The 71,855-nt window shown below is 42.6% G+C and overlaps 6 protein-coding genes across 8 annotated transcripts in view; 4 read left to right on the top strand and 2 right to left on the bottom strand.

The window, feature by feature from the left end:
* The window catches only part of LOC308087007 (UDP-N-acetylglucosamine transporter-like), a 12,867-nt gene extending 6,879 nt beyond the window's left edge, over positions 1–5,988 (top strand). The window contains exons 5-8 of the mRNA XM_080430647.1: positions 901–1,075; positions 3,483–3,601; positions 4,240–4,373; positions 5,291–5,988. Coding sequence (XP_080286773.1) covers positions 901–1,075; positions 3,483–3,601; positions 4,240–4,373; positions 5,291–5,381 — 519 coding nt within the window. The 3' untranslated portion in view covers positions 5,382–5,988. The remainder of the gene's footprint in view (positions 1–900; positions 1,076–3,482; positions 3,602–4,239; positions 4,374–5,290) is intronic.
* Positions 5,989–11,239: 5,251 nt separating this feature from the next.
* Positions 11,240–13,982, bottom strand: fam78bb (family with sequence similarity 78 member Bb; the record flags this gene model as incomplete). Its single annotated transcript, XM_080430686.1, has 2 exons — positions 13,714–13,982; positions 11,240–11,762 (listed from the first exon to the last, which is right to left on the bottom strand). Exons 1-2 carry the CDS (start codon positions 13,974–13,976, stop codon positions 11,240–11,242), a joined length of 786 nt encoding a protein of 261 aa, XP_080286812.1. The 5' UTR covers positions 13,977–13,982.
* Positions 13,983–18,514: 4,532 nt separating this feature from the next.
* On the top strand, positions 18,515–28,237 carry rex1bd (required for excision 1-B domain containing). Its single transcript, XM_080431413.1, has 5 exons — positions 18,515–18,644; positions 19,532–19,614; positions 20,454–20,658; positions 25,815–25,903; positions 27,781–28,237. Exons 1-5 carry the CDS (start codon positions 18,618–18,620, stop codon positions 27,851–27,853), a joined length of 477 nt encoding a protein of 158 aa, XP_080287539.1. The 5' UTR covers positions 18,515–18,617; the 3' UTR covers positions 27,854–28,237.
* Positions 28,238–28,350: 113 nt separating this feature from the next.
* On the bottom strand, positions 28,351–44,320 carry crlf1b (cytokine receptor-like factor 1b). Of its 3 annotated transcripts, none has more exons than XM_080430230.1 (8): positions 44,100–44,320; positions 39,092–39,403; positions 36,967–37,096; positions 35,626–35,798; positions 33,282–33,439; positions 32,378–32,546; positions 30,347–30,532; positions 28,351–29,104 (listed from the first exon to the last, which is right to left on the bottom strand). In XM_080430230.1, the coding sequence occupies exons 1-8, from the start codon at positions 44,155–44,157 to the stop codon at positions 29,088–29,090; spliced, it is 1,203 nt and encodes a 400-aa protein (XP_080286356.1). In that variant the 5' UTR covers positions 44,158–44,320; the 3' UTR covers positions 28,351–29,087. The 3 variants fall into 3 exon arrangements, with proteins under 3 accessions (XP_080286356.1, XP_080286355.1, XP_080286354.1); XM_080430229.1 differs by having other exon boundaries at positions 30,351–30,532; XM_080430228.1 differs by having other exon boundaries at positions 28,351–30,532.
* LOC308086729 (peroxiredoxin-6-like) lies at positions 39,746–40,429 on the top strand. Its single transcript, XM_080430378.1, has one exon. The coding sequence runs from the start codon at positions 39,755–39,757 to the stop codon at positions 40,421–40,423; it is 669 nt and encodes a 222-aa protein (XP_080286504.1). The 5' UTR covers positions 39,746–39,754; the 3' UTR covers positions 40,424–40,429.
* Positions 44,321–45,936: 1,616 nt separating the features above from the next.
* On the top strand, positions 45,937–70,364 carry tmem59l (transmembrane protein 59-like; the record flags this gene model as incomplete). The annotated part of the gene is made up of 8 exons (XM_080430906.1): positions 45,937–46,092; positions 48,213–48,318; positions 50,884–50,978; positions 52,082–52,234; positions 66,558–66,663; positions 66,954–67,068; positions 69,728–69,845; positions 70,206–70,364. 8 exons carry the CDS (start codon positions 45,937–45,939, stop codon positions 70,362–70,364), a joined length of 1,008 nt encoding a protein of 335 aa, XP_080287032.1.
* Positions 70,365–71,855: the final 1,491 nt, after the last annotated feature.

The raw sequence follows: 71,855 nt of genomic DNA, 5'->3' as shown, positions 1-71,855 counted from the left end.
AAATAACAGCATGTAGTGTACTTCAGGACACACTTTTAAAAAAAGAATCTAAGGCACACTGTTCTGTTGAAAATTTTAAATGCCATTATTTCTGCATGGGTTGGCAAAGTTAAAAACGTTTGCTGACCAACGCGCTTTAGCTCAAACGAGCCGTCATCGGGGTAAACAGGTTATGACAGTAAACACGTCGTGACAATATATATAGATAGACCAATCAACAAAAACAAAAACACCTGCTCGGCATGCTTTAGTATTCACAACAGTTGTGCTTTGTGACCCTTGTGTACTTATGGGACACTGTGGTCAGATGAGACTCCACTTTCATGACAATCTTTCTCTGCTTCTAGAGCAAGAGGCATAATGTATCATTGAATATGATACCCTTTATATACCCTAACCCTATAAACATACATATGGATATATTTCCATTCTATGCTGAGCCTATATTCTCATACTGTCATTAAGTGTGATAGGTGGATGCTGTTTTAACCCATTTAGACGTTACACCTTTTTTGTCTAAAAGTTTTTCAGACAACTTAGGTTAGGATTTAGGAGGCGTTTTTAGAATCTAAATGAAAGGCATTGCCAACCAGAAGATGCTCATCAACACTATTCTATATCGTCTCTGTCGGGTGGAAACGTCCGAAACTGTTACTTTTCAAGATTCAAATAAAAAAAATAACAAAAATAGCAGATCGACAAGCTCAAAACACGTCGCCTTTGCACCAGCTTGTAGATCTGCTATTTTTGATGCTTTTGTGTGACGCTGTAGTATGATCAAGTAGGGCATTCATTTTACGGAAAAAGACACCCAAAGTTAAAATATGGACATAAGTCGAGGTTTCTGCCCGGCAGCAACGATATCCTCTGCACCTGTGTGTGTTTCTCTTGTATATCCAGTGGCCCTCCGAGTCTAGCGGAGCCAGCGAAACGGACGCTGTGTCTACGGGCTCCCAGTTTGCTGGAGTGACCGCGGTCCTGGTGGCCTGCTGTTCCAGTGGCTTTGCTGGCGTCTACTTTGAGAAGATCCTCAAGGAGAGCAAGCAGAGTGTCTGGGTCCGCAACATTCAGCTAGGTCTGTCTGATCTATACCTCCACAGCACCGATTCTCAACCTTTTGTGATTTGAAGGACCCCCAGTTTGATATGCATAGGGCCAGTGGATCTCAGCCTTTTCAGGCCTCGACCCCCCCCCCCCCAAAATAATCATATTTGAAGAACGGGGGACCCCCCACCCTGATAAGCACTTGGAATGTAGGAGTTGAGGCATTACATTTAGTTTGACTCGGTTCCACAGATAGATATTGTGAAAATAGCAGATTGGCGTTGTTAGCTTGTAGATCTGCTATTTTCAAGATGTTTGCCTCTTTCTTAATATTATTTGACAATTTGGCCAATGTGTGACAAGTTTTTATAGTATAGTTTGTTGATTACTTAAGTCCTTAAATTGTCACTTCGCTGTCATCTGGACCCCGCTGGGGATCCCAACCCACAGTTTGAGAACCATTGCATTAGGCCACAGACTCCTATTTGATCCTTGGCGTTAAAGGGGCATGACATCCCAGGTTGATTTTGTAGTTTCGTTCTACAGTAACTATCAATTATTTAGCTGGGGACCCCCCAAGAAAGGACCCTTGGTGGTCTCCAAACCCCAATTTGAGAACCAGTGACCTACAGTATGAGTGTTAAGTCAGTTAATACGTTAACTCATTTAGTGCCTGGCTTATTTCTGGCAGTTTGGCTCTGAGTGCCAGAGCCAAAAATACATTGTAAAAAAAAAGTGCTTAGGAAGCGAGATAGCCTTTTTCAGTAAGATGTTAAACAAGAAGTGAATGGAGCAAATCTTCAAATCATGATATCTTGGGTTCTGAACATTTTTTTTTTTTTTCATGACGTCGGCGACGTCATTGGCACTGAATGAGTTAATATAATACTAATATGTTCTGTTTTTAAGCAATGCATAACACTTGATGCTTAGAGGGGAAGAAAAGACATTCACTGAAGAATAGATAAAGTGATGAAAGATATATATTGTCTCTGTCGAGTGGAAACCTCTTATGTACAAAACTGTTACTTTTCAGGATTCAAATTCAAAAGTAGCAGATCTACAAGCTTGCACCGCATTTCCAGCTTGCGGATCTGCTACTTTTGATGCTTTCGTGTGACGCTGTAGTACGATCAAGTAGGGCGTTAATTTACAAAAATCCACAAAAAGTCAAAACGTGGAGATAAGAGGTTTCTGCCCGACCGCAACGATAGATTTCAAAATACGGCACAAGCCTTTGACGACAGGATCATGGACGCTTCCTCCAACAAAGTAATAATGTGAGACGGGGCTCTTTTTTGTTGTTGTTATAAAACAGATTAGGCTGAGTAAGCCCCTGCAGCCACACATTTGCTGCAAGCATTGCTGTGCATTCATTGTCCCTTTCTCTGCCAGCTAGGCTTTTTTACCTTAGCTGCGTTTCTACTGTGATGAATGTTCCTGTCTGGTTTATTTTTACCTCAGAACATGTGAGGCATGTGTTAATTCTCCTGCGCTTCATTTCCTGGTGTGAACTAGAAGCTTGCTTGCCGGTGCCTTTCTTTACTGGGCAGATGGAGAGATGTTGTCTTAGTTGTATTTAAAAATAGATAGAAATGAAATTGAGTTGAAATCTGAACACATGATAATGTTATGCAGTGAATGCATGTTACTTTTCATGTAGCATCTGCTAGCAGTTTAATCTAAGTCAGATTGTTTGATCAACCTTTAGAGTGACAAACTTTGGTCTGATCTGACCAGATACTTTTTTGATTAATTGACAAAAATGCATATACCCGGTACATAAACATATATTTGTGCATAATCAGTCAAAAGGAACCAACACAAAAAGAATGTGTGAGCTTATTTCCATTGTGGTCATTGAAGTAAAGATGTGTGTGTAACATGGGTACTTTATTTGGAAGCTGCTACAGGACTAGAAGTTAACAATAGAGCTAAATGACTTAAGGCCTGCTGGTAACTTTTTCCACATAACTTCTGCTGCAGAATATAAAAACGAATCCTTTCCCGTACAGCTTTTGAATCAGCTCGTTACAAAGTCTGTGGAGCTCCCTTTAGTGGAATAACTTAGTAGATCACTTCCCCTAAAAAAAAGTTATTGACTAGACATTTGGGTACCGCCTTGTTTACAATGCTGCGGACGATAAACATTTTAATATGTGGTACTCTGTCCTCCACTCTGAGCCACTTTGAGACTAATGATATGAGCGATGGTGAAGATGTGTTCTGGGAGTTTATTTTGCGAGCCCTGTAGCCTCTTTGAAAGGATCTTAGGGATGCTAGTGTACAAGGTATGCAGGCGTAATCAAAACGGCATTGAACAAGTGCCCCTGTCAATATTTCAAGAGCACTTCTAATAGAAATGTGAATATTCTAGCTAGATAGTCTCTTTGATCGTGTGTGTGTGTGTGTGTGTGTGTGTGTGTGTGTGTGTACAGGGATGTTTGGTCTGGTATTCGGCCTCATTGGCATGCTGGCATATGATGGGGAGAGGGTGAGCGAGTCGGGGATGTTCCAGGGATACAACACCGTCACCTGGACTGTTGTCGCGCTACAGGTACCTGTATCTCTACTCTACTTTTAAGGTTTACCATCTGCTCCGCTTGTGCAATGCAGTGTTTCTCAAACTTTTTCATGTCAAGGCAAGGACCCCCAAATTGATATTTGTCCGGACCCCCATCTGAAAATGCTTTGCGCCAGGGACAAAAAAAATGGTTAGAAAATGACATTTAAATTTTTTTTTTAAATTGCAGAGTACATGCTCGCAATGCGGCACAAAGTGACGCGCTGTGAGCGTCACTATATCTGCTATTTTTGAATAACCAACGTATTAAATATAGATATAGGGGTTAAAATGTATTCATACATTTTGCTGGGGACCCCCTGGAACCCCCTCAAGGACCCCACTTTGAGAACCACTGGTGTAATGAACTAAACATTTAGGTTACCATTTAGGTGTGACCCAGGTTCTCTGAGAACCTCGCTCGGTATCTCATTATGAGAAGCGCCGCGCTCTGCTTTGATTGGTCCCTTAAAAACAAGATACCGAATGAGGTTTGAAAGAGGACCGTCTAGCTGTTCAACATTCAGGCATTCTAGGCTTGTTTCTTAACCGGGTCAGTTTCCATACAGGGCCCAGTAGAGTACAGGTCACGCCTCTGTCCATCTGTGTTGAAGTGTTTGTTGTTTTTCTAGGCGCTGGGTGGTCTGGTCATTGCAGCGGTCATCAAGTACGCTGACAACATCCTGAAGGGCTTCGCTACATCGCTCTCTATCATCCTCTCAACCCTTATATCCTACTTCTGGCTCCAGGACTTTGAACCTACTGGGTAGGTGCTCTCTCTCTCTCTCTCCCCCTCTGTCTCTCTCTCTCATACACACACACACACACACACACACACACACACAAAATCACACGCACATTAACACTGAAAAAGTTGTATTTTCCACTTATACGCTATTTATGCTCTTTAACACATTGAATGCCAGTCGCGTAGATCTACGCGAACCTATTTAAAGCCGCAGCGTGCCAGTCGCGTAGATCTACGCGAACCGCCGATTCCCATTGAAATTGCCCCAGGTGCACTTTCCGATTTTTTTTTATCCATTTCCGTTTCCGGTTTCCGGTCGGAAACAGAATTATTCGGGTTCCGGTTTTTTCGATCGTATCCGCTTCCTGTCTGGGATCCTGTTTAAAACTCGATTTTCTCGGTTGTTGTTTTTCTCCTCGCTGATCACTGTTTAGCATTGATCCACTGTATCTTCAAGATGGCGGCTCGCATTTGGAAACTATTTTCGCTGGCCGTTTCTCACAGATCCGCTGTGTGTTTAGAACCAAATGAACGCGCACTTTTAACTTATTTAGCGAGGTCTGTGGCGACATGAAAAAAACAAAAAAACAACAATAAAACGCTGGCACTGGTGAGTACATTATGAGATTAAACTCTGGCATGGAATGTGTTAAGGGATATTTCACTTTCAAATAAAATAAACATTAAAAAAATAAATGAAAAAAGTAGTGGAAAGTCTCACACATTAAAATAAAGTGTGAGGGGCTGTGATTTTTCCATTACTTTTTTCATTTATTTTGTATATATATTTTTTTATGTTTATTTTATTTGAAAGTGAAATGTCCCTTTAACATAATACTCTCACGCATTCTCCCTCGCTCATCTCTCTCTTTCTCTTTTTTGTTGCCCTGAGTTGTACCCTGGTTGAGACCATGTTGTCTGCTTGTCCGTTGCAGTGTGTTCTTCATGGGGGCCCTTCTGGTCATCGGAGCTACCTTCCTGTACGGGTTTGAAGGCAAGCCCTCCCCCAACCCCAGCAGGGCGTAGGACAAACACACACACACACACACACGCACACCAGTACTAGAAGACCAGCCGGCGGTCCGGCGACGGACACTAAAGAAGAACTGCGAGGGCTGGAGAAAAAGAAGAGGAGGAGGAGGAGGAGAAGAGGACAGTACTGAGTGAGCGTGAAAAGGAGGAGTGGCTGCAAAGCAGAGGACAAGAGGTGAAGAGCAGGAGGGAGAGAGAGAGGACAGGGCAGAGGGTAAAACGCGAAGCATCACAGAATGCTTAGCTTTGTGCTGAGTCTCAGACACCAATAAGTGCCTCAAACTAGGAACCACTGAGCACAGGACATGCTGTGCCCAAACTGGATTGTTATAATATAACATGTCACCACTAGACAGATACACCTGGCTACCACATCCCCTGCTGGGTGGTTGGGGGTGGGGTCCTCATTACAACTGCATTTTGTGACTGATTGTATCGACACAGAGCTTGTTTGACTGCCAGTTTGCCATACTGCCACATCAATCATGACTGATGCAACTAGCAATGCGGACGCAGACACACAGACAAAAGAGTACATTGATAGGTAATGTGTGACTATGGTCCGGCCCTGATGGCTTGTTGCCATCAGTCATTATGTTTTTTTTTTAAGTCCCTTATACACAGTAAAATCCTCCGTTAATTTAATTCTGTGTAAAAATGGACCTGTAAGGAGTTTACTGTGTATTTGTTTTTTGTTTTTTTGATCTGTACTTGTAGACTCTGGAAGCCTGTAATCATGTTGTAATTAGTCGAGCCGTGAAGTGATACAAAACTATTGTACTGTCTGTCTGTCTGTGTATAATTGTGTTTCTCTGTCTGCACATTTGTCCTCCAGAGGAGAAAACGCCAAAACAAACTTGGGCTGAAAAACTAAAGGCGATGGCCCAGGCAGCTCAGCTATGCACACCTCTAGGTTGCCTAGTTTGCTTTTGTTTCACGCCAAAATATGGAACTCTTTTGAGTCTACAGTACACATATTTCAGTGACAGAATTATTAAAATGATAATATATGGTAATGTAAAGGGTGATTTATACTTAGCTGTGCTCTGGTTTTGTGCACCAGCCAATGTACAAGCTCACAATGCGTCGCAGCGCCACACACGATGAGCTTGTAGATCAGCTATTTGTGGTGCATGAAATGGCACACATCCAAGTATAAATCAGGCATTTTATGACACTTTAATAATAATAATTATGGCTGTGGTGAACCAATGACTGCATTAGTGCTGTAAGCAGGGTTTATGAAAGAACGTGAACGGTATTACAGCAGTGTGACTGTAAATGTTATGTTATGTTACAGGATTGCAGAAATCCTACTGTAAAAATTACATGATTTCTTTTATTAAGTGGATTACTTTTGAAGGAAAATGGGCATTTTGATTATGATGCAAAAGGTGCTTATTAAAACTTGAAATAGTTGTTAATTGTGAATGTAAGTTTGTAAATCGGATCAAATTACTTAATATTATTCTGTAGATGGGGAGGTAAAGTGACCACAGCGTAACCAAAAGCAATCAAGCTGAGTTACTGAGTTGAATTATCTCAGTCAAGATTAATTAGCAATGCATAAAATGCATACTTTTTAAAGTAACATTCCCAACCCTGATTGTATGAATCTACTTGTATTTGTCTTCTAAAAACCACTCATTATGTCACTGGAGCAAAGCGGCTATAATTGATTTCTTTGTTACTATGTTTACCAATCATATAAAGGATTTTTTTTCCTAAAGTAATTGTTTTATTTTGTTGGAATCTCAGCTCATCTCTTGTCTGCCCTCTGTTTCTTCCTCAGACACAGCACGTTCACATTTACACCGTTCTTTGTTCTCATTTAGTTTTTTAGATAGATTTCAAATAGGTCAGTCAGCGTAGTAGAGAGACAAAACCAAGGGGAAGAGATGTGACATATTAGATTGGAACCCGGGTCCTTGCGCTCACTTGGAGCATATGGTATACTGGTTGAGCAACCGGGCATACATTCCTTACTTTTTTCTTTTTTTACTATCGTCTGTCGGGTGGAAACCTCATATGTCCAAAACGTACTTTTCAGCATTCAAATTCAAAAGTATCAAAAGTAGCAGATCTACAAGCTCAAAACGAGGCGCTTTGCGCCACGTTTAGAGCTTGCAGATCAGGTTTCTGCCCGACAGCAACAACATGATATGTGTAACTGGTTGAGCAACCGGGCACCCCTATCCCTAGTACTTATTTTTGGGCGGTGAAACCCCCCCTATATGTGAGGTTTGGATATTTGCACACCAAATCCTGCGCTGTGATTGGCCAAAAATGTACCCCCCTGCACCGTGATTGGCCAGATTGGCTAGGGAAACATGACACATGTGCATAGCCCTATATAAGAAACCATAACTTAAAAAAAACCATAAATGTGTTTTTTTAAAGTTATGGTTTCTTCCATCACTTCTTCCATCACTTCTTCCATCACTGTGATGACCACTGTGACCACACCGCCCACTTCACACTGGGTGTGATTTTTTTTCTCTGTATACAGTCACTTAGGCTCCTTGAGAGTAGGTGGAATGACCACCAGAGCTTTATAATTAACATTGCACTACATTTGGCGAAAGGGCCTCTCTGTGTGGAGTTTGCATGTTCTCCCCGTGTTCCCTAGGGTAGGTACCCTCACAAAAACATGCAGTAATCCTGGTCACTATACTGCCTCCCCCTGGCCAGCCAGGGCGCCTGATGGAGGGGAAGGGAACTGGTTGGAATAACGTGTTCCTTCCACGCGCTACGTCCAACCAGGGAAACTCTCCCCTGTCAGGTGACAAGAAGGTCAGTTGGCTCTCATGCATTGAAGGAGGCATGAGCTCGGCCCTGGCCTCCCTAGGTTGGCAGAGGGAAGGTAGTGCCCAGGATTGCATAGACAATTGGCACTGGGTGTAAAAAATAGGGTTACAAAATTGTGGGATAAAAATTTAGGAAAAAAAAAAAAACATTGCACTACATTAGAATTGCAGTAAAGTAACAAACTCACAGACATCTTTTGACATTTGTTTTAATGAGTTAAAAACACTGCATGCATGGCCCAGTCAGCCTGGACGTGTATCAGAAAGGTCTCACCCCAGTGTTATACTATATCCTAGGCATTGTCAGTCAGTCACTGCATGAAATTCCAGTTGAATCCATTGTGCTCACTGCAATGAATGAAGTTTATCATCAAGGACTGAGTACCACTCTACCATCCAGTCCTCAGGCACATCTGTTTCTGTGACACTTAAGGCCCAATTAACACAGACCATTTGTAGAAAGTGATCGAGGTGACCGTGTATCCAAATGAATACATTTTACACACTGTTAGATTATCGACGTTACCAAATTTTCAAAAATGGGTCCCCCCCTCCCTTTTTTAAATTATCATCCTATAGCCACCTTGTAATTAAAAAATTACATACGTATCAAATCAGTAACTAAACAATGGCTAATATCTAGAATTCCCTGCTGGATAAGGTTTTCATGGTGCTAAACTAACTTACCCTTTGTCTGATTTCAAGAAACACTGTTTTTGCCTCACAAATTGCTCCAGGATGATGGCTAATAGGCAAGTCATTATAAATAGCCAGTGACCACATCAATTAGTATAACGAGAGTGTGTAGTAGGTCTTGTAATGCACAGTTCCTTCTCAAGGCTCGGGGTACAGTTGCAGAGGTGTGGTTGCGGTTGTGTGTGTGTGTGTGTGTGTGCGTGCGTGCGTGCGTGCGTGTGTGTGTGTGTAAAGGCTAGCATGGTTTGCACCTACAGGTAATGAGCAGCATATGCATGGGGAGATAACGTGCTTACATTATTACAATCGCTTTCCTCTCTTGTGTTATCTGCTCAACCCTGAAACTATGAGCATATCAGGATTTCAGGGTGAGTCATATCACTGTGTGTACTTTGGAACTTTAATAGCCTACTACGCTACTGTACTACAGAACTGAATGAAAACGACAAGCCAGCCAGCATCTTATATTCTCATATTTCTACTGTACGTGATAAGATGTACATGTTTCTGTAAGATTCATTTTCTTTTTAAGAGCCATAAATCTTTATAAAAAGAGAAATTTTCATATGAATCTGTCAGTCCAGATACCTCTGGCCTCCAATAGACAGAGAGGAAGAAGCATCTTGATTGACCAGATGATCCGATTGAAGAGCCCGTTGTAGGGCTTTACTTGTAAAGGTTTATTGCAAAACATGAATTCTCGTTCCAGATCTGGCAGTTTTCTGTGTGACATACAGTACATACGCGTGCGCGCACGTGTATGTACAGTATGTGCGAGCGTGCGTGGTGCATATGTGTGTTTTCATGTGTGTATACGAGTGTGTATCTCAGACTGCTCTCGAGTTCACTCAATCACACACACTTGCAGTACACACACACACACACACACACACACACACACACACACACACACACAACACACACACACACACACACACACACACACACACACACACACACACACACACACACACACACACACACACACACACGTATATATACAGTACACACAGGTATATAAATACTGTATTACATATTGCCTAGTGTAAATGAAAAAGCAATGTTTCTGCCGGCATTAAAGGTGTATGGATGTCCTTAATATATTTGTATTTTTTTGTATAATTTAATTAAAATTATACAATAGTGTCTTGCACATTTTTATAAATGAGGCCCCTGTTGTCTACAGTATGTGAGGCAGTATGGTGTGATGAAGCAGCGAGTCTGGAACATGCCCTGGGGCTCTATCATAGGCCCTGTTAGACCTGGAAAACACACGCACACACGCGAGCACACACACACACACACACACACACACACACACACACACACACACACACACACACACACACACACACACACACACACACACACACACACACACACACACACACACACACACTTCACCTCAGACAGCACACAATCAAAATAACAGTTCTCTCTGTCCATAACGCACAACCACACAGCAACATTATCCAGCATGAACCTGTATCACACACACGCACACACACGCGCGCTCACACGTACGCGCACACACACACACACACGCACACGCACACGCACAGGCACAGGCACACGCACACACACACACACACACACACACACACACACACACACACACACACACACACACACACACACACACACACACACACACACACACTAACTAACACCTTTAACCCTTGAACATGTGCACACTCACATGGCACTTTACTGCAGAGTGCAGAGCAGCCCAGAATTATATTACTATTAAGGCTCAGGAACCTTTATAAATACTTTTGTCGGGGCTTTGATCATTTCCTGCCGGGTCTGAGCTACAGCTACAGCTTTGCCCTACAGCCCAGCACTGACACAAAGACACAAACCAAGCACTCGACTCAATTGCGCCGTCCTGGAATAAATGCCTGTGCACAGACACCCAGGTAGGTCAACAGCACCAAAGGTAGAGATCAGAATCCATTCGTGTTACACAAGGCAGCAGTGGGGAATTAAGGCAGATGTCCCCTCAAGTTTTAGCCCCAGCTTCATGCTAAAAACGTCGATAATATATTTGTGCCATCGACAGGGTCCGTACAAGTCTTAAGTTCATCAACTGCTTGTATAAATTGTCTTTTGTCTGTCTGCTGCATGTCTGTCTGTTTCCCTGTCTCTTTGTCAAAGTGGTCCATCATTATTTAGTCCTATTCTAGATGGCTCTTTGGGTAGTCCGGACCATTTTGAACATCTTGGTGTCTTCCGGCCCAGCTCTGAGAGCATACAAATGTAAGCAAATGGACCTGTACGGGTCCATTTGCCTACGTATGCACACTCTCAGATTAAAATGAACACAAACTATTTTACACAGACTACTGACTACTTGGGTGGTATGACAACTAGCGGAGGGCCTCTCCTCGGCCTCCACATCAGAACCTGGGCGTCATTGGCGTTGGGTCTCCCCATGGCGTTGGGAGGGACGGGCTCCATGCGAGTCAGTACCCGGGGCTGGTCCTGGTGAACGCGGCCTATCAACCGCGCCCTGGAGCCCAGGGGCATGGACGGATCCACCACCACGTCCACCCTCATCCTCCACTTGATGGTGTGGAGCAGGATCTTCTCCCTGGACGTGGTGTTGAGCGCCACGAGCCACGTGGTGAAGCTCTGGTCCCTCTTGATGCCCGTCAGCAACGGCGTGTTGGATTCGCTGACCGGCACGGCCCAGGTGACGCTGGGGTAGAAGTTGTCGTTCATGCTCACGGTGAAGCGCGACGGCTTGGACGTGGGGCCCACGATGGTGACCGTCTCGGTGGTGTTTCCGTACCAGGGGTAGCTCACGCCGTCCGAGTCGCTGATGGCCCTCACCAGGCCCTCCCGCAGCTCCGGCAGCTCCCAGCTCGACCTGAACCAGAGGATGAACACACAGGGAAGTGAAGACACTTTTTTTTTGCCACTGGACTGAATTGGAAACAGAAACGTTGTTTAATTTCACATATTTAAAAGGTGACATGAATTTTGCCTAGGGGGCCTGATACCTTGTAAATGTTGCAGCTATCTGAAGATTCAAACGTGTAAGGAGATAATGAGAAGCAACATTTCAGTGGTGTTTCCAAGATCCTGTTCCAAAGCCAGGCTTATGTTGCACAGACAGGATGGGGGCCAGGGGGGCGGGGGGGGGGGCTACTGTATATGTCAGTTCAGCGTGTCAGCAGTTATCATCATCATCTCTTATTGTCATCCGGATCCATCTGTCTTGTTGTTGTTGACACCCCCCCATATTCCACGCCTCCCTCACATCCCAAGCCCAGCAGGATTAAAACCCCCCTCACATATGCCTTCACCTCCTGACACAAACACCCCTAAGCTGCCTCGAGGCATCTTGTGTCTGTCTGTGTGTGTGTGTGTGTGTGTGTGTGTGTGTGTGTGTGTGTGTGTGTGTGTGTGTGTGTGTGTGTGTGTGTGTGTGTGTGTGTGTGTGTGTGTGTGTGTGTGTGTGTGTGTGTGTGTGTGTGTGTGTGTGTGTGTGTGTGTGTGTGTGTGTGTGTGTGTGTGTGTGTGTGTGTGTGTGTGTGTGTGTGTGTGTGTGTGTAAGTGTGTGTGTGTGTGTGTGTGTGTGTGTGTGTGTGTGTGTGTGTGTGTGTGTGTGTGTGTGTGTGTGTGTGTGTGTGTGTGTGTGTGTGTGTGTGAGTGTGTGTGTTTATTTGAATGTTTGTGCTCTCATGCCTGCATACAAATGACTTTGTGCACATCAGGATATATATATGCGTTTGCGTGTGTGTGTGCGTGTGCGTGTGCGTGTGCGTGTGCGTGTGCGTGTGCGTGTGCGTGTGCGTGCATGAGTGTACTTGTGCATGTTTCATGAATATGTTTGTACAGACAAGCATTCATGTTTGGTATTGAGTGTGTGTGTGTGTGTGTGTGTGTGTGTGTGTGTGTGTGTGTGTGTGTGTGTGTGTGTGTGTGTGTGTGTGTGTGTGTGTGTGTGTGTGTGTGTGTGTGTGTGTGTGTGTGTGTGTGTGTGTGTGTGTGTGTGTGTGTGAGAGAGCATGTCAGAGAGTGCGTGAGTGCTGGATGCATGTGTAGAGCAGTCTGGTGTCAGTGTGTTCATCTTGCTCACAGAGCCGTAGCTCTGTGAGCACAGAGAGCAGCAACACTGTGGTTTGGGCTCTGCTAATAGCAGCCTTTCTATTTAGGTGTCAAAGTCACAGGAACAGAATCTGGTGGTGGGCGTTTGAATGAAGCATATAGTTAACCTACTGGCTGCAATGCAACAGACTGTAAACATCAGACATGCACACACACAGCACACACATGCATGGGTGCAACCACGCACACACACGCGCACGCACACTACACACACACACACACACACACACACACACACACACACACACACACACACACACACACACACACACACACACACACACACACACACACACACACACACACACACACACACACACACACACACACACACACACACACACACACACACACACACACACACACACACACACACACACACACACACACTATACTTGGGGCGGCCATAGCTGAGTGGTTAGTGAGCCCGCCTAGGGAGCCAGAGGCCCTGGTGGCCCTGGTTGTTCGATTCCAGGCCACGCCAGCATATGTGTCGATGAAATGAAATTTGTCCCTGAGCAAGACTCTTAACCCCTAATTGCTCACAGGTTCTCATTGGAAACAAGACCGCAAGGACTTAATTGAACGACCTGTTAAAAAAAGGAATTATCCTTATCCTTCCACATGAACTACACATATACATATACACATACTACATCAGTGACATATAGCTACAGAGAAGATTGTGTTTTTTTTCTTCAACTTACATTCCAACGTCTCCATAGGTGTTGTAGAATTCCATGTGAGTGCACGCCTGGATCCAGCCCACCACCCAGGTCTCGTTACGGGCGATAGGGGGCATGATAATCCGAGCTGAAGCTTTGAAATAGGGGGTCTTGTATCTGAGCACTATGGGCGAGTTTTCCTCAATGATTGTCGGGCAGTGGTCTATGGTGGCGGAGAGATCACACACCACAATGTTTTCACGTTTAATGCGCGACTTACAGGCTATGCTCTGAATGCAGCCCATGGTTATGCAGGTATAGGTACTGGTCGGGTCAGGTAGTGGCCAAGTGGACCTAATATACCAATAGAGAACACTGCTGACTTGGACTAAAGTAGGCTAGTCAACATATCTAAGGCAAAAGTGAGCTCTACCTCTGCAGGCCCTGAATACAATTCACAATCACAACGATCGTTTGCTTGGATTGATGAGAACATACATTGGCTGGATGGATCTCCTCGGATCTCATATAGTACACCCTGTCCGTTTCAGTGTGACACTTCCCTCTTCCCTCCACCGGGCTCCAAGCGGGTCCAGCGGGCTCTGCTGCCTCCTGCCCGCCGCGCCTCCTCTGTTTGAATCCACGTGTCTGTTTGTTGCTGTCCTGTAACCTTTGATCCTCTTCTTTCTGCCCCGAGATGTCATGTCACAGACCGTGGGGACACCGGCGAACAGCGGGGCGCCGTGTGGGGGGGGACCTAGTGGTCGGGCGGTGTGATGCGGCACTACATGAGGAGCACCGTGGTGGAGGTGCTGCTGCTGCTGCTGGTGGTGGTGGTGGAGGAGGTGGTGTGGCAGGCTGTAGGCTCAACGGTCAAGCCTCTCCACGGGGGGGTAAACATGTCGAATGCACGCAAGAAAAAAAAAATCTGTGATGAAAAATAGCTTCCTCTCTTGCAGGGCAGAGTTGCAGGACAACGGCGATTCCTTAACGATCAGAACGAAGGGCTAATGACTGGCTCTACATGGCGCCTGCACGGCTTAATCGATTTAAAAAAAAAGGCTTACAAATCTAAGAAAAGATAGTATTGATAGTAATCTAGCGGTGTGTAGACTGTAGCATCATGCTGTCTGCAGCGCGGCATCCTCTTCTAATGATAGCTGTATGGGAGTGTCGCTGTCCAGTCTCCGTGGTGCTGAAGATGCTGAACAGACCAATGAACGGCAGAGGGACACTTACCGCGTGGGAGTGTCCCCACGTCCTCAACGTAAAGCCACAGGAGACAAGCCGTCATGCTAGAATGATGTCTTACTATCGCTATCATCTTATAGTCTATAGTGTGGTATCGCTTCAAACATGAGAACATGGTATTTCCATGATATTCCATTTTAATTGGTAAACACTTGAAGGTTTGTATTTAGAACTGAGTTTGACATTTGGTCGAATACTGTAAACCAGGGAGTCACTCACAAACGTCACCCAACTGTTTGTGTGGGCTCAGCTGTAATGCAATCAGTTAACACTTCTTAGAGTTCCTGGCCATTGTACTACACTATAGAGTCCAGGTTGGTATTGAGGTGAGAGTCACAACAGTCGTTCTGATAAACCTTTTGTTCCTTGGTTCAGAGGCGTCTACACCCTCTGTCTTGTCTTGATTATCAGGGCAAGTCTTTTGTCTTCATTTGAACTAATCAGAATACCCATTGTTCCTTCCTGGGCATCAGCCACAGACAGTAAATGTGTAGTGATGGTTATGTAGAAGCCAGGTCAAGATGACTGAGTAAACAGCTAAGATATATACACTTTGATTCTTCTTCTTTCTTGAGTCTGTGTAGTTAAAAGGACAAAGTCTGGATAACTGTGACCTGTGTTGTTAACAAAGAGGAGTGTCATTTGGAGAAAATATTCAGTCTTAAAGTAACTGCTGTCTTTGTTGACTCATTGTATTTCTAACTGCTGTTTACAATCAGGAATGTATAATGTGTGTGGACTTATTCTAAAGCTTAAAGGGATATTTCACTTTAAAAAAAACTTCTGGTCATTTTAGCATCTACTCAGGCCTTTGTGAGCCCCCCAGACAGTTTTTAAGTTGCTCGATTCAATATTTAGATATTTGATATTCATTTTATCAGACACGCCCCCTTCCTATACAAACCCATTGTAACTTCAAACTCCATTTTAACCATGTTAGATTCGTCGAAAACACCCGTCCTTGGTTCTGGTGACTCACCCTGCCCTCCTAATGCGTGAGGGGCCGTGTTTTTCCGATTAGTTTTTTCATTTATTTTATTTTATTTTTCTATTGTATTAAATTTTTTTCATTTTCCAAAAAGAATATTAAAAATAAATGAAAAAAGCCTGAGTAGACGATAAAATGACCAAACGTTTTTTTGAAAGTGAAATACCCCTTTAAGAGATGTTGAACAAGACTTATCAAACATTAATTAATTAATTAAATTATATTTTGAAATACTGTGTCTAAGTATGATTGATAACTTGTATTTGTCATATAGTAGTAAAGTGTTTTACCAGGATGTTGGCGGGGGGGGGGCTCGGTCACGAAACTCCAGTGTGTGTATGATTGGTGAACAGAGATTAGGGGTGGGCTTAACTACCTGTCCCCTCCCCTTGTGAGTAGGAGGTGAACCGTGTATAAAGTAATGTGCTTTTTGTGAATGTGTCAGTGTGCGTTGCTAATCCGGCCGCCAGGCAACCGCCATGGGTCGGGCTGAATAAAATATGCCTTGACTTCAAAACCTTGACTGGAACCTTTCTCCTTGAACCTCTCCCAGGAAACTAAGTATAGCCGCTCTTAGACCATAAAATATACTTCACTCAGGGCCGTAGGAAAGGGGAGGGATTCGTCCCCCGTGGGCTGCGGAGCTCCCTCGCATGGGCCGCGAACCGGTATTTGGGCCGCGAGGCCACGGGGAAAAAGAGGAGGAAAAAAAAGCCTCAAATGAGGCCGGCACTAGGACCCGCGGCCGCTGCCTGGAAGGGAGGGCTGCTGGCTGCTGGGCCCAGATCACGCTGTGTGAGCTGCTTGAAGGTGGAAGAGCGGCCCCACCCCCCCTCTCCAGTGGCGGAACGTCCGGGGAGGCCAGGGAGGCGGCCGCCTCCGGGCCCGCGACCCATTAGGGCCCGGGCCGTCAGATAATAAATCGGTACAATCAGGCAAAAATAGGAATTAAACAACATAACCCTAACCTAACCCTAAAACCGAAATAAAGTGACAAAAAGCCCCCCAAAAAGTGACCGAATCCGCCGAAAACCCGCAAAATTTTGCGGGATGTGCACCCACGCACGCGCGTGGGCCGGTACAAATATATCCCCCCCAACTGGGAATGGCTTCCTACGGCTCTGACTTCACTAGTCAATGGGGATTCGATATATTTGTTATAAACGTGCGCTAAGATATGCTTCCATCCCAATTAATGTTTAGAATATAGTAGTGTATCATCTATTATTACAGTAGGGTCGTTTACCTAAATATCCCAACATGACATGGACAAGGAGACTTGTTGCCTACACCAGTGGTTCTCAAACATTTTCATGTCAGCCCCCCCCATCTGAAAATATTTTGTGCCATCTGGCCTGGGACCCCATACAAGATTTGTGTTGTTGAGATGTTTAAAAAATAGACAATTCACTTTTTTGGAAAATGTTTTTGAAAATAGCAGATCTGCAAGCTTACGAGGAATACGAGCTCATCAAGCGTTGTGATCTTGTATAGACTACTTTCAAATAGACGATGTAGGCTACATTATATAGGGTTAAAGAGGTTAAACTGATTTTATGCTATATTATCACATTTTGCTGGGGGTCCCCGGACCCCACTTTGAGAACCACTGGCCTACACACTGTGTGCAATTTTGATCAGTTTCTCAAATCTTTTAATTTAGGACATGGACCCCCATACCCTCTCAGGGCATTTGAACACTAGTGTACAACAAATGACTATAATACACATGTGTGCACTCTCAGAGTTACAGACTCTATACTAAGGGTCCAATTGGTTTTTATCAATCTCAACTATCAGTCATTCAGCTGGGGACCCCCTGGAACCACCTCAAGGACTCCTGGCCCAGGAGTCCTTGAGGTGGTTCCAGGGGGTCCCCAGCTGAATGACTGGTCCGGGCCGGGACCCCCCAGGACTCCTGGGGGGTCCCGGCCCGGACCATACCTTGTTTAGAACCCCTCCTTGGTGGGCCAGCGGCAGTCTATACCGGTAGAATGTCTTACAGAATAAGGGTTCTCATATTAGTTAGGATGACCTACAGACTGATTTAAATTAAGCAAACAATAAAATGCAGGAAGTTGATTAAGCATCAATCTATCCCAAGGACGGACTGATGCTTTTGTTTTGCTAATCATTGCAAATGTATTGAAAGATATTATAGTATGATGAATTTTATTTTGAAAATCCACCGGAACCGTTGGCCCCAGGGTGGGAGGGGCCAGACCGGTCAGTGTTGCCATGTCCGCTTATTATAAGCGACTTTTTCTCTCTGTAAAGTCGCTTGTAAATATTGGTAGTTTGCGGGTTGCGTTTTTTTTGTGACTTGTTTCTAAAGTGTACTTGCTTATTTAGGCTTGCTTCCAAATGTTTCAATTATTATTAAAATTATAATTATTATAAATGTTTTGTGCCAGGGAGCATTTGTGTTGTAAGAATGTTTTTTTTTAAAAATCCACATTTTATTGCAAGAGATTTTGAAAAAAAAAAGCAGATGTACAAGCTTTAGCGGCTATTTTCAAATTGCCGATGTTTAAAATGCTCATGTGGCCTAAGTTGCTTCTTTTGGGCTTGTTTTCCTAGACCCTGTTGCTTAATTCTCTCTCTAAAACATGGCAACACTGCCGGCATACAGTGATAAAGCATTAAATGCGCTCACCATCATCACAACAATGTCAGTATCGTAAACAAACTTCACCGTTGAAGCTCAATGATAATATTCACAAACACCGCTATGGTATGTATGTAGTAGCCTATCTGACCTCATAGTTTACCTTATCTACTGTTTTAAGGCACCCGGCTATTAACATGTGCTAAGCTAAGCATGTGGCTAACTTGTTCATGTAAATAAAGATGACTTTGTCTGTGGTACTTTTAAAGTCTGTGTTTTCTTTTGCTGAACCCAGATTACAATGAATTGCCTCGTAACGTTGTAGGATTTTAGTGACCCTCTAATAACGTGCTATTACTTTACAAAGTAATAGTCAGTCATACTTGCTGTAGCCAGAATGGCTGGTTATGAGTTATGACTGTAACAGTGGTGGAAAAAGTACCCACATTTTTGCTTAAGTAAAAGTATCAATACTGCAATACTCTGTTACAAGTAAAAGTCCAGAATAAAACAATTACTTGAGTAAAAGTACCAAAGTATTTGCATCAAAATATACTTAAAGTACCTAAAGTAAAAGTACTCATCATGCAGAATGTCCCATTTCACAATTCACAAAGTAATACAATGTATAAAAATCTTTTGAAATTAGACGAAATCTATAGGGCTGAGTGGGCTATGTATGTTTTGTAATAATCAAAATCTACAAAGTAACTAAAGTTTTCAAATAATGTTAGTGGAGTAAAAGTATAACATTTGCCTCTGAGATATAGGTGGAGTAGGAGTAAAAGTATTGAAAATACTCAAGTAAAGTAAAATTGCCTCAGAATTGTACTTAACTACAGTACTTGATTAAATGTACTTAATTACTTGACACTACTGTTCTCCTTGTGTATGTTGCTCATACAAAGTAAAAGTCAGTCATACCGCATTCTAGCTGCTTAGGACCGTGTAATGATGTATAACCTTAATGTATGTATTGATTATCTTCATTGTTATCATCTTCATCTCATCAGGTACCTACAGACTCTAAAGCCTTGATCCAGAGGTTTTATGCCCTGCAAGCTGAACGTGTTGAAACCTACAGGCTCTTTGAGGAGTAAGTGACCAAAAGCTGAACATTAGAAACTCAGATGATTCTCATGTTATAATTTACTGCATGATGCAACTAATTGTATTCTGGATTTTGTGGACAGTGTTTCGTTCCAATTCAGATATCGTTGCTGTCGGGCAGAAACCTCTTATCTCCATATTGTTTCGTAAATTAACACTCAACTTGATCATACTTCAATGTCACTGTCACACAAATGTATCCAAAATAGGAAATCGATAGATTTGCTATTTTTGAATTTAAAGTAACCGTTTTGGACATAATGAGGTTTCCACCTGACAGAGATGATTTATTTTGGGGGAAAGAATTTTAAAAATATAGAAAATCTACAAGCTCACAGTGAAGAGCCTTTTTAGATTGGCTATTTTCTGTATTTTTGCGTGACACCCTACCCTACAACATAGTATAAAGTATGGTGTACTTGGTTAATCAGACTCATTTGTTCACTCGATTATGAAAGAAATCAACAAATACAAATTCTTTCACGTCTGTCTGTTGATATATATTTAAAAGATTAAAACTGCATCTCGATTATTCAATTAATTGAAAAAGGAATTGATATAATAATCGCTAATAAAACAATCGCTAGTTGCAGCCCTACATTTAGCTTTTTTAATAGCTCAATGTTGTTTCTGTCGTTAAATTACTCTTTTCCGTCCCAAACATATCGGCTGAAAAGGATGATGAGTACGTTATTATTTGGACACATAATCCTTTTGCCTTTTGATGGTGTGCAGATTCTCTTCTCCAATTTTCCCAGAAATGATAACCGGTGTTTCTACGGCGGTCCGTTGTTGTTAATGTGATGACTTTTAACTTTCTTCCAGAGGACATGAGGCCTACTTGAGGACGGGCCCCCACTATGACTTTGACCACTACAGACAGCTGGTCCACGAGATAACGCAGGCCTTCTGTGGCATCTCCAAAGAAGTGCTGGAGATCAAAGACAAGCTGCACCAAGACTTTGACAGGCCAGACCTCTCTGAGCACATTGACAAACTGCAGAGCAAAGAGAAGCAGAAGCTTGAGCTGGTAGGGAGAACATTGATATTGACTGTTTTTTGTGTTTTCGTTTGTGTTTTCATTTATGCACCGTGTTCAGACATTACGATCAATGAATATGATAACAGCTTTCACATTTGGTACAGGAAATGCCCAGCGTCTGTTTCTCAACGCGTGTGTAGGGACTCAAAAGTGGGACAGGGTTGCAAGTAAAGAACCACTATCTATTTATCTATCTATAAATGCACTGTGTGTGTGTGTGTGTGTGTGTGTGTGTGTGTGTGTGTGTGTGTGTGTGTGTGTGTGTGTGTGTGTGTGTGTGTGTGTGTGTGTGTGTGTGTGTGTGTGTGTGTGTGTGTGTGTGTGTGTGTGTGTGTGTGTGTGTGTGTGTGTGTGTGGTGCATAACTCGAAGACCATTTGGCCATTTTGCGTGTTTGTGTTATGCAGATCGGGAAGTTGGTCGTACCAGTTCTTGTCCAGAACCCAATTCTCCGTATCTGTTTGTCTGTCTATCTGTGTGTGTGTGTCCCTTTTATGCCTATACATGGAGATCCATGATGTCATCAATGTGACATCACAGACTGAGTTCCAAGTGCTACGATAATGGGTACGGCACTAAATACTCGGGTACAACAGGTTTTAAATAACCAGAGAGTTATGCGCTACCAACGGGCATCCGTTCTCTACGGGCATCGTTCCCAATGGACATCAACCTAGTAATTTTAATAGAGAAATGTTATGTTATGTTATTTAATGTACTGGACCTGTATTCTCCAGTCAGTGCAAAATGTACAGTATGTCCCTGTGTGAAAATGGTCGGCCAGCCCACCCATGACCGAAAAGTGCATTATAAAACAAAGTGCCAGACGCCAGAGGATTTTAAAGGAAAAGGCCAGTGTCGTTTTTTTGTTATTGTCAACATAGCCTATAAAAACGGTTAAAACAAGTCACAGTTTGCTCCGCATAATATATCATTGTAATTAACACAGGCATTTTACTTCCACCTTCCAACAACTTTATATAGTGACAGTGAGTAATATTACTGAATATAATATGAACTGAACTGTATCTGTAGCATCCTAACATACTTCATGTATTTGTGGCATTCTTATGCTTTCTTTCTCAGATAGTGTAGAGCAGGGGTCTTCAACGTTTTCAGCCTAAGGACCCCCTAGCTGAGAGAGAGGTGAAGCAGGGACCCCCTCTATATTGTATAAAATTTTGTTTCAGATAAACTTTTGCTGCTCATTTATTCCCTCTACACCAGGGCTACTCAACTTAAGATGGCTCAGGGGCCACTCAGCAAAATACCAAAAGTCCAAGGGGCCGCAAGCTAAAAATGACGGTCCTATTTTGGATTTTTCGATTTTGTAACACACACTACGCATTGTTATTGTTATAAGAAAATGTACATTTTGACATCATATTCTTTTCACTGTACCTGTTGTATGGCAAGGTTAGGGTTGCCAACTCCCAGAGATTGAAATAAGGGACACCTACCCTGGGCGCGCGGCAAAGCCGCGCGGCCGGAAAAAAATGGGGGTCAAAAAAAACAAAATGCATAGAAAACTATGCATTATACCTGTAACAATTGATGTTTGTTTTTGAAAAAAAAATTAGCAACCCATATATTTGAACGGAAATTTATATTCTTATCCTGTGCTTTTTTTTTTTTGGTTTGACCATGAGGGGCCGCCAAGACGCTGCGTTGGGGCCGCATGCGGCCCGCGGGCCGCGGGTTGAGTAGCGCTGCTCTCCACCTATAACTCTTTGCCAAAAATAGCCGATCTACAATCTTGTAGATCTGCTATTTTTGGCTAAAGTTGGGATGCTGGGATGCTAAGAAAAGGGATGCTAGGGTTCAAATGGTTAATGTAAAAAAATAATCGTATCACGCAAAGATTTGGCGGACCCCCTGTAGTAACTCTAAGGACCCCCTAGGGGTCCCGTACGTCCTGTTGAAGACCCCTGGTGTAGAGAGAGAAGGAATCCAAGGCAGAGACACATTTGGAGTCTGATAAGAACGGGTCCATGCACTCACAAGGAGCATATGGTCTGTGTGCACCAATAGACTGAGCCACTAGGCACCCATCCTTATCGTTTAAGAACCACTGTCTCACATACGATAGCCATTGGTGAAACATTCCATAGGCTATGTTGAAGAGCAGTGAATCTGCTACCAGCTCAGACACCTGTCCTGTTTTACTGTTGACATGGGTTGTAAATACAACCAATAAATCTCATGCATTTTTGCTGACTACTAGATACAGCCTGGCGGTAGATGTCCACCAAATGATGTTTAACCATTTAAACCAGGGGTCTTCAACGTTTCCAACCCAAGGACCCCCCTCTCTGAGAGAGAGATGAAGCAGGGACCCCAACTATATATTGCATAAAATTGCGTTGCAGATTGAAGCTTTTTTTATAGATGTTGGATTCATGTTAATGTGTATTTTCAGACATTTATAACCACTTAAACCGTCAATACTTAGTACATTTTCACTCTGTACTTAGTCTGCTCTTCTTCCCCCTCTCTTTGCCGAAAATAGCCGATTTACACTTGTAAATCGGCTATTTTCGGCTAAAGTTGTCCTTAGAATAGGGATGCTAGGATTCAAGTTCAAATGTAAAAAAACGAAGTTCCTATCACACAATGATTTGGTGGATCCCCTGTAGTACCTCTGAGGACCCCCTAGGGGTCCCGGACCTCCTGTTGAAGACCCCTGATTTAAACCCTATATACTTCGTCTCTGTATGAATCTCTTTACCGAAAATAGACAATCTACAGGCTCACAAAGTGTCTTGTAGCGACGTGTTGTGAGCTTTGCAACCCTATCATAACCCTATTCCAAGATCAAGCTTTTCCCCTGTGGTGCTAAACCCAAGATTCAGGGATCCAAAGGCCCAAAAGCTCAAAATATATTGAACCTGACATGGCATGATATACTTTACTTTTTGTTTGTGTTTTGTATTATGCAGCCTTTAATTTTTTTTTACCGTAAAATGTGAACAAGATTCCCTCTCTTAGAGTCCTCAGTGGGTTGTGTGTAGGCTGTCAATAAATGCTTCCCAGATATACAGAACACATGTGTGGACAACACGAGTTAAGAAATACACTCACACAACCTTTCCAAATGATTTATAGCCATTTTATTCAAAACCCTTTGTATTCTTTCCATTCGTTTTTATCTTTACTTCAACAGTAATCAACTTTGCCCCGAGATAGGACATCAGCCAAATATGTCATTCTATTCAGCAAACATTTTTGTCGCTCAACAGTAAAAAAAAAAAAGATTACAAATCAAAGACGGCTACGCAAGCTGCGTGACCACACTATGATACATTCAGCCATGTTTGCCCAACACTGGGAAGCATTTGCCAGATGGTTGATCATTGAAGAGAAGGACCTGGAGTGCATATCTGTGCTTACCATCAATGTCCAGCTACTGGATGCCCCGTCAGAAAAGGATCAAAGGATCAAGAAGTTCACTGTACATCAAACCGAATGCTGTTTAAATGGTGTCTGGACAGACATGGCACATGAGAAAACCTACAACCCTGATGCCAAGACAGAACTCTTCACTGGCATCAGTCAGCAGCCATGGAGAAATACTTGCAAGCTCTTCCAGTTCTGACAGCACTTTTCAGAGCAGTCAAAAGGTTATGGTAACCTGGATGTGGATGACACCAAACACTGTGAAGACTCCCAAGAGCCAAGGAACAAAGGAGGCAGAAAGTGTAAGGAAAATAATAACATATGTCATCAACAAGCAGATGTTCAATCCACTCACATGTGAAGAACGGAAAGTGATTAACTTTTCAACAGGCCACAAATCTACATCTGCAGACTGTAATACACTCTGCATCTGCAAAGTGTATTTCTTAACTTGGTGTTCACACATGTGTTCTGTGTATCTGGGGAGCATTTATTGACAGCCTACACAACGTGCAAACAAAACGTATAGCATACCCATCGCATGTCAGGTTCAACCCATTTTCTTGAGCTTTTGGTCCTGTGGATCCCCGACTATTAACTTCAAAAAGCAGGCAGAGATAATAATAATAATAACAATACATTTTATTTGTAACACACTTTATTTTTGAAACAAATCTCAAAGTGCTACAGTACATGTTAAAAACAAAAAAGCAAAAACAAATAATAATAATAAAACGGTCTAAGGTCTAGAAGGAGATAGAAGAACCCTCATTACACATGGGTTTATTTGTCCACGTCAAGGTGAATAAACAGCACTTTTTAAAGTGAGTGTGACCCTACATCTTTTGTGTATTTAGCGATTCTACAAATTCTTGTTCATTTCATTGTGGAGTTATTGTTCACACCAATGTTAATGTCTGGTATACTTACTCAAGTCAACCACAAGGAGGCAGAATTCATGTAGAAAACAAAGAAAAGTGTGTTCCTGTGTTGGAATTTTATGGTAAATTTGTCAGTGGAATGTTGAGAGTACTCCAGATAATAATGTAGAGTTCAAGGTCATTCTAATATATTTTATTTATACGCCACTAGAATGCCAAGAGTGTATTAACAGAGTAACGTTTTTTTTGTTTTATTGTGCAGCTCAGGGTATCATTTTACCAAAAGGTATCAGATCCTCACATAATATTATGGGAATTAACGCTGTGATGCTTTTACAAGTAACGCCATGTCAAGTCAGCCATTTGTGAACAGCGGCATCTATTACGCCCTCTCTTCATGGTCAGCCTGTTCGAGTCAGACTGGTGCTAAAATGTTATGACTCTGGCTCCACACAAACCGCATGTCCTATGAGTGTGAATATCATGCCTGAGAGCATTCTCTTCTCACTCTTAAAACCAGATTTATACTTCGTTTTTATACTTCGTGCTGGCTTCGCGCGCGGAAAATAGCCGCTCTACATGCTCACAACGCGTAGCATCGCAACACGTTGTGAGATAATTTATCCTTGACGTACGACACTGCCGTACAACGGGAGTATAAATGAAGCGTAACCCTTTTCAAAAAGGCTTGCATACAGTATGTATCCTTTCTAACAATAACAATAAAAAGAAATACATCTCTGGCAAATTTCCGGCAGCATTGCAATGTAACCGGCGTAATTCATCCCGGCGTCATCTTTCTCTAAGCCCAACATACTACATTGATGAATGGTTTGCATATGTCTGATGTGACGGGCCTTGTCCACAGACAGCCAAGCTGCAGCTGGCCAGGCAGAGGGCCCAGGATCACCCAGAAGACGAAGGCTGTCAGGAGAAGATTCAAGAGATCAAGCACGAGTAAGAGCAGCTTTTACAGCTCCTTCCTTTTACTACTTTAGCTCCCCGTTGACCCCTACCTACACTATCTCTGTCAATGTGATGCTGCCAGTGCCTGCTGGCATATATAGGAAAACATTTGAAACATGTGCGTGTTACACTTAACACTACACCCAACATTCAGCTTTACCTAAAATCCTGTTAATTTAACTTTTTTTACGTTCTCAGAGCTGCATATTCAGAAATATTTTATTCAATAGTCCACAGGACTTTGTGTTTATCCTTAGCCTTAAAGGGATAGTTCACCCCCAAAAATACTTTTTTTTCCTATCGATTAGTCACCCCATGGAGACTTGAATTCATGGATATGCCTTAGTTTCTGTCGCATTCCTAAGCCAATCATTTGATGACCGGCAGCGGTTCCGGTAGGAGACACAAAGAGTCGCCTTTGTGTCTCCTACCGGTCCGCTAGTCATCAAATTATTGGCTTAGGAATGCGACAGAAACAAAAGAATATCCATGGATTCAAGTCTCCATGGGGTGACTAATCGAAAGAAGATTTTTTTTGGGTGAGCTATCCCTTTTAATGTCGTTTTTTTATACGAGTCAATATAACTAGCACATCTGCAGTGGTTGGATGCGATCTCCCTCATTTCGTATTGAAACATTTTGACCGTATTTGTTAGTGTTAACACTAGTGGTATTGCCTGGAGCTCAAAGCACTAATATCCAGTGGTGGAAAAAGTACTCAAATGTTTTACTTAAGTAAAAGTATCAATACTGCAATGTAGAAGTACTCTGTAACAAATAAAAGTCGGGAATTAAAAATGTACTTGATTAAAAGTACACAAGTATTGTCATCAAAATATACTTAAAGTACCAAAAGTAAAAGTACAAAAATGTTTGAAAATAGCAGATCTACAAGCTCGTAGAGCTTGTAGATCTGCTATTTTCAAATAGCCTAGGTATAAAATAGGGCTAAAGTGGTTAATGTACGTTTTATAATGTAATCATTTATATCTGCAAAGTAACTAGTAACTAAAGTTTTCAAATAATTGTAGTGGAGTAAAAGTACAATATTTGCCTCTGAGATGTAGTGGAGTAGAAGTAAAAGTACTGGAAATTGGAAATACTTAAGTAAAGTACAAATACCTCAAAATTGTACTTAAGTAAATGTACTTAGTTACTGTACACCACTGCTAATATCTCCCCCTGCCCAAGCCGGCGTTCCGTCTTATAGCTCACTGGTAGAACTGTTGTCTGCCGCACGGGAGACCTGCAGGGTTCAAATCCAGGAAAGGAAATAAATCCTATGGATTGCAGATTTAACACCGAGGACTTTACTGTGCAGCTTGGGTTTCTGCACAGAACAAGAATGCCTTGTTTAGGAAGCTCTCTGAGAATGTCCTCGCTTCCAAGAGAAAGAATTGCACCATAAATTGCACCACAGTGAGTTGATATGGTGTTTTACACGTCTTGGTAAGGCAGTCCACAAACCCATCTTTCCATTATGTCATCTCTGTCGGGTGGAAACCTCATATGTCCAAAACACTTACTTTTTCAGGATTCAAATTCAAAAATCGCAAAAGCAACAAGCTCAAAAAGAAGCTCAAAAAGAGCTTGTAGATCTGCTACTTTTTGATACTTTTGTGTGACGCTGTGGTATGATCAAGTAGGGCGTTAATTTACGAAAAAAACCCAAAAAGTTAGAATATAGAGACACAAGGTTTCTGCCCAACAGCAACGATATGTTTTGGGGGGTTGGTTTTGAAACAAACACTCTGTTTACTCTTCAGTCTCAGATGCATATTTACAGAACAGTGTGTTCTAAATAACTAAACTTTACTCCTCTCTTCTGTTGTCTCTCTGTCTCTCTGTCTCTCTCTCTCTCTCTCTAGCATCATAAAGAACAAGGAGTCTCTGAGTGAGATCATGCAGGACTTTAAGTACGACTCTGAGGAGTGTGATTGACAAGGCGATTCCCGGGAGGCCCCTTTGGCCCGCTCCTTCGGACCACCAGGCAGGGATTGATCGGCGGCACTGATTGATCGACTGCTGAGGACAGCTCCCACCTTGGACTCATCGGTTGCACTTATCGATCCCTGCCTGCCTGGCCCCGCCTCTCTTTCTCAATACCGCAGTCTCAAACCCAACCCAGGAGGAGGGCATCTCGGATGCAAGCCGTGTACATGCATGGCACGCAGAGCGTGGCTCATCGAAAAGTTAGGTTTCTGGTGTTGTGGTATTTGTAAATATTATGAAATATTACATAAAATGTAAAAGAATTCTCTGAGTTCAAGCCGATTTTTATATGTCTGATAATTGTTTTTTTTAAACAATAAAAAAACATTCCAAGACAAATCATGTTCATTCACTGTTCTATACACACAATCATTACTTATATTTCTGAACCATAATTAAAATTAGAATATAACTTATGGAAATCATCATGTCAGGTTTATTAAATATATTGTTACAAAAATATATGCAATATAAAACTGTCTTCAAAACACACAGTCAATGAGACACAGTACAGTATATACAGTTTATACATAGGGATATGTTGTTCCAATGACGGCTGGTAACTGACCCCAGCACTGTTAATACTGTGGTGAACTTCAGGAATGATCCATTGTAACTGCCCCAGGGACACATAATACAGTATTTTAGGTAACAGGTCGCTTATAAATGAAATATTCAATCTAAGATTGTTTTATTATGTTGTTACCAAGTGAAAGAGTACGGTTGGGGCACTACTGAGTAAAAATATGATGCCTTTTTGAGTGGTTTGACTGAAACTCTGAGCTTCTCCTTCATCAAAGAGGTGACTTTCTTACTGAGGTTGCAGATTGTTGAGCCCTTCTTTAACAGGACAAATGCACAATCACAGAAGAACCAAATTTGTGTGTGACAGCTTTCAATATGACTATTGAAAAACAAAAAAGGGGGTCTCCACTTAATTCTAATCCCGGTAGGCCAGAGTCACAGAAATAACACTGTGCCCTCTCTCTCTCCAGCTATTTTCCTCATTCCACATGGGTTCCTGCAAACTAAAGTTAAAGCCTGTGTAACCAAACACTGCAATATTCCACATCCAGAGGGGTGGAGCCCTCACTGCAGGCCCCCTCTGGGCCAGTATCTGTCAGCGTCTGTTGATGCTGTTCTTGAATTAAATACCTCAGCGGTGTTTAGGGGGTGCTATGAATTATCGCCTTGTAGAATCTGAAAGGAGAAAAACAGATGGATAATATTGGGACGACTCGATAGGAAAAAGCATGTAATTCATAATCATTTACCGCGGCGACACTAATTGCTGTTTATTTTGGTTGTTTGTCTCTCATGCTCCTCCTTTACATGGCAGTCATGCTCGCCACTTTGTCTCTGGCGCTCCTCTTTTGTAACGCTCCTCTCGTTCTCATTCCCTCAGTATCATCTCGTGATTCTCTCAGCCCGAATCTCCCTTTCACTCAAGGTAATCAATGAAGGCCTGTCAGGGTAGCTGAACAAAGACATTATTCAGGAGATGACTTGAGCGCGTGTCCTGGTGGGTGAAGATTGGAGACGAAAAGATTAATTGGGTCAGGTTGGCTAAAAGTCTCCATCGGTTCAAGGACTGAACAGGGGATGTCAAAAGGGTGTGGCTTAGGGAGCTGAACTCTATGCCCATCCATACACGCGAGCGCACACACACAAGACATTTGGCCCGAGTTACTGTATGTCGTGAAAGGAGCTCCTCACGTCAAAGGGAATAAAAACACAAAAGGCACACATTACAGTGGGCTGCTAATTACATTTACATGTTCATTTCCCTTTGTTGTGGTCATCAGCCGAAGATCATAAGTCTATGTCGTTAAAATACGTCATAAAATGAGAGTGCATGACTTGGAGGAGAAAGGACTGGAGACAACTTTATGCTCCTACTTCTGGGCCAGTAAAGTCAAAACCGCACCATTTACCTGATCATAAAACATGAACTGGGACTTCAGAGAGCCAACCAGTTCAGCGGAAGTCTGTCTTCTGTGTGCTTCTAAAAATGCTGACCGCATGGCATAACACAAGAGCGTCTTCAGACAAAGGCAGGGTCAGAAATTCAGGGAGTACATGCAGTTCAGGACTCCGACACAGCAGACGCTGCTGCAGTAGTGGTAAGATAGTGGTGACATAGTGGCTATGTTGTGTGTGTGTGCGTGCGTGCGTGCGTGCGTGCGTGCGTGCATGCGTGTGTATGTGTATGTGTGTGTGCATGGTAGGATGTGTTAGGCTGAGGTATAATATATGTGCAGGCTGTTAAATTAATACTGTACATGCGTGCGTGCGTGCGTGCGTGCGTGCGTGTGCGCACACTACGCATATATTTGTGTCCTTAAGGACTCATTGCTGAGCACACAAATTGGGAGGAGAGCGGTGCTCAGACAGCAGAGATAATGAAAAGACTAATGAGGAAGAAGAAGAGATTCTCCTTACCTACCTGGTTGCGCGTTTTATGCGATTTCTGCAGCCACACCCTCCACTGGTCGTACAGCTTGATTGACATTCCGCTGCAGCCATAGGCGTGCTTGCGGACCCAGCCGAAGAACTGCTTGAGTTCACGCCGCAGGGTGGAGTTCTGCTCACCGGATTTGGGATCACATGAGCCACTCTGCAGACGCTCTGGGGGGGGGGCATGGGGGGTAAAAGGAGGAAGGAAAAGGAACAGAGCAGAATGGAAGGAGAGAGAGAGAGAGAGAGAAAAATAGAGAGAGAGAGAGCACATCGTTTGCAGCTAGTAAGCTCGTCTCTTTTCAACACCAGGATCAGAGGCAGAGCATAGGCTTGTTTTTCACATCGCACCTGAGGTTTTGGCAATGCTGTTTGTTCAGTAAAATCCAAAGAGGTTGCATTTTTGCACCCTCAGTGTTAAACAAACTGTCCAGATTTTGCTGTGTTCCATTTGAACGATCTTTGCTGAAAGGTTATTGAACATTTTGAGAAACACAAAAATGTTGGTTTCTTCATTTATTTATGCTATTCTTTAATGCATCTTGTTGGTGACAGAGATTCTGTATAGGCCTACTCTGACACAGTATTATGCATACACTTGGCAATATGTTTTTGTTATATGTGTTTTTATTTTATTTTATTAGACTGAGTCTGGTATAAATTTGATGATGATGATGATGATTAATTGCATCAAATAAACTGTCTTTAATGCACAATTGCATTACACTGGGAGAGGTATCCTCTTACACTGGGAGAGGTTTGTTGTGTAGTTACCTTAACATGATGTAACTCCAAATATTGGCAACATATCTTGCCAATTGTTTCTCCGTCGATTACACATTGATGATCCAAAATATGCGCGCCATTGACTTTCATTTCACGGTGAAACAAGTCTCACATTCACACTTTCCGCGAACAAAGTGGATTCTGCCAATGCATGTCCCGTGCAGCATTTTTTCCTCCCATCTGTTTACAATGATTGATACAGTACTGTGACTATTGCGGTTTCTTAGATGCACAATAACAAACTTAGTGATTTTGTCTCGGAAGCATACTCAATGGATCTTATTACTAATTCAATTAGTAAAATCAACATGAAGTTGACATTTTTATATCCAAGAAATACGGTTTTGTAATTAAGCACTCTGAAAAACTTTGAGCTATCCGCATCCCTAACTAGTCATAGTTGTGTGTAGAGAAGGCTACTGAAAGCCAAAAGCCTGCCACAGTCAATCCTTATGGTGAACAACAGAGCTTGATAACGACTTCCTCTCCCTGGGGAGCAAATACCACACAACCTATGTAACTCATTATCTGCTCCTTGTGGTCTCAAACCTGCTTCCACTCAGGGTTTATGGGCCCTGCGTGTACCTCTGACAGACAAGCAGCATTTTAACTTGATCAATCTTTGAAGGCTAACGACAAAAATCTATCAAATATCCCCTTTGGCCTTTTGCCATTTCTTTTAATCCTCTGTCTAAAAGATCTTTATCGTGGCAGCTAGCGTATTGATGTTTGCTTTCTGTCTGAGGTCACATGAGGTTTGGATCTACTTGCTCCAGGATGTTGTATCCGGATAAGGCCATTGTTTTTCTGCTTTTAATTGGCAATGAAAGGTTATTAGAAGGGAAAGATCACCACTCGATTGTATATGGTGAATTTGGGAAGTATTAAAAAGTCATAAAGCATTTTGCCCACGAGGTATTAAACCTTTCATGAAAGCAAACTCATGAATCATATAATGGCACTGCACATATGTCAGATTTTGTTTCATTTTCGTTAATTCAAATAAATGAAAATATTTTTTGTTCTCATTGTCTTACTGGCAGTATACCCCCCCCCGGACGGGGACACACACACACACACACACACACACACACACACACGCGCGCGCTAATGAATTCCGTGCTTTCACTATGCATCTGTGAGCCCAGTTAAGTAACATAAATGGCATCAAGATAGTTAAACACATTTGAGAGTTTTCCAGTAGTATCTGTACCGCCACGGTATACTCACCACTGATGGGTGTGGAGGCAGCAGTGGAGTGGCTCCAGCCACTCCAGATGCCGGCCTTCCTGGATCCAAAGATGCCCACTGGGTTACACCTCACCTGGACAAAGTAAACAGTCCCGGGCCGCAGGCCTGCCAGCCGACACGACGTCTGGTTACCAACATCAACCACTACCTGATTGTGAGGGAGAAAATGGCAAAGACATTTGAAAACGGCAAAGATTAAGCCTAAATGAACCAGTAGACTTTTATGACAAGTCTCTTGAGAGACTTTTGTTTTGGGCAACAAAAATGGCAAGAAGAGACGTAAATCCAATCAAACTAAAAACAAAACATTTGCTTGTGTTGTGTAACGGGAAATAAATGTAAAGCATCCCAAATTTTAAATTAGACAGCTAGGTCGCATTAACCACTTGAACCCTAGCGTCCTTATTCTGGGGCGAAGATTCTGTGAAAATCTGATGCACAAGCTCACAATTCATCGCAATGCGATGCATTGTCAGCTTGTAGATCGGCTATTTCCGGCAAAGATATTTGATGTAGAGGGGGAAAAAGGGGCCTAGGCCGCCTAGTATAGAACACTGGGGGACTCCGGTCAATGAAGTATACAGTGCAGTATAGGGTGTATGCTTGAGTGATGATGTTGGTTTAGAATTTCAGAAACATAGTTTCTGTCCATTAAACCAGTGAAAGTGACTTCTGTGGTGCTCCCAACTGACAGATTAGGTAGCTCTCCTGAGTAACTTTGTTTTACCACAACTCAAAACCAAACTATCTTGAGAGTCATACTCATTTACATTGTTTAAAACCTAAGACAGACCAAACTAGCTATGGCACTCAACAGTTTTCCTGTTTTTTCCTAGTTTTGTGCATGTGGGTGTTTATCCCCCCCCCCCCCCCCCCCACACACCTTCCATTCGATGCTGTCCTCCAGCCTGTATCGTATCTGATACTTTGCTTGAAACAGGAAGTCCTTGAGGGCAGGGGGATTGGCCCAGCGGACAGTCAGCTGGTCTTCCAGGTCCCCAACACGGTTCACCAGCAGATTGTCAGGGGGGTCCGTGGTCACTGTGAGGGAACAGGGATTTAACAGACGTAGTCAGTTTTAAACTAAAGCATTAGTCATTTTATAATTCACTCGATGCAACAGAGCTGAGTGAGGTAAGCTAGCACCCTGTGAACTCTGACAGCAAGTAAGAGAAGAATTCCCCTGCCTAATGTACAGTGTATTGTACAGTACAGTGCAGACATCCTCTATATGCAGACACTGTCATCATTCCACTTAAATAGAACATGGTGTGGATGATGAATGTCTTGTACGACTATCAGCCAAACACACCGTCTCGCTCATGTGCACTCAGGCTCGACGAGTCCCTTTACTTAAATATATACTGTATGTATATTTATAAATATAGCTGTTCATTATGGAGTACTACACACCATACCAGAGAGAGAGAGAGAGGGAGGGGGGGAGAGAGAGAATCAGAGAGAGTGTGGAAATTAGAAATCAAAGAATAATTAACAATTTAACTGATCAGTGAGCAATATTTTTTAAAGAAAATGTGTTAAATGGTGAATTCATTATACTGTATATCCAAATTCATTCCTGTTTACAGAAAAACAAGCGGTGTATATACTGTATAGTAATGAGATTTTTATGTTAAAATCAAACGTTCCTCTGGAATATAAGCTCTTGGTTTCCCTCCATTTCTGTAAATAATGTTTATGTGCTCCATATAAAGTAGTATGTAAAAGAGTTTAAAGTGGTGTAAGTAATATTTTTTCTTTCTTTCCAAGGTTTATTTATTACATTCACAGGGATTAACACCACATAAGTGATTTTATTTTTTTGTTAAAATAAGTGTTAAATATCATTGCTATAGAGTGTTTGTTCAGTAACAGGGGTCTCCCCATCTCTCCAGCTCTTTAGTAAGCAGAAAATACGTGTTCAGATTTCAAACACTGTATAGCAAAGATCAGAACTCCAGCTGGTGATTGTCTTTCAGATAGGCTGGTTGGTTTTTGGAACAGTGGACTAATCAGGTCAGTTCTCTGTTCTCCTCCCAGCCCAGTATGCTCTCTGCAGAGAGCACCATTGTCCTCACTTTAAGTGTTAAATAAAACATTGCTTTCCCACTGCAACAAAGCTCACAGAGAAACCAAGCGCCTTCATGGAGCTGACGGAGGGCGAGAGAGAGAGAGAGAGAGAGACCGCCATATGAAAATGTCTTGTAAAACTCCTTCCCGTTAGTGTTTGTTCTAAAGAAATCCATTGTTCCCTTCATATCCACTGAGCCTTGTTGTGCGCATGTTGATGATCTTTATTTGTTCTATCAAATTCACCCTGGGGGGGGGGGGAGACAGAAAATGGAGATGAAAAAATTCCACAGGTTATTGTTTAATTTATTGGGGATCTGAGGGTACGGGAGGTTTGTGATGCAATAAAACCCCCACACACACCCACAACCCCCATCCTCTTGCCCTAGCCTTGGTCAGCCTGCTTAGCCTCCTGGCCCAGTTCGCCTTGTTGGGAGAGGACAGGGGACTCTGACTCTTGATAAATGTGGGTTGATAAATTGTAGCATTCAGTGTAGTTTATGACACTAGGCGCCAAGGCTAAAGAGTTTGTGCACCATAAGGAGAAACACCTTTTATGTTTCAAACATCAGCACGTATATTTCTTATCATGAAACTGATGTGAAGTGATTTGCCAAGCGTCTGATGTGCAGCTATATCTTTTACAACAATTTTAGTTTGACTTTAAGTTTCAGCCAGAACCCATTACACAGTTATAGGGGATGGGTGGATGGATGGAGAACACCATAAAAACCCACTTTGCACAGGGAAGTATGTTAGCCATATGCAAGAGATCTGGACAGCAAAGATAACAAGAAAGAATACAGCATATGAGTGAAACCAGGAGAGGAGAGGAGAGGAGAGGAGAGGAGAGGAGAGGAGAGGAGAGGAGAGGAGCAACTTCAGGATAAGAGGAGAGGAGAGGAGCAACTTCAGGATAAGAGGAGAGGAGGGGAGGGGAGAGAAGAGAAGAGGAGAGAAGTAACTTCAGGATAAGAGGGTAGGGGAGAGGAGAGGAGAGGAGAGGAGAGGAGAGGAGAGGAGAGGGGAGAGGAGAGGAGAGGAGAGGAGAGGAGAGGAGAGGAGAAAGTTGAAAGGAGAAAGTTGAAAGGATAGTGAGAGAAGTAACTTGAGGATAAGTTGTCTGTTTCTAGTTGTGACCAGACTGAATGACTCACCTACATCCAGGATGTCCAAGGTGATGATGTCAGAGTTGGCTGAGCCCAGCTGATTGGCTGCCTCCACCCAGAGCTCATACGGGGTAAAGAGGGCGAGATCGCGAGGGATGTAACAGGAATATGGCTGGTGCACGCTGGTGTAGTCCTCACATTCCTTCTCCTGTCCATACCACCTGGCCCAAGACACAACAAAGACTAGAACCACGTACACCTTTGACAAAGACCTTAAACGCAAAAACCTGCAAAACATTTTGACAGTTCTTCAAGCATATCTGCTTTATTTGACAGCACAGTGGAGGGAGACAGGAGACAGCATGACACGCAACACATGGCCCTGTGTTGGACTCAACTCGGGATGTTGCTGTTATGCGGTCACTGGTTGGGCCACTCGGACATTAAAGTCATAGCACAAAAGCAATACATTTAAGAAGTAAATTACAGACTCTGTGATGAGAATCGCCATAACGGAGTAGTACTGTAAGATACTGTATGTGTTAAAAGGTCAATAGACATCTATCGTCGCTCTCGGGTGAAACCTTGTATATCCAAACCCGTTGCTTTTCAGGAAATGGAAAAAATAACGTGTTCCAAAGTCCAACGGATCCAATGTGTTATTATTTAGTCACACGTTCTTGTTAATACTTCTCATCGGTTAAATATTTACATAACCCACAGACATAACTACTTTCAACCTGGTGTCACTATTTTGGGCATGTCATATGAAATCTTTCCACAAAAGATAAAAAAAATAACCCAAATTGCTGATCTACAAGCTCACAATGCATGTAATGCAATGTGAGCTTCCACGAATAAGGATGCTACGATTCAAGTGGTTAATGCGGCCTAGGCTATTTTTAAACACTTTGGAATGCTTTCCGTACTATTTCCGTTACATTTCGCTACTTTTGTCACACAACAAAGTATAAAATAGGGTATTAATGAAATGAAATATGGAGATAGGTTTCTGCCCGACGGCGAAGATGTACTGTATATTGTTGCTGTCGGGCAGAAACCTCTCATCTCCATATTTTTACATTTAGTTTTTTCGTAAATTAACGCCCTACTTGATCATACTACAGCGTCACTCAAAAGCACCAAAAGTAGCAGATCCACAAGCTCGAAACGCGGCGCGAAGCGACGCGTTTCGAGCTTGTGGATCTGCTACTTTTGATGCTTTTGAATTTGAATCCTGATAAGTAACATTTTTGGACATATGAGGTTTCCACCCGACAGAGACGATATACTGTATGTATATCTCTAAATCTACCTGAATGGTGAAAGTGGAAGGTGTTGGCTTAGGTGATCACCTGTGAGCTGCAGCAGCAGGTCTGCGGGTCTCACCTCAATTTGTACTTGAGGGTGTATTTGGTTCTGATGAAGGTTTCACCCTGGCCCCCAGGGCTCCACTTGCAGCTCAAGTCCTTGGTGTTTCGGGACCAGCAGCTGAGGTTGACCGGCTTCTCCGGAGGCACTGTGCAACAGGGGGAAATGGGGAAAAAAACAGATCGATGTTAATGTCCTGAATGATCTGAAAACATCACAAAGCAATACTGGATAATAGAGTTATTTTATTCCATTCTCTTCTGTTTTATTTAATCTCATTCTGTTGTTCTATTCTGTTCCACTCTACTCTAATCTCATATTTTCTTCTATTTTGCTACCATAATTTCTGGGCTATAGGATGTTCTTTTTTTCCCCTTTTTAACAATCTAATAATTTGATTTCAAATGACACAGACATCTTTTGACCTTTATTTTGACATTTAAAACAGAATCCATTTTAAGTTAGTTTCCATCCTTTCATGTACAACATTCCTTCCATCATGCACTGTGTTGTAAGCCAACACTAAGATAGAGCAGATTAGGGTAGTCATATAAAAGGATTTAAAAAGCATTGCAACCCAAAGGCAGATCATAATCAAAATGGCTTTTATGCAGGGAGGAAAAAAACCCTATGAAAAGCTTGTATTTGTGAGCCTTACAGCATTCTATGAATTCAAATGAACATGAAAATGCGTCTGTGCCTTGTTGCCTTGCAGCATTACAGTACAATAGATTATTTACAATACATTGAACCTCAAACAGGCATGTTTACAGGTAGCTCATTGACTATGACTCATGGTGTACTTTTTTGAGAGCATAGGGTAGTTTATTTGATATTCGAGGTAGCTTTTGGATTTAATACATTTCAGTACGGTATGAAAATCAAATTGCAGAGATTTGGAATTGAATCAACGTGCAGAGATTTGAAACTTGCTAGAGATAAGTCCTTAAAGTTTACATGTGTGCATGTGTCCTCATTAGGACACAAATGCTCAAAAAAGTAGGCTATAAAGGTTAGGGTGGATTTTTGGTGGAGTGGAGTGGATCTTTAAAGTGTGCATGTGTGCATGTGTCCTCATTTTTAGGCTATGGGTTAAGATTATATTTCGTTAGTGTATAATGAAAATCCCCATAAGCACGATACAGTGATAAAATTGTGTACACATCTTTCTGTGAGTGTGAGAAATATGAAAGACTTAAGGTCATTACACACCGGCGATTATGCGAATATATGCAAAAGTCGCCTTTTCGCTTTTTCGCTCCGTGGAAGCTTGCATTGACTTTATACGGTTTTTAAAACAAACTTATTATTCGCATGAAAAATTCGCCCCCGGTGTGTAAGGAGCTTTATGGTAAATAATTCAAACAAAACATTTCCCCTCATAACATTACGATGGAATTTCCATAATGGTATTTTAAAACTGAATAATTTGGTTGTTATTGCTTAGAAGGGTTAGCGTTAAACACCAACCTACACCTTAGAATACAATCCAAAAGCTTCACTGTGAAACACACAGCTCAGTGTATACAGTAGGCTTTGTAACAGCCACATACTTACATAAAAGCTTCTTATGAAAATCGATAAGTTCCAACCCTATTAGGCATTCATGACTTACGCAAGGGCCTACGCATGCATACTGTATATCGTCTCTGTCGGTGGGAACCTGTCCAAAACTGTTACTTTTCAGGATTCAAATTCCAAAAACAGCAAAGTAGCAGATCTACAAGCTCAAACCACGTCAAGCTTGTGGATCTGCTACTTTTGATGTGACTTTGACTTTTGTGTGACGCTATAGTATGATCAACTGTAGGGTGTTAACCCATTAAGACCTGGAACGCATCTGTGTCTCTTTAGATTTCTTTGGCTATTAAAAAATAGCAGATATACAAGCTCATAGTGCGGCACCGAGTGCCGCGCTATGAACTTGTAGATCTGCTATTTTTGAAAAATCTTGAAAAAAAATGTTTTAGATTTTTTTCAAAAAACTGTTTTTAAGAATCGCCTCAGGTCTTAATGGGTTAATTTACGAAAAAACAAGTTAATATATACAAGTTAAGATATGGAGATAAGAGGTTTCTGCCAGACAGCAACGACATACAGTTCTATACGTACAGCAGATGGAGCCTGTATAGCAAGCACTTACGGCCCACATAGAGACAAGAGCCGGCCAGGACGTGACCATCTCCTCCATGGCAGACCAGGTTGTCTCCGGACTGCTGCTGGGAGCCGTTGAGGCGGTGAAGGGTGACACTCAGGGCACGGGGGCTCACCGCCCCATAGGTGCTGCTGGACAAGCGTCTGCCATTCAGGGTCCAGTACAGTTTGTTTATGTGGAGGCCTGCTATCTCGGCGCTCACCGTGCATGTGGCCGTCAGACTGGAACCAATATGAACGGCGGGGTCCTGGGGGAAGATTACTGCCACCTCTGGGTGTTGAGATATGGAGACACAAAGCCCTGACACACACACGCACGCACGCAAGCACACACACACAAACACACACACACGCACACACGGATACAAACGCAGACTGTTACCAAGGTTACGATGCCTAACGTGAGATCATCTAATTTGGAACAATGCCAGCGTGACGTCACAGCATGACATCACATCTCTAGATAAATCCTGTCCTGAATATTTTGGGACGCTGGAATGTCAGATATTCTGCAGATAGAACCGGAATAGAACCAGAAGTGCTTAATAATACTAATAGTAATACTAAGATAAGTATTCTCAGAAGCTAGTAAACAACCCAGTAAGTATTATATATCACGATATCAAACATATAGTCAACACCGACCAGAACCATGCCGGGCATTCTGCTGGGAGACGTGTTTCCTAACTTCGAAGCCGATACCACCGTGGGCAAGATCAAGTTCTATGATTTCCTCGGAGATTCATGGGGTGTCTTGTTCTCCCACCCGAGGGACTTCACTCCTGTGTGCACCACTGAGCTGGCCTGTGCTGCTAAGGTCAGTGATGAGTTCAAGAAAAGGAATGTCAAGATGATCGCCTTGTCCATCGACAGCGTGGCGGACCACCTCGGTTGGAGTCAGGATGTGATGGCTCTCAGAGGTGAGAAGGCTGGCTGCCCTCTGCCATTCCCCATCATCGCTGACCACAAGCGAGAGCTGTCGGTCCTGCTTGGCATGCTGGACCCCGATGAGTTGGACAAGGACGGATTGCCCCTCACTGCACGCTGTGTGTTTGTGATTGGCCCAGACAAGAAACTGAAGCTGTCCATCCTCTACCCTGCCACTACTGGAAGGAACTTTGATGAGTTACTCCGTGTCATCGACTCTCTACAGCTCACCGCTCAGAAGAAGGTTGCCACGCCTGTGGACTGGAAGCCGGGTGACAAGGTCATGGTCGTCCCCTCGCTCTCTGATGCAGAGGCGGCTGCCCTCTTCCCCAATGGTGTGACCACCAAAGAGGTGCCTTCTGGGAAAAGATACCTGCGCTACACCCAGCCCTGAAACTGGACAATCTCAATAGGCTCAGCAAGGACGGTACTCCCCTGTAGTTTACTGCTGTTTCATTTAAAGATCTCTGGACTGTGGGCAATGGCAGGTACTGTAACCAGTCATCACTAGGAGGATCTACATAAAAGTCTAATACTGGTGAATTATGTACAGTACAAAAGAAATGTAATAATCATTACAAAATGTAAACTCCCTTTACTGTCCATGTATGGATGGTGGACTAATCTACCAGTTTGTAGTAAATAATGACTTGAATGGCTTCTTTAAAAAATCAATCATTTGACACTTCTTATCTGGGGCAGGAGTCGTCTCTTTCACAACACCAGAATTCAGATTCTCATAACTGAGCTATACAGTACAACATATAAGCTTTTGCTTCCATATACTGTAGCAACATAAATGGAATTGATTGAATGTTCAGAAAAGAATATTCAGTATATTCAGAATATAAGTATGTAATTGATTAAATGAAATAATTGGATTTAGCAGTTATTGTAGCCAGCAAAGATGCAAATTCCTTGCACTGTTAATGCATGTAGAACTGACTCACTGTGAACAGATTGTTATTCTGTACCTGTATGATGCCTGTGGCTAATGTTAACCAAGTTTAGGGAAATTCGAACAAACAAACAAAAAAAACTAGGGCTATCCCAATACTATCGATATTGTGGACTCAAGGGACGATCTCTCTCCCTTCCTAAACCAGCCTTAAGGAATAATAACCTAACATAACATAACAATATCTTCATTACACAGACAGAGACACCAACACAGACAGACACACACACACACACACACACACACACACACACACACACACACACACACACACACACACACACACACACACACACACACACACACACACACACACACACACACACACACACACACACCCCCACACACACACACACACCCCCACACACACACACAGTCACACACACACACACACACACACACACACACACACACACACACACACACACACACACACACGCACACGCACACGCACAGACACACACACGTGCACATTTTGAGGCAGTTAATATTCTGGGCATTTATCGTATTCAGAATCGTTTACAATGAAGTAGATTGTTATACAATAAGAAAGCATGTAGGAGAAGGACTCTGATCTGTTTCTTTGTTGCTTGATTAGTTTCAGTCTTTGAGAACCGACCCATTTCCTGGTGAAGCATGAGATGCAATTACCACGCTTTTGCAGAGGCATCTATTGAGTCTGGTTGTGCATTGGAATTTTTGAGACGAACCCTTTATGAAAGCTTTGTTTTTTTGTGTTTGAAGAGAACACATGTAACTTTTTGGGCTGCAACGCAGAGCAGGAGCACAGCAAATATTTATGACCCAATGATGAACTGGATTTATGGCAGTGGTGTAAAGTAACCAAGTACATTTACTCAAGTACCGTACTGTACTGTACTACTGTACGTGTACAATTTTGAGGCATTTTCTTTACTTTACTGGAGTATTTCCAATTTTCAGTACTTTCACTTCTACTCCACTACATCTCAGAGAAACAATTATTTGACAGCTTTAGTTACTAGTTACTTTGAAGATTTAGATTATTATTACAAAACAGACATTAACCACTTCGGCCCTATATACTGTAGGCCTATATTTCGGCCATTTGAATATAACCGATCCACAAGCTCACAATGTGTCGCACAGCGACACATTGTGAGCTTGTGGATCGGCTATTTTCAAAAGATTTTCATACATTTTATACATTTGAAAACTAGTGAAATGGGACAGAAATGCATACTTTCTATTTTTGTTGCTTCAAGTACATTTTGATACCGATACTTTTGTACTTGTACTCAAGTCAATTTTGAATTGTGGATTTTTACTTGTAACAGAGTATTTCTACATTGTAGTATTGATACTTCTATTTTTATATATTTAAAAAATTTGAGCACTTTTTCCCGCCACTGATTTATGGTCCCCGGGTAGGACCACTTTAAAAAAAAAGGTCACCCAAGCCCTAGTGAGGGACTTGAATGCTTTTCCATGCTGCTACCCCTCTTGCACTTGTTTTAAAGCCTGCATTATGATTGATGCCTGTATGAAATGCTCCGAGGAGCAGTGCTCCCTCCGAATGTTGCCAATGGGTGGCCTTTGGGGAGATTCAGGGGTTAATGTGTGGAGGACATTTATTAACTGTGTTCTAGGTGGGCGGCGGACAAGCTTTCTAACATATGTGCCAATATGTTGCTTCCTGCTTCACTGGACTTGTGACTTATGAGGATTTGATGTACAGAGATCATGATAATGCCATGGTATTTCATCCCCTCAGGCTGAGCCCAGGACTCAGGGAATGAATCTCAGCATAGAGTCTCAGTTATACTTAGTTGTGTGCCGGTGCCATGCTCAGTAAATATCAGATCTACAAGCTCACAAAGCGTGTATATCTGCTATTTACATGCAACACCAGAGTACAAGTACTGTAAGTATAAATCAGGCTTATAAGAGGCAAGACATAAAACTATAAATTGAGAATAATCCACATACATATTCCATGGACAATACTTGTCTGCTTATTTCATAACAAAACACACTTGTATGTAGCAATGCTGCAACTATGATGATGTTGCTCTACCTTTATAATTCAGTATTTCTCTAAATCAGCAAAACATCATTAGCCCTAATGCATATAACCATGTACACAATTAGCCTATGCCAGAGAAAGCATGTTTATATGCATGTTTCATTCATGCAAAGATCTGATACATTGATTTATAGCAATTTATCTAATTAAATGCTTAATCTCCATCTCTAATTGGCCTTGTTGTCAATGTCAATTTGATCCAGTTAGTCAATAAACGCCTAGTAATCACAGCCATATGACTGTGGTGTCATTCCATTTACTTCATTAAGGTTTACAACGTATTAAACAATGGCTCAAGGGTTTGCAGGGCATTTGCATAACCAGTTTTCGGTGTTTTAGGGTTATTATAATATAATCCATATGATAAGAGGGCAAATTGTAACAGGCTGCTTCAGTAGATGACAATGTGTTGACTAATGGGCTCGCAGCGCCTCCCATAGCGCTGCTGCATTCAGCCGACACAAACGTGGTACATCAGTGGTGGAAGAAGTAATCACATCTTGTACTTAAGTAAAAGTACCGATCCCACAATGTAGAAATACTCTGTTACAGATACAAGTCCGGTATTCAAAATGTACTTGAGTAAAAGTACAAAAGTATTCGCATTAAAATAATACTTAAGTACTGAAAGTAAAAGTACTCATTTTGCAGAATGTCCCATTTCCCAAGTTTCCAAATGTCTAAAAGGCTTTGAAAATAGCAGATCTACAAGCTCACAAAGGTGAGCTTGTTGTAGATCGGCTATTTTCAAAAGCATGCATATATATAGGGCTGAAGTTGTTAATGCATGTTTTGTAAATACTAATCAAAATCTACAAAGTAACTAGTAAATAAAGTTGTCAAATAATTAGTAGTGGAGTGAAAGTACAATATTTGTGTCTGAGATGTAGTGGATAATTGGAACACTCCAGTAAAGTAAAAAAAAACTCAAAATTGTACTTGAGTAGGCTACATACAGTAGTTTACTTTACACCACTGTGGTAAATTGAGTGTGTCTGTCTGTCGGCTTCTTCTAGCCAGAACAAATCTTGTAAGTTTTGTACTTACGTGTCGAGGTGAACAACACATGTGGAACCAGGAGGATGAGAAACAGTAAGGATATCATTGTCGTAACACAGTATTGTGTCTCTTTTTCCTCCCTCTTGTCCTTTTTTTCTCCTCTAGTTCGATCTCCAAAAAGACGTGAGACTGAGGCACAGTTGGAAGGATAGGTTGTTGCAGCAGCAGCAGCAGGGCTCTGTTCTGAACCTCCAACAATGTTGAGGCAATGGAGCAGTACTTTCAGATCCAGTGATCCAGTGATCCCTCAGGAAGTCAAGCGACCAAGTTCAGTGCGGTGGCATGAAGGTACATCACAGGCTTTGCTTTTTTACTCAACTGTAGTGGCTCTGCTTGGTGCACTCCCTCAACAGCTAAAACATCCCAGTTGATACTTTATGCTCCTCCCTTGTCAGTGGTGGAAGAAGTACTCACATTTCTTACTTAAGTAAAAGTATCAATGCTGCAATGTAGATATACTCTGTTTTACAAGTAGAAGTCCGGAATTCAAAATGTACTTGAGTAAATAAAGTACAAAAGCATTGGCATTAAAATGGACTTAAAGTTACCAAAAGTAAAAGTAGTCATTGTGCAGAATCCAGAATGTACCATTTCAAGTTCAAAATGTATACAAATCTTTTGAAAATAGCACATCACAACTCATTGTGAGCTTGTAGATCGGCTATTTTCAAATAGCCGAAATATATATAGACCTTAAGTGGTTCATGTATGTTTAGTAATAAAAATGTAAAACTAAAAAGTAACTAGTCGTCACTAAAGTTTTCAAATAATTGTAGTGGAGTAAAAGTACAATATTTTCCTCAGAGATGTAGTGGAGAAGTAAAAGCACTGAAAATTGGAAATACTTCACTAAACTTATAAAATACCTCAAAATTGTACTTAAGTAGGCCTACAGTACTTGAGTAAATGTACATAGTTACTTTCCACCACTGCCCCTCCCTTGTCTTCCCACACAGTCATAAGTCATTATTGCTCTCAAAATGTATCCCCCCCTGCCTAGTCCCCCCACCTAAACAAATAAACGGGACAAAAATAAGAAAAAAGCCATGGCCTACGTGTACTTCTAGGCTACCTCATCACATTATTTTCAGCAGTGGAGTGGAGTAAACACAATTATTTTATAGTTTATTTATTTTTCCACTGTGATTATTAGGCAGGTTTATTTAATCATGTGCAGTTTTAGTTTTGACCACCCAAGGAAGAAGAAATGCAGGCTCATTTAGTCAGCTATTTTGAAAATTGGCTGTTCTTTTATCCATAGACAAAACAAAAAAAATCGGTTTATTTTGACAGTTTGTACGTTATTTCTCATCGTTCATTTGTGAAACCTAATCCAAGCTGATCTTTAAATGCAAGGGGGCCTTCCTATTAATGCATCGATTCTGAATGAACGATCAATCAATAAACTAACAGTTACAATAAATTGCTCAGCCTTCTACTATAGCAGAACATCTGCCACCCAGCCTGGTTTATATATTGGCCATGTTTGTACATTTTCATGAATGTGATCACTGCCATATTATCATATTATAGGCTAACACTGCTGCAGTGGTGTGTCTCCCTCTGCACTGAGAGGAGAGTGCTGGTGGTGGGCGCAGAGCAGCAACGTGCGTGATGATGCTCCGATGACGACACGACGAGCACGGACAGAGGCAGAAGAAGATTACCGAAAGCAGATAGCCATCATCATCATCGGGTTGAGGCAGCACCACCATCCTTCCATCCATCTATCCATCCATCCGACCAAAAGGGATCCTGCGTTTTCAGCGCCAGAGAGAGAGAGAGAGAGAGTGGGTGATCTAATCCATCCAGTCCTTCAGACATCATGCTCCGGTCCCGAGGCTTCTGTGCGCTGGCGTCGCTGCTTCTCCTTGCGGGGCTTGCGGCGGCATCCTCAGATCTGTTTGACAACCAACTGGGCGACATCAATTACTGCAAAAAGCAATGCCAGATCGCCATCAAAAACAAAAGCCCCGCTAAAGTAAGTTACCCCCCCCCCTGGGCTGGGAGTCTCCAGTCCCAGCCTGGGACTGATGGAGGCTTTATGCTGTGTTCTGTTCTGTTCCGCAGAGCTGTAGTCCTGATACGTTGTCATCAACAAGCTGACAGCTAGTGCTGCTGCCGTCCGACGTTTTCAGTGGCTATAGAACGAAATGTATGCTAATATACAGCAGTAGGCTGTAGCCTATGCTATATCGACATGGCAGGTCTGTTATTATGAAATTTGACACTATGAATGAATGCGTGTGTGTGTGTTGGGTTAGTGCGTAACGTAGCCCACTGGTCACCCATGCGCTAATAAACTGCCTCCGATTTTTCGCTGCGTCTTTGTGTCACATTATGAGGTTATTTGTGCACAATTGGGCCGAAAATAAATACTTATACGCTTCACTGTCTCGCCATTTTACCAAATGTTCTTCCCAAACTCGAGGTGCATTATTAGCCTTCCAATAAACTAAAGCTTTTCAAGCTAAAATCGTGTGAGGTGCAATTATCCACGACGAGGCCCCCGCACCTGGCTTCATGCACAGCCTCTGTATGGGACTGTTGCCTTTAAACAGGGCTAAACAAATAATCATATAAGGCTATTAGTCTACTAATGAAGGCTTTTGAAATACTGGGTACAACTCAGATTATTAGACTGGGATGGAGGCAGGTGTCCTCGGCTCAGATAGCTGCCCAGATGGTAACCGGAAAGACTCGCCCCAAAACACGCTCGCCCCCATTTTCTTCCGCGGACCAGGTGTTCTTCTTGTATTTGTTTTTACTGGGGATAAGGTTAGAAATACGTTTAGGGTTAGGCATAGTTTGACTGAGGTTAATCATAAGAATAGGGTTAGGTTTTGGCACCGTTTTACTGAGGTTACGTTTAGGAATAATAAGGTTAGGTTCGTTTTATTAGGCATAGTTTACTGATATGAGGTTACGTTTAGGAATACCAGGTGAATACCGCCGGATTTGCCCCGGGGCCGGGGGACGACTGTGTTTTGGGGCGAGCGTTTTGGTATTCGCCCAGATCTCGTCAGTATTTCTGTCAGCTCATCTTATGTTCAGGTGTGGTTAATGTTCAGACATCATCATGCAGGGCAGCCTGTGCACAGCACAGCACAACTGCAAAATGGATTAGGCCTGTACAGCACAGCGAAGCACAACAACTCAGCAGAATTACCGTCAACAAAATATCGCTGGCGTTGCCATTATGCCTCTAAATGAGTGACTTGCAAGTTGCGTGTTATCACTCTGTGTATTCTGTGTACAAATTGAGTTTTTAAGGGATTATATTGAACACTAATTGTCTAGCTGTTTGCGAAAACAAATTCCCATAAATAAAACGGGGCATTGTGTGAAGGGTCGGGTCGATGTGTGATAGTCCCTCCAGACTGTGAATTATTGAAGAAACGCAGAAACGATGACAGGCTTGACACTGTGATATAGAATCTCTTTGTCTCTTCTTGTTCTTGCACAAGAAGGCGCTGTTCTGTTAGTTTGCAGAGGGAAAGCAGCCAGCAGACAAGTAGAAGTTGGACTATATGCACGAGTTGGTAGAAATAGACAATTTTTCTTGTGTTCATCTTGCCAGCCACACTGTGGCCTACTTTTTGTGTAGCTCTTAATTTACAGTTTATGCCAAGCTTTTAATATTTAGAACTTAGTTCCACATTTGATTGAAATTGGACAGCAAGGCTTTACATTAAGCCCCCCCATGTCATATTTTGTCATTACAGTTCTTATGTGCTAATAAAGAGCCTACAGTATGTCACTTTGCATAACAGTATATATCTGCTGCTATGCTCAGGCAACTTTATGTCTTACCTACTTACCGCACCTTATGTCTTACCTCAGGATACCACCGGATAGGTACTTACCGGATAGATATCCGGTACCATCATGTGTAGATGTAGATAATTTGTTTATCTTTTATTGATCTCTCTTCCCCCTCGCCCCCCCCCTCTTCTTCCCTGTCTCTTATGGAAATAACAAAATCGATGGAGCTTGCAATGCACAAAAACAAATTTCACCCACTGTCTTACACCTGTAAACCTGTGATGTGACAATGTTGATTCTGATTCTGACCCCCCCCCCCCCCCATGGTGTGTGCAGGACTCCATAATGAATGCGTGTCATCGTGGCTGCCGTCTCTACTCCATTTGCCAGTTTGTCAATGGTGATGCTGGCTTCAACACCAGCCGAGAGGAGTGTCAGGGAGGTAAGACTTTACTACATCTGTCAACGGTGTTAACCACACCGTCTGTCTGTTTGTCTTGCTGTGTCTTTCTTTGTCTTTGTTACAAGGTGGGGGTGTTTATGGGTATATAGTTGACCATGTAGACCTGCTACCTCCCAGTTAGATTGTCAAGCCAAGTCAAGTGAAATGTTACTTTAATAGCAACCAATGTGCTTGACCTTCAGGAGAAAACAATAAAGTAGATCCATGTGGTGTTGCACACCCTGCATATAGGTCCAGCAATCTAGGTATTGGAATCTCGTCTTTTTTTCAGAGGTTTGCTTTTACAATTCAACGCGAGAAAACAGCAGAAAGATAGAAAAAATCACACCCTGTGTGAAGTGGGCGGTGTCTTGCTAGCTAATCACAATACTGAATGGAGTCAACCAATCATGTACAAAAGATAAATACATTTATTGAAACACTCTTTATGATGGACGAAACCATAACTTGAAAAAAACAATTTTATGTTTTTTTTTCAAGTTATGGTTTCTTATATAGGGCTATGCACATGTGTCATGTGACACTGGCCAATCACAGTCCTGAATAGATTGTGATTGGCCAATCACGGTGCAGGATAGTTGTACAAATTTCCAAACCTCACTTATAGGGGCGGTTTCACAGCGCAGGATATTTGTACATTTTTCCAAACCTCACTTATAGGGGCGGTTTCACCGCCCAAAAACAAAGGAGGGAAAGGAAACTGACTTAATTTCTTTTGACATAAATGCCATCTCTAGCATGATGAATGTTCTAAATTACAGCAACAAGAAGAGACTATATGAGCTGTAACAAGTAAATACACACACACACTGTGTGTTCAGTACAGCAGTGCAAAATAGCATTTCTAGTGGTAACTTAAGGTCTCCTAGATCCATACGCTGGGAAAGGTTTTTCTCCCCTTTAACACAAATGACCACCGCTGACGTTCCCTCTGCACTTGATTTTGGTGTTAGCCAGCCAGTGTGGGCTGTTGTATTGGAAATCAATCGTATGCTTTGCTTTCTTTCCAAGTCCAGACAGAAAGATGCTTTGCCTTAATGACCCCCCACCCCTCCAATTTTGATTATGCTGTAGTGAATGAATAGTCTCTGCAGGGAGTTTGGAAATCAACTTCTCAACTTCAACCTCAAGTGTATTGACAAATCAGAAGTTATAGGTGGAAAAGAGTGGGTGAAATTATTTTCCATACAAGCTTAAACAAATTGCAGTTATTGTTGGCTGTTTTAAATTCAGCCGAAAAAGGGCCGTTTTGTAGTCTTCTAACAAATCAGTTAGGGCCCCTGATGCCGCAGCATGCTAATATCGCTAGCTGCAACATCATCCTTAGGCACAGAAAATGGCCTTCGTCATATAACAAGTAAATTCTTAACACATTAAGACCTGGAACGCATCTGTGTCACTTAAGCACAGAGTGCTATGAGCTATGAAAAAAAATTTCCCCGATTTTTTTCAAAAAACTGTTAGGATTCTTAAGAATCGCCTCAGGTCTTAGTAGCCTTGGGAACCAACTCTTCCTTAACCATGTGGCTTATAGGTCAGAAGCCTATCTCCAGTTTCTGTAGCGTGAGGCGCCAGGGATTTACCCCCAATCCAGCCCTTGATGCTGAGTGCCAAGCAGGGACGGATTTAGTCCCATTTTTTATTGTCTTTGGTAGTATAACCCGGCCAGGGGATTGAACCCCGACCTCCCAATCTCAGGGCAGACACTCTAACCACAAGGCCAAGAGCTGGTTTCGGCATATTATGATGAAGTATATAAATCATCCACTTATGATGTCTCTCTTGTTTTTGTATACATATATCATACACTAACAAACTGCACCTCACTAATTTCCCCTCTTTTTCTCTTTTACCCAAATAATGATACATCTCTCTCTCTATCCTTCTCTACATTTCTCTCTTTTTCCTTTATATATTCACTCTTTCTTATCACTTTCATGCAGCAAACCCACACAACCCGCCTTTTCTCTCTCTCTCTTGCTCTCTCTCTCTCTTTTCTCTCTCTCTACCCTGTCTCTCTCCACCTCTGTGCTTACAGTATATTGCGCAATTGTTACTTTATTGTATTTTTGCCAGACCCAGGGGGTCGGCCTACATGAGGCTTTGTCTGTCCCCCTTTCGTCCATACATGGGCATAAAAGGGACCGGTCTGTCCCTTTCGTCCATACATGGGCATAAAAGGGACCGGTCTGTCCCTTTCGTCCATACATGGGCATAAAAGAGGTTTGTAATTGTGTTACGTACTAGGAATTTATTCTGGGTCTGGCAGAACCAGGTCTCCTGGTCTTGTTTTCACTAGGTTTAACTTCTATTTCTACAGTTAATTCATAGCTATTTTTAGCTGTTTTGTGTTGTTGCTGCAATGTCGAGGAGTTGAAACCCAAGGATTTTACTGTCTCGCCTATATGTGTATAATGGGATGTAATGTTAAATCTATACCTCGCTCTCTCCCTCCCCTCTCTCTCTCTCTCTCTCTCTTTCTCTCTCTCTCTCTATCTCTCTCTATACATCTCTCTGTCTTTCTGTCTGTAACTGCCTCTCCAGCCTGCCAGGAGGCATACGTTAAGCTCTTGGAGCAGGATGCCTGCAGCACTGGTTGTGCCAGCCAACCTTCTGAACCTGAGATCAAGAGGAGGAAGGTGAGAATGCTCATTGAGCATCAGCCAATGGCTCTGCCCCACGTCAACCACAGCCAGATCCATGTTGTTCTTGTTGTTGTTGTTGGATGTGATACCATACCAATATGTGGACACCCACACCAGTGAGCAAACAAACTCATGCAGTGCACCACATGCACAAACAGTAGCACCTACAGCACGCACGCACGCACACACGCACGCACGCACGCGTGCACACACACACACACACACACACACACACACACACACACACACACACACACACACACACACACGTAATGTTTTTATTTATGTCCACATATGATCAAAAGCTAAGGGCATACATGGTGGGTGAACAAAGCAACAGTGTATTGACATATTAAAGATACCACAGCAACATATCCAGTAGGTCTACACATGAAATCCTCAGCGTTAATTTATAATTTAGTTTACAAATATAACCAAATGGACCCATAGGGGTGCACATTTGTACACTCTGTGTTAAGTTAACACACACTTGTACAGTGTATGTCATGGAAAGAGGTAGTAGTGTCTTCTCCATATCGTCTCTGTCGGGTGGAAACCTCATATGTCCAAAACTGTTACTTTTCACGATACAAATAAAAAAATTGCAAAAGTAGCAGATCAAGCTCAAACATCATGCAGATCAAACTCAAAACGCGTTTTGAGTTTGTGGATCTGCTACTTTTGATGCTTTTGTGTGACACTGTAGTATGATAGAGTAGGGCGTTAATTTACGAAAAAACACAAAAAGTTAGAATATGGATTATGAGAGGCTTCTGCCCGACAGCAACGATTTATGACAGCTAGGCACCAACAATAGCCGACACAGCGCAAAGCCACCACACATACACACCTGTACACCTCCCTGCCCTGATGATACAGTGTTCTGTCAAAACCAAACATGCAGTAGCTTGCCCTATAGACCATATTCACATGGCGGCCATGTTGCTATTAAGTCAATGAAGTGCCACCCCGGTTGCTACGGCAACGGGGTGGCACTTTCAATGTTAAATTCCAAAATGGCCGCCGTGTGAATATGGTCTATACACCTGTACACATCCCTGTGCTGATGATCCAGTATTGTGTCCTATCCTGTGCAGCTGAAGGCCCTGACCCACCGCCCCAAACAGCCCTCCGTTATGGAGGCTCTGAGCAGCTGGTGCAATGACATCGTTAGCTCTGCCCAGAGTTTCATCTCATCCACCTGGACCTTCTACCTGCAGGCTGACGATGGCAAAGTGGTGGTGTTCCAGGTAAGAACGCCCTGGGGCTTCGCAATATGACTTCAAATCAATATCATGGTTATTTCAAACTTTTGCCTCTCTCACGATCAATGAACGATTCTGGAAAAAGACAAATAGCTACCATTGTACAACAAAGCATAATATAGGGCTTAGACTAATCGATTTAGTTGATTATAAAAAATCTATCAGACATTTTTCATGTGGATTTGTTATAAAGTAAAACTTGCTTCTTGATTATTCAATTAACCCACAGTATAAGAGCAAGATTAATTCGGTTATTGGTTCTAAATCCCTAAGTTTTGATATATTTATTTACAGATAATTGCCCAGCCCTAGAATGCCCTCCACTTCAATGTGTCTTACAGGCAAGGTTTACCTTTGGTGAGAAAATATATCAGTTGTCTTCATTGTGCCAATGTGCCTTGGTACAAAGTGTTAGTTTCTGACAGGATCAATGTTGGCTTACATTTTGTTCTATAGCTGCATATAGAAAGAGAACGTGACGTCAAACCCCCCAAGATGGCGTCACCAGTCCATTGAACTCAATGGACGGAGGCGAGCGGTTGCTCGTTCTAAATAGGATAAATGCTGAGCATTTATCCTATTTCCTAGGGGTTTCAAATAATAACATTTCAGAAAGGGGTTGTAACTGTGGAATTGTAGGGTTTAGCCTATCCACAGGATTCTCAATGCATGTATTGACAGTCAGAGGCTGATGACTGAATGGGTGTAGATGTGTCTGTTTTTACATCATAAAGGAAATAACCAAATGAACAAACAAGATCCCATAAGGTGTGCCTTGGCATGTTCTTGGTATGTCCAGTTTCTCTCTCTATCTCTGTCTCTCTCTCTCTGTCTCTCTCTCTCTCTCTCTCGCTCTCTCTCTCTCTCTCACATATATTTATATACTGTATGCCGAGTTTGGGTCAGTGCCACTGCCAACACATCTTTAGAGTCAGTGTGCATCTGTGAAGGTTGAGCGAACAAGGGCATATGGCAGGGCGATGGTGACAGTGTATAGAATGGAATACTACGCAGCCCAGAACAAATGTGACGCTACTTTAAGTGTTTTCAAAATGTCCCACTTAGTTGTGTCACTGCCCCAGTAGCATGTATAATTCATAAGATGGAGGGCTAGCTGCGGTGAACTTACCCAAGGGTGGAAACACAACTTCAAGATTTAAAGGGGTGGTAACTTAAAGGTGAAATCAAATACATTAAGGAACAAAGTCCTTGGTGAGGTTAATAGGAATGCAGTTCAATCTAGACTTTTAAAGTGGAATTATGAAAGACAGACTGTGTGAATAGACCAAAGACAGCCTCGTTGCTCGGGGCTGGTTGATATACTTATGTATTACTCATTTAATTTGCACTTTTCCCACTTAGGCCTGAAGCCAAATTTAAATAATGAGAATGCCTCACTGGCCACAAGGCTACCCTGCCATCTCCTGTGAGTTTCAAAACCTGGACTGGAAAACCTATATTATAATTTTATTTATTTAGAGGTTTTCTCAAACCTGGTCTGGAAAATGTGGTTAACACACAAGTTGTGCAGTCTGCATATAGTTTCCATACCTGGCTTTTCTCAAACAGCTGGTCTCGGGACCACAGTGGATTCTTGATCAGATTAGATTTCACTCGAATTTCTGTTCATTAGAAATTAACCGTATGAAAGAGTTCAAATTAGTTCAAAAGAGTTCAGATGAATGAATTGTCACTGTCATGACATTCCACCTACATTATAAACATGTATACATACATACAGTATATTTATATTTTCACATTTCATTTAATCGTTATTATGTGTTTATTAAATGTTTACAACTTTTGGATTACATCTATTATATCATTGCTGTCGGGTAGAAACCTTGTATCTCCATGTTTCGATTTATTGTTTTTCGTAAATGAATGCCCCACTTCGTCATACTACAGTGTCAATCTACAAGCTCACAACGCATCACAATGCGAGCTTGTAGATCTGCTATTTTTGGAGAATTTCCTTTTTGTGAAAGTGGTTAAGTGGTCCTATGGGTATACCCTGTATACTGTATGTTGTTTTGTTTACTGTAGAGTGAGAAAACAATGTTGCACATTAAGCCAATCATCTGGGAACCCCCCAAAATCATTTAGGGACCCCCCTGGGGGTCCCGACCCCCAGTTTGGGAACCATTGGACTAGACACACAGTGGCAGCATAACGTGAAATTACCAAACTTTCTTTAGGTTCTGGTGGTGATGGATGGGTTTGTTTTATGGCAGTGACATGTTAGCTGAGGCAGCGAGTGGGAGGCCAGTCTGGGGTGGGGTGGTGGTGAGACGGCTAACCGGCCTGTGTTTAGTGGGCAGCTGGCGTACCGCCACTCACTTGACAGAGTGACTCTCCGGGTACAGACACAACAGAAAAGGCCTGGCTAACTCCGAGGCGCAGCCGAGGGGGAAAACCAAGCCACCGCCGCCAGACGCAAATCATGCAGTGTGGACATCCATAATAAGTGGGGGGCATCAAGTCGAACCCCTGTGTGTGTGTGTGTGTGTGTGTGTGTGTGTGTGTGTGTGTGTGTGTGTGTGTGTGTGTGTGTGTGTGTGTGTGTGTGTGTGTGTGTGTGTGTGTGTGTGTGTGTGTGTGTGTGTGTGTGTGTGTGTGTGTGTGTTGGTGTGGTAGCGGCTATATGGAGCTGTGAGGCGAAATAAGTTGTGTGTAACCTCAAAGCATGGCGATGCACAAACAGGAAGCCATCATGTATCCCAGCAGTAGCAGTTTGTTCAGATTATAGTGACATTTGCAGTCAGCTCTCAACCATAATCCTGGATTATGGGAAAACAAAGGTTGCTGGTTGGACCAGGGAAAGAAAACTGTGTCCTAATTCAAGAGAATGTGGATTAAATGCATTCTCTTTTATTACATTTAAAATGTAAAAAAGGGATGAGACCAAGGCACTCTTGTGGAAAAGTTAAAATGCCTTTAATAGTTTGCCTAATGCATAGCAAGAATAAAAAATGCACCTATGCGTTGCGGCAACAGTGCCTTCTTCAGGGTGACTGACTAAACAAGATTGCAGAACAAACATGACATCACAGGCTCATTACCATACAGATTGGTGGCAGGCTAAAAAAAACCACACCAAGACAAAATGTAGAGCCTTACAAAACCCACCATAAAAACCTAACATATACCACTTAAAACACACAAAAAGAAACAAAAAGAAGAAAACAAGAAAAGGCTATGTGTTTCACAAACCACTGAGTAGGAAAGGACATCATAGTAGGTTCAGCACGTGACCAGAATTGAGGATAATCAAGCAACAAAATACATCAACAATAGCATCTCCAATACTGAATTAATTAGAAAGTCAGCACGGCATCCGATACATTACTATAATAATTCCAACCCAGCAGAAAAGAACAATTATAAAAAAGGTGATTAATCTATTTCCTCATTGAGACCTGGAAACACCATAGCTTTGAGTTTAAACATCCAAAAGGTTTCCCTTTGTAAAAGGTGTTTGAGTCTATCCCCACTCCTCCGGGAATTGGGGACCACTTCAATAGCCATAACCTTTAGGGAACTTGGGCTGCCATGGCCAGCCTGTCTGTAATGTTTAGCCTTAGGGTACTTGTCACTACATGTCCTGATGCCATAAACATGTTCAGACACCCTGTCCCTCAGTCTTCGTTTGGTTAGACCTACATAAAAGCATCCACATTCGCACTCCAACCTGTTTACCACATAAGTTGTGTTACAATTGATGAAACGTATTGATGTAATATGTTCCAGGCCCATGAGTGTCCTTGAACATATTAGATTTTACAATTTGGTGACAATAGTTACAGTTGCCACATCTGTGATTGCCTGTGGGTTTGGAGAGACAACTCTGCTTTATTAAGGGGACCACTGCATACTAGTTTGTCTTTTAAGGTAGGTGCTCGTCTGTAAGAAAAAGAAGGAGGCTCTGTGAACACGTTTGTTGACATTTTGGTTGAAAATAGCTGTTTCTCACCCATTCACTCCTCTCTGTACCGCCTTGTTATTCAAGCAAATCAGCCCGTGATACTGCAGTGATATGAGAGTGTATTGGACAACATTGATCTGGTTACTGACTTTACTCCGGTTGAGTTCTATAATGTTATGGCAGGCACTCTTCCACTGCATAGCACTGGCTCAACTCGACTGGACTCGCTATTGGGACGACATACATCGTTTTCCACTGCAGATAGTACCCCTTCAGTATCAGTGGTGCAAAGTACATTTACTCAAGTACTCTACTTGAGTACAATTTTGAGGTATTTTTACATTACTAGAGTATTTCCAATTTTCTGTACTTTTACTTCAACTCCTCTACATCTCAGAGGCAAATATTATACTTTTACTCCACTACAATTTTTTAAATACTTTAGTTAGTAGCTACTTTGTAGATTTTGATTATTATTACAAAACATTACCCACTTCAGCCCTATATACATTTCGGCCTAGCCGATCTACAAGTTCACAATGCGTCTTGAGGCGACGCATTGTGAGCTTTGTGAGCTTGAAATCCCTTGCAGGATCTGCAAGGGATTTCAAAGGATTTTTACACATTTTATACATTTGAAAACTTGTGAAATGGTACTTTTACTTTTGGTACTTTCGGTATATTTTGATGCCAATACTTTTGTACTTTTACTCAAGTAACCTTTGAATACAGGACTTTTACTTGTAACAGAGTAATTCTACAGTGTGGTATTGATACTTTTACTTAAGTAACAAATGTGAGTACTTCTTCCACCTCTGTTCAGTATGGCTGCTCGTTAACAGCAATCCCTTGCTTAGGAGGGAGCTAAAGAGCACTCGTGTAGTAGCGCAGTGGTAAAGTGCCTGCCCACCACCGCGGAGGCTGGGGGTTCGAATCCACCGCGGTGCATCCGGCTTTGTCGAGTGTCTGTACAGTACGAACACAATTGGCCGAGCGAGGGAAGCCGGGTGATATTTGCACGTACTCCTAAGGGCCGGGGCGGCAGCTGTCAGCAGGGAGTGTTGGGCAGGAGGAGTAGGAACGACGGGTCCACGTCCTCCCAGTGGGGACTCCTCACTGGCAGGTGAGTCAGTAGGATACAACAGCAGTTACTGACAACACACACAAAAATATTGTGTGGGGAGGAATTACAGTTTTTCACAATTGTTAACACACAAAAAGCGAAAATTCGGCACAATTTTCACAACCTTAACTTCATGTACTAATCGCTCGACCCAATTTGGCACTACTTCACACTCCCTTATCTGCATTAGACTCTGACTTTCCTTCTTTACACTCATCACTATCATTACATTATCACCTTGTTGTCCAAACACTACACTACATTATCACCTTGTTGTCCAAACACTACACACAATGTTCAGTTCAGTCAGACAACTCTTAGATTGGATTAGAATATATATTTATTAGCAATATATATTTAGCAAGCTTGAGCATGGTATAGAAACAAGAGGAAGCATAGTTTGGCGTCAGGCCTCTGAATCCATTCATTCCATGTAAGGATAACATTTTAATGAATGTTACATGCCAATTAGCATTTACAGGGAATGAATTAAACCCCCAAGGGGATCTAGAAACAGAGCCTACAGGTGGATGCCGGGGAGGCGGGTGGGATGACTTTCATGGGCAGCAGCAGAGGGAGCAAGCAAGGGCAGCAGATCCGGCAGGATCTCGGCAGCAGAGCAGCAGCAGCAGCAGCGTCGCACGTCAGAGCAGCAGAAGAGCGCAACCAGACTGGATAGGTAGGCAGAGCATTACTTATAACTCACCGACCAGGAGAAGAGTGCATGTGACTTAGTCACCTGATCGGTTAGCCCAATCCCTTGAGTTGCCTGGCCTGAACTAGCTCCGTAAACTGCGCCTCATTTGTTGCACACTCTTCTCACGCGAAATCTCAAAGCAACAATCTACAACACACCTTGTTGTCCAAACACTACACACAATGTTCAGTTGTTGCACACACTTCTCACGCAAAATCTCAAAGCATCCAATCTATAACACCTAAATATTCAAATCTCTAAACATTCAGGTCTGGTGAGCAATTTGCACCACCGGGCTGCTCCAGTGCGTGAGTGGTTCCAGGACCACCCTCATTTTTCCGTTCTGTACCTTTGGCCTTATTCTCCTTAATTTTTCCTGAATCCCATTGAGGAGTTATTTTGAGCTTGGAGGTGGAAGGTATATGAACGGAACCCACAGAGCCGGGTCCCACTGCTCCAGGCCATGGAGGAGGCTTGTGGCGACGTCACTGTTAGGGCTGTGAATCTTCTGCTATCTCACGATTCGATTCCGATTCTTGGGGTCATGATTCCGATTCTTTTCCGATTTTTTTAAAACAAATGATTCTCGATTACTGTAAAATTAAATCCAATTACAGTAAAAATCGATGAGGCCTGTCAGGGCTTCATGCGCCACTTGAGATGTTTCTTCCAACGCTTGGACAGGGAGAACATTGCATGTGATGTAGATGAGGCTCTCTGGCCAGACGTGAACCGAAGGCTTGATGCCTAAATGTAATGCCTAATGTAAAGCAATAAAACTTTTTTGGCTGCATATTTGTGTTTTGTTTTATGTTTGACTATGAAAAAAGTAGGCCTACACTGAGTCATTTTACAAAATGAGAAATGGCTCATTCTCCAGAGTCATTGTCATTCATATGGTGTGTTCCATTTATATGATTGTGTTTTCAATTTTGCCCTGCATTGTGCTGTAAATGCTTGGTAGTGTGTAGCACATGCTTATTGTGTGTACTGTAATGAATGGTATGTGTGTGTCATTTGAAAATATGGCTGTGTGTACCAAATGAAAACACGAGTTCCATTTTGTGAACAGTTAAAAGATTTGATGGCAATGAGTCATCTTGCAAAGGCAGTGTGGGGTTTAGCATTTTGTGTGTGAGGTTTTCAGTTTTGTGTGTGCAGTTTTGAGAAAGCCGTTATTGTTTGGAGAAACGTGTGTTAACAATTGTGAAAAACTGTAATTGGCATAACGACTAAATTGGGGAGAAAAAGGGGTAAAAAGAAAAAAGAAAAAAGAAAAAAGAAGGGAGCTAAAGAACAATGTCGACTACAGTCCAAGAAAAACAGATTCCATGCAGTATGTGGGGAGTCCGTCGTCAAGCAATGACGCTAGTGACAGTACTGACAGTCAGTATTCTGCAGTGATTTCACATGCCCTTTGGGTATTGCCTCAGCTCGCCTCAGCTTGTACCCTTGACGGAGGTGATACCATAAAATGACCACCAGGTGTTGTTAGGTACTACTCATTCCCAATGGAAAAACAACAAAGGTAAGTAGTCAAGTGGAGTTCCGCCGATACCATGCAGTGCCATTAGGCAGTGAGCTGCCTTGCAGAACAAATTGAATGTATTGTTGTCCGTGAATACAAGGCTGAATACATAGAGTGAACTTCCTACACCGTTTTGTTGACAATTGCATTAGCCATTTTGCTGGAATGATTTCTAAAGAAAGACACACTCAAGAGAATTGTGAATTACTGTCACGAGGCAAATAGCAGTGATGTAACGGCAGTATGTAATGCTTGAAAGTTTGAGCCTGCCTGGCTTGTCAAGATGCAGTGTCAATGCAACATCTCACTTGGTTAAATCATGCGCACATCCTGGTGGAGTTTAGTGGACCAACCACATAATCACAATGTCCGTGGTTTGAAAGCAGCTTTAAGACCCGTTTTCCATGTAACACCCCCCCCATGCTCTCTATCCCCTCCTTATGATAGCTATACTGTATATATATATATATATGGTATATATCACAACTGTAAATATCGTAATTAATACAATGGAAGAAATCTGATTAAGAGTAATGTTTTTTAACCTCAGGTTTATTGGACTCTGAGGTTGCTGGCAGGGGTGTGATGTCATCAAGGACACTGGTTCTCAAAGTGACAAAGTGACCCCCAGGGGTCCTTGAGGGGGGGGGGGGGGTCCCAGGGGGTCCCTAGCAAAAGTATAGTTAAAGGAGAGATCCGGACATTTTAAGTGTTATCTTTGATGTGTCGCTAATCACTCACCATCATTGAAATGGACGTTGAGTTATTCCAGAGAGTCCCGTGTCGTGCAGTCTGGCGACCCCCTCCGTGGCATAATGGGAGCCCGTGTAAGAGTGAAATTCGTCTATTATAACCGATCCAAAGTTAGTTTTTTCTCTACTACTGCTCATTGTGGAGTCTCATGATACTCAAACATGCACTGAAAGTTGCGCACGAGTTATCGTTCGTGCAGAACTAGACGACGCTGGTTGCTTGTTTCTTCCACAGACGCCAGGTTCTGTGAGAGAAACAAGCAACCAGCGTCGTCTCGTTCTGCACGAACGATAGCTCGTGCGCGACTTTCAGTGCATGTTTGAGTAGAATAACTCAACGTCCATTTCAATGATGGTGAGTGATTAGCGACACATCAAAGATAACACTTAAAATGTCCGGATCTCTCCTTTAATATAGCATCACAGTCATTTTAACCACTTTATTCATTTATATGTTGGCTCTGCTATCTGCTAAAATCTGCTATTTTTTAAATCGAAATTGTCAATTTCGTCTTCGGTCCCTGGCATAAAACCTTTTCAGATGGGTCGCTGCCAAATACATCAATTTGGGATCCTTGACTTGGAAAAGTTTTAGAACCACTGATCAAGGACATTCCAGGTCAATTACTCTTCAGACAAGGGTTGTAAACACACACTCCCCAGGAAAAGGAGCCTCTGTCGTAGTTGATTGAGAAACAGGAGGAGTTAGAGAGAATGTTTGATATCGGTTGTCAACTGTCTATATTGGCCGTTATTTGCCTTTTCTTATGACGTTGGTATATGCAATTATGCAGACGATTGGACAAAAAGGTGCCAACATTCTCAAAAGGTGTAAAGAATTTTTTGCTTCAATGTCTCGCTATGGGGTTACGTTTAGTAACCTATTGTTTTTGCATAGGGATTAAGTCAGGGGTCTTCAACAGGGGGTCCGGGACCCCTAGGGGGTCCTCAGAGTTACTACAGGGGGTCCGCCAAATCTTTGTGTGATATGATTATTTTTTTACATTAACCACTTGAGCATCCCTTTTCTGAGGAGAACTTAAGCCAAAAATAGCAGATCTACAAGCTCGCAACGCCTCGCGCTGCGAGGCGTTGTGAGCTTGTAGATCGGCTATTTTTGGCAGAAGAGTTATAGGTGTTATAGGTTTGGAAGAGTTATAGGTGTAGAGGGAAAAAAGAGCAGCAAAAGTTGATCTGAAACACAATTTTATACAATATAGAGGGGGTCCCTGCTTCATCTCGCTCTCAGCTAGGGGGTCCTTGGCCTGAAAACGTTGAAGACCCCAGATTTAAGTGGTTAAATAAAATAAAAGTTAACGGTAAAAGAAAAAAAAATCTATTATAAAGTTATTTGTGCTTTTACTTAAAGGCTATCAATTGACATTTTAATCAAATCAAAAATTGATCAAATTGATTAGAAGATTTTGCACTTTTTTACAGAATATCGGTCAAAACATTGGTAATCGGTGGTCTAGGTCTAGGACTCTCTACTCTCTACTAAATACAACACAGTGCGGTATAGTTACAGTATAGAGTATAGTACAGCACAGTAAACAGTACATTATACAATCCAGTGCAAAAGGACAACACACCCAAGCCCCCAACACAACCCAATAAGGAAGTAGGATTCCTGTCTAATTGTTTGCCCCCCCCTACCCCCCCCCCCGACTATCCCTAGTCTCTCTCTGTCCCCCTTTCTCTTTCTTTCTATCTCTCTTTCTCCCTCTACTATCTCTCTAACCCCCCCCCCCCCCCCCACCACCACCCCCAAGCCAGAGGACCTTTGGCATCCCCTTTACTAATGCATTACAGATGCAGCTCTCAGACCCAACTCGTTCAGATGGCGAGGTCTCCCCAGTCTGCAGCCAATGAGAATTATCCTCCTCCTCAGTTGTGCTCCTCTCGTCCCCTGGCCTCTCCTTTAGTGGTGCATCTGGTTTTAATGCACAATGCGGAGGGAAAAAAAAAACATTGCTAGCTATAGCAGTAATAAAACCGGTTGTGAAATAACTTCGACAACGGCGAAAAGTTTGACGTTCTGTAAATATTTTGGAAAACGAACTAGAGCTTCCACATTGACTGAGTGCCTTTCAAGCAGAGCTCAAGATTTTTTTGTATTATTGTCAATTCACTTTACGCAAGTGTACAGTCGACTCGAAAGCATTTCAGTTTGGGTCACGGTGTAAAATAAAACACAAGTGTAAACAAACCAGCGCTGAAAACACAGGCAGCCAGTGGTGCAGTGCAGTTTAAATCCAGCTCAACGTGGTGCGTTTCAGAAACATCTCATGCTATCGCCAAAGAGGTATGAAGCCATGAATGAATTTACTTAATCATTACACAAGATACAACATATTGACCATATTCACATGGCAGCCATTTTGCTCTCATGTCACAGTCGGGGGATGGGAAACCCCACCCAATGATACTTAACCAATTGAACCTCAGTATCCCTGTCTGTCTAGTCTGGGGGGAACATTTGGCAAAAATTGCCGATCTACAAGCATTGCGACACATGAGCTTGTGGATCTGCAATTTTCTTTGAATGTTTGGAAAAGAGATTTGGTGTGCAGAGGAAAAACATGAAGTCCAAGTACACTTGTAACTCAGGTCCACAAAGAATAGAGAATTTAAAGGGGTAGTTCACCCCCCAAATAACTTTTTTTCTATTGATTACTCACCCCATGGAGCCTTGAATTCATGGATATTTTTTAGTTTTTGTCGCATTCCTTCCTTTATTATTTGATTATAATAAATGTAGCCCCATTGATTCCGGTAGGAGACACAAATGCATTTGTGTCTCCTACCGGAATCAATGGGGACACATTTATTATAATCAAATTATTGGCTTAGGAATGTGACAAAAACAAAAAAATATCTATGAATTCAAGGCTCCAGATGGTCAGTAATCAATAGAAAAAAAGTTATTTTGGGGGTGAACTACCCCTTTAAGTGGTTAAAACTACATTGAGCCGATGAATCATCACAAGTATTAAAAACAGAGGAATATTACTACTGTGTGTGTGTGTGTGTGTGTGTGTGTGTGTGTGTGTGTGTGTGTGTGTGTGTGTGTGTGTGTGTGTGTGTGTGTGTGTGTGTGTGTGTGTGTGTGTGTGTGTGTGTGTGTACGTGTATGTGTACGTGTGTGTGTATGTACGTGTGCGTGCGTGCATATGCACATGTGTGGCTACATGAAGGAGATAGTGTTTGCATGTATGTGCGGTTGTGCACATCAATGCTTCTTTGTGTATGTGTGTGGTTTGCTGAGGCCAGCAGTAGTATTGTGACTGTTGGACAGGACTGCTGCTCTAGTGGAGCGAGGGTCAACAGAGGGGAACTAGAATCCTGTTTTAATGAGTTCTCCAGGGATCCAGACACACAGTGCATGTAATGAATTGTGTGTGTGTGTGTGTGTGTGTGTGTGTGTGTGTGTGTGTGTGTGTGTGTGTGTGTGTGTGTGTGTGTGTGTGTGTGTGTGTGTGTGTGTGTGTGTGTGTGTGTGTGTGTGTGTGTGCGCACGCGCGGGTACTGTATATGCTTGTCTGTGCATGTTTGCAAGGGGTGTGTATCTTGTGTCTTGAAATAAATGGTCCCCACTAATGCAAATTAGTATATCGTTGCTGTCGGGCAGAAATCTCTTGTATCCATATTCTAGCTTTTTGTGTTTTTTCGTAAATCAGTGCCCTTCTTGATCATACTACGGTGTCACACAAAAGCATCAAAAGTAGCAGATCCACAAGTGCGAAGCGACGCGCTTTGAGCTTGTAGATCTGCAACTTTTGAATTAGAATCCTGAAAAGTAACAGTTTTGGACATATGAGTTTTCCACCCGACAGAGACGATTTTGGTACCATTTTTATTTACACACACACAGCCCTCCTCTGTCTCTCAGAGGAGGCGGGTTTCTGAACTGTCCACAGCCCTCCTCTGAGACAGAGTGAGTAGACAAAAATGGTGCCATGCCATATTATAATGAGCATTATTGAGGACTATGAAGATGGGTTGAAAATGACTGAAAGTGGCCTAAAAAAAAACTAGTATGCACTTTAAGGACCACTTCAGCCAACTGGCATTTCACTTTTCTAATAACTCCCAAAAAGAGAGAACAAGTAGATGCTAACTTGGGGTCCGGAGACCCTCAGCAGTCCTTGAGGGGGTTCCAGGGGGTCCCCAGCTAAATTATTTATAGTTAGGAACCCAAAGGAACCCAACGGACCCTTGCGGGTATGTAACTCCAAGAGTGTAGATTGGGGTCCCAGAAATTTGTATTTGTATCAAATGGGGGTCCGTGGCCTAATGAATATCAAACTGGGGGTCCTTGAAATAAAAAAGGTTGAGGATCACTGGACTACAACCACAATATTGAGTCATGGTGGTCCAATTAGCTGGCATAAAATCAATCATTTTCACAGCACTCCAGTATGTTTGGTTGTTTGTTTTTACGAAGTAGTTAAAATTATGCTATTTAAATAATAAGAATGGTGCATTCCTGCTTGCCAGAGCTATTGAGAGAGAGAGAGAGAGAGCGAGAGAGAGAGAGAGTTGCGACGCTCCCATAGACTTCCATTGTAAATGAAGAATATTCATATACTGTAATATTCTATATTTAATTATTTATTGCAAAAACCACTGTTGATTTGGAAAGTATTTTGGTGTGCTCAGACTCAGAGAGAACAAGAATGCGAAAGTAATGCTTGCCATCGGACGACCAATCATTTCAAACACTAATACACAGGGATAGTTCCAAATATTGAATGCTCATACATGTCTCTTGCTTCCATAGCCCTTCATCAGGATCACAATGAGGGAGATGGGTTTTATAATTTACATTTAATTTCCTTTTATTTTGTTTTAATCTCTTTTGTCCACACCCCTGAGGTGTGATGACACCTATGTTACTGTTTCCTGTCACTGCCTCACCAATCTGGGAACCCAAAGTCAAATAAAAAGGAAAAACAGCGCCCTCTGCTGTTTTTTACTCTTTCACTTGGCTCTGGGAGGAGCTCAACGTAGCACCCGTGCGCAAGGAAACCGGGGTTTTTGGTCTACCCTCAGCGCTTATGTTTTCATTCCCACTAACAATATTTCTACACGGAACACTAACACCACTTCTCCCAGATAACATGGATCGTTTTGGTTATAAGCCCACTTGTTTCTATGATGAAAGAGCAAGTTAAAATGTGAATATCTTTCCGTGGTTTTGTCTGCTCCGAGGACGCTATTGTTAAATGAGGTTTGTTTTCAGTGGGAAGCGAGAGCACAGACAGTAAATCCCGCCCACTACATTTGATTGGGTAAAGCGCGGCCTGCTTCCTGATCTGAAGGCACGCGAACTTGTAGGCCAGTGCGTACACGTTATGACGAACCCACCCGACAGATTCAAGCGGAGAGCAGAATCTGTTCTTGAGAGATTACTGCCTCACAAATACGAAAGGAATGAAAAATTTGGAACTGTCTACTCTTTGACTAAAAGTGTTTTGTACTGCATTTTAGGTCTTATTTCGCGTCTCTGTAGCAAGTAGTGATGTGCGGGTCGGGTTTTTTCATGACCCGCCCCGCCCCAACCCGCGACGGAACGCGACCCGCCTCAACCCGCCCCGCGAACCCATATATAAATCTATGGCTCAACCCGCCCCGCGACCCGCGGTGGGAATATATATATATATTATATAGCGCTCTTTTAAGTACCCAAAGTCCCTTTACATGTCTACAGTAGCACAACATTGTCATGGGCTGAATAAACAAGCATGTTGGTCAAAATAGGGTTTTTTTTTTTTTTTTTCGTGGAGAGCGGCTGACCCGCTCACCCTCAGCCCGCATAATTTTCTCTGAAATCCTGACTCGACCTACCCGCGCCGCGGGTTGACCCGCGGGTTACGGGTCGACCCGCTCATCACTAGTAGCAAGAATGCACTGTATAGCTTAACTATACCATAGTTGTTTATATCACCTGCACCAATGTTAACAAGACAAATTGCTGTGCAATCCTTTTATTTGCCATATAAGTTACCCTGCTTCTGTTCTGAGATTAAAATTATGCTCATCTCTCCTTTGCTTTCCTGTCAATATGGAGTTTATCCAACTCCTGCTGTGCATTTCTCAGTTCTGTTTATTTTCCCATCCAACTATTCTTAGCTGGAACTTCTCTGTGGTGCAACCACACTCCGTTAAACAGACCAATTTTCTGTCATTTTTGCCGGTGAATTCTATAATTGCGGCTATTGCTACTATGCTATAATTGCTACTTTGATGGCTGAGTGCGTTTGTTGATGCTATTCCGCAGAGTCAGCCAGAAATGGAGTACTCTCTGCCCGAGCTGCAGGCACCTCGCTCCAATGTGGCCGACAAACCCTGGCCACAGGTCCACTCTCACACCCTGGGACCCCACGGTAAGAATAAATAACACACTCACATGCATGCACACATGCACGCGCACACACACACACACACACACACACACACACACACACACAGAGATTAGTCACCCTTCTCCGCCGCTCCCCCACAGATTTTTTTGAATATTGTTTACCTTTCTCCACACACCCCTGGGATTGCGCTTGGCTCTGTTTGTAACCTACAGCCAAGGGCTGCATTTTCCCCCTGCCAGGTTCACTACTCACTGGCTGAATACAAATCAAATGCAATCAGTTTCATTTGAGCGGCGCTGAATTGTGTGCAGGTGTGAGAGGTCACGGGGAGAAGGGAGGTGCCAAAGCAGGAGGCAAAGGAAAGCACCCCGTGCAACATCCAGACGACCCCACCGCAGAGCATGACTTCCTGGGCTGCATGTCAAGGTGAGCTTGGAGACCTTGCTGGCAACGAGGGCAAAGGGCTTATCCTGCAAAATGACCCAGTAAATACTTACCAAACTGTTTTGTTTATCCCTTTAGTTCAGGGGTCTTCAACAGGGGGTCCGGGACCCCTAGGGGGTCCTCAGAGTTACTACAGGGGGTCCGCCAAATCTTTGTGTGATATGTTTTTTTTTTTTACATTAACCACTTGAACCCTAGCATCCCTTTTCTGAGGAGAACTTAAGCCAAAAATAGCCGATCGAAGCGTTGTGAGCTTGTAGATTGGCTATTTTTGGCAAAGAGTTATAGGTGTAGCGGGAAAAAAGAGCAGCAAAAGTTTATCTGAAACACAATTGTATACAATATAGAGGGGGTCCCTGCTTCATCTCTCTCTCAGCTAGGGGGTCCTTGGCCTGAAAACGTTGAAGACCCCTGCTTTAGTCAGTTACTGTGGAAATATATGACGGTGTAATAATGTTTATCCCCACTAGCGATAGAATGATAATAGTCAGATCCCAGTCCAGCCGGCCAGATCCAGATCCTCCGTCCTCCTGTGTGTGAAATTGCGCCTTCATGCTCCACAGAGGATGACCCCTATGGTTTTGGTGACCCCATGGCCTTTCTGTTAGTGCCACCCCGTAGGCCATCATTTCCACTTTGAAAAGAATAAGTCTTCCAGGATATAGCTTTAATTGAGGACATTGTTTCTACCCAACACGGGCCTTCATCAGGTGATGACCTGTTGACCTGATGAAGACCCCTGTCGGGTTGAAACGTTGTCTTCATTAAAGTTATATCCTGGGAGCTTCATTGTAGTGTGCAGACTTCCCTTCTTGTTTTTATTGTACGTAATGTTGCCCAGCACCTGTGAAAATATATATATTTTTAAATGTGTGTGCTTCGCCTTGGACTTTCCACTTTCACATAAGATATAAAGACATTTAAGAAAAAAAATCTTATATGAAGCGCTCAAAACAAAACACTTTGCACATTTGGGTGAACATTGCTGTTTTTTATCAGAATTGACTGCACACGGAAACACTGCTAATTATAAGTTACTGTGCCTGTCAAAGACAAGTCCCTAAGTGTTAGCGTATAGCCCTATCAGTGTATTTGTATATATTATATATTTTTATATATACAATGACAAAATTATGTCCTTTTCCATTTCACAACCGTCGTGGTATATGGCGTTCCAAAGCTCAAGTGTCCTCCATGTACACTGTGTGTGTACCATACTACTGCTGGCCTCAGCAAACCACACACATACACAAAGAAGCATTGATGTGCACAACCGCACATACATGCAAACACTATCTCCTTCATGTAGCCACACATGTGCATATGCACACACGCACACGTACATACACACACACACACACGTACACACACACACACACACACACACACACACACACACACACACACACACACACACACACACACACACACACACACACACACACACACACACACACACACACACACAAATATCGATTAACATTTCAATGCCAATCACACCTCACATGTTGGCTACACGTTTGGTTTACAGGTAGAAAAACAGGGTTTAGTGGTTACATTTACACTGTTGAGTGAAAAATGGATAGCCTGTATATGAACACTGAGGATTTTACCTCTGTTGAGGGATAAAAAAACGTCAAATGTCACTCACATCTCACAGGTATACTGCGCTTCATTTGGCTTTGAGGCAGAAAACAAAATGTAATTTATAACTCGGAACAAATGTGTGTCTGCTGTCTGGGAGGAAAATATGCCCTGAAACGTGCAGTGGCAAGCAATCCACGTCGTTAAATACCAGCAGTTCTGTCACGTTGACTTTGGAGAAAAACATATTCACTGGTAGCGTACGTAGTAAACAATATTTACTTAAGTTACACAGATTAACTTTCCAAAGTGAAATTTATGGCTGCTGTCTGAAGCCAGAGACATACCTATAGCCTAGACAGGTGTAAAAGGCACTTCCGCATACGTCACAGACTATTACTTGGACACATGAACATTGAGGATTTTATTGCATGCCGTGTTGTGTGTGTGTGTGAGAGAGAGACACAGAGAGAGAGAGAAAGAGAGAGAGATGGCTTGTGGAGGGATGTGTTTGTGGAGTAGTTGTGCGCTACTGAGCGAAAATATAATTTGCACTGAGAAGATAATAGCTACAATCTGCGTTATACTCCCGACCTGTGGGAGGCAGCAAAGTGTCGTAAGGCATGCAGTGTGGAGGAAGCTATGGATAGAGTGGTGCGCTACTGAGGAAAAATATGGCCCAAAGAACGAATCAAAATGTATGCTGAGCAATGAAAAGTACACGGTCCAAAGGCTAGAGGTATGATCGATTTTTCGGCCAAATGTGGTGGGAATTGGACCGGTGGTCTGCTGGAACATAGCTGCAACATAGCAGAGAAAACGGTAATATACCAAACTCCGCTCCGCCCCGCCCCTTTAAGGGATTGTATTATTATAGATAGGTCAGTGACAAATAAAATCTTGAATCTTGAAAGGTTTCTTTTACAGGAAAGACCAGATGAAAATATTTGTGCATAGCCTTTTGTTTTCACTCGTCCATCTCAACGTCTTGCTCTGCTTCTACCACTCTGTTCCTTTCCCATTCCCCCTCTCTCATCTCCACTGTTCCTTTCTCCAGGCGTTCGGGTCTTCCGCGGTGGATTTTAGCTGCCTGCCTTTTCCTCTCCATCATGGTCATGCTGTGGCTCAGCTGTGCCAGTCTGGTCACCGCACCAGAGCAGCACATGAAGACACAGGTATGTACACTATATACTGTTTATATTTATACAATGTACAACATGTACTTTATATCAATGCCTTCAGAGCAACTTGGTGGCTAAACAGTAGACCGTAGAAGGCTGTGGTTGAACTGGCCAGTCCCCAAGTCTGAGTCTGTGTAGCTGTAGGCGTGAAGCAGTGCATTACAGAAATAAATAACATACTCGCTCAGCCAAACTTCCCCATGGATAAATAAAGATCTTTATATATTAAACAATAGCAAACCACAGGTTCATATTCCCCATAAAGGTACAGTTACAGTATATTTTTTTCTATCGCAATACTTGCAGGATTAAATTTTTACACTGCCACCGTTGGCTGTCTTTGTTTCCTTCTAGTTGAGTATAAATGGAGATAAAGAGTATCTGGACGATGCCCACAAAGTCAACCCTTACCACCTGACTCCGGTGATTGCGGTCGCCATGAAGCCATCAGAGGAGTGCCAGGAGGCAGGCCCACTGCCGGTCAAGGTTGACCTCGACAAGACATGTGTTTAGAAGGGACTAAATGGGGGAAGGAGTTGGGGGGCCAAGTTAACTTGTTTCCCAGGGTAAACACCCTGTCTAAAAAATCCACTCCTTGATCAAAGGGATGCACGAGAAAGGAAGACACACGTACGCACGCACATGCACACAGACAGACACACACACACACACACACACACACACACACACACACACACACACACACACACACACACACACACACACACACACACACACACACACACACACACACACACACACACAGTATTCACCACCATCAGATCTTTTTTTTTTTTTTTTACATTTATAATTATGTTTATAACGCATGGCACTCCTGTACATACTTACAGATCATGCTGTCATTATATATCTGATCTGATATGACGGGCTCTGTCAGCCGGCTGCTCACACCACGTTCATCCTCTCGTGGTACAGATTTCATAAAGTCATTCCATCCTGGGAGCCGTATCGTTATAGACATTACCGCTACGCTCCAAAAGCTTAGTGATCAAACCGCTCACTGCTTATCGACAGGACACCATAAAGCAACTAATAAATGTGACTACTTAAAATGTCTGCGAGCCATGCGGGAGTCAAGGAGAGCAGTTGAATTAGGGCTGAAAGCTTTCAGGGCTTTTTTTTTTCATGTCAAGTGCAGACAGGAGAGGGCACATGCTGAGATTCAATTTGGAGGTGAAGTCATTCTCACAGACAGTTTGGATTGATTGGTGGCTTCTTGCCAAGACAGAAAAAAGGTAGAGTGTGAGGGTGGGTGAGTGTATGGATGTGTGTGTGTGTGGATGGGTGGGTGGGGTTGAGATGAATTAAATTCTTTGAAAGCGGGGTGATGAGCGATACAAGAGACCAATAACCTGGTTCACCTTAGATGGACTCTTGGAGAATCAGTGATGCGAACTGTTTGGTAATTATGCTTTCCTTAAATATTCCACCTGCGTGTGGGAATACATAAAAAGCTATTAGTAGTAGGCTGTAGATTATAAATCTGCTTCTGCTTTTGCCACACCAAGTAAAATAATTATCAGATGAGCTTAGCCACTCACACATTTATGACATTTGGCAGATAAAGTACTATCTACACAAAGAAGCTACAATGTGCTTATTGGCACCTTGTAACTTGTGACGTGTGTGTGTGTGTGTGTGTGTGTGTGTGTGTGTGTGTGTGTGTGTGTGTGTGTGTGTGTGTGTGTGTGTGTGTGTGTGTGTGTGTGTGTGTGTGTGTGTGTGTGTGTGTGTGTGTGTGTGTGTGTGTGTGTGTGTGTGAGAGAGAGGCGCGTTTGTGCACGATTGCACATTTATGCACATAATATATCTGTGTGTGGTGAACAGACTCATGCAACTGCAGCACAACTTGGCAAGCTCGGCAGGAAGAAACTGGAATTGAGGCTCTGTATGTGAATGAGAAACTACAATGGCTATTTATTGTTTTATTTCCTTGTATTTATTCAGACAACATGAGTTACCTGTTAGTGTCATGAAGTGCCA

Source organism: Gymnoscopelus braueri (assembly GCF_963280865.1).
Source record: "Gymnoscopelus braueri genome assembly, chromosome: 6".
In the NCBI taxonomy this organism is placed as follows: domain Eukaryota; kingdom Metazoa; phylum Chordata; class Actinopteri; order Myctophiformes; family Myctophidae; genus Gymnoscopelus; species Gymnoscopelus braueri.
The sequence above is the reverse complement of the archived record's forward strand: the minus strand, read 5'-3'. Positions and strand labels throughout refer to the sequence as shown.

Bases quoted from the DNA above. Each gene is read 5' to 3' on its own strand.
- LOC308086729 (XM_080430378.1), top strand. From the start codon at position 39,755: ATGCCGGGCATTCTGCTGGGAGACGTGTTTCCTAACTTCGAAGCCGAT.
- rex1bd (XM_080431413.1), top strand. From the start codon at position 18,618: ATGATAATATTCACAAACACCGCTATG. The intron at 19,615-20,453 runs GTAAGTGACCAA...ACTTTCTTCCAG, and splicing joins ACCTACAGGCTCTTTGAGGA to AGGACATGAGGCCTACTTGA. The intron at 20,659-25,814 runs GTAGGGAGAACA...CCTTGTCCACAG, and splicing joins AGAAGCAGAAGCTTGAGCTG to ACAGCCAAGCTGCAGCTGGC.
- crlf1b (XM_080430228.1), bottom strand. From the start codon at position 44,157: ATGATATCCTTACTGTTTCTCATCCTCCTGGTTCCACATGTGTTGTTC. The intron at 37,097-39,091 runs GTAAGTGCTTGC...CCTGTTGCACAG, and splicing joins CTCTTGTCTCTATGTGGGCC to TGCCTCCGGAGAAGCCGGTC. The intron at 30,533-32,377 runs GTGAGTATACCG...CCCCCCCCCCAG, and splicing joins TGCCTCCACACCCATCAGTG to AGCGTCTGCAGAGTGGCTCA.